The following is a 72,089-nucleotide window of genomic DNA, read 5'->3' as shown; positions in this document are numbered from 1 at the left end:
AAAAGAAGATGATAACGTTTTGAAGAAGGCAGCTCGGTAAGGGGTGGTCTGATGAATTTTTGTATACTAAAGGCTTTTTTTTTCAAAGGTTTGGTGGAGGTGGGGGGGATGGCCCCTTCAACCCCAAGGTAGTTATGTCTCTGCATAAGCATATAGGTTAGCAACTTAGCATTCACATCAATTTGTGCAAAAATTTCTGTTTATTTTAGTATATAAACCTACTTTTTATATTTTACATATTCACATTACAAAACACCTCATATTATATTATCTATTTTACACTACATTTCATTAAAATATCAATTTTCTTGATTTTTTTTTTTTAATTGTTTCTCTTTCTTTACACATAATAACTATCATCTCCTATCTTTCTTCATTCTTGGAATACGTAAAGAAAGAATAAAAAATTAAATTTAAAATGAATAGTGATAGTGTAAATTTACACTATTATTGTAGCAATTTTGTAAATTTACACATTTTTAGCTTGACTGATATAAGTGATTTTGGGCTTAAATATGTAATATTGATATATTTTTCTATTTTGCATTGTTTAATGCAAATGCTCAAGTCAAACAAAATAAGCATAAATGTTTGTTTTGTATGAATATATATCTTCTGGATCTACACAAACATTATATCTCTTACAACACATAGACCTTATAATAACATTAATATATTATGAGAAAATTAATGCCATATTAGATATATGAGAAAATTATTAATTTTTTAGAGTATTGTCTTCTTTGATTTGAAAAATTATATCTTATTTCAGGTGTATATATAATCCCTCTCACACCAGGTAGGATAGCAAGTTGGTCCCACTTGCTATGAGAGAGATGGTGTATACACTTGAAATAGGGAATGCCATCTCCTTTGATTCACCTTATCCACTAAAAATGATTAATTAAAATATTAAAAAAAAAAATCAACTTGAGGTAGCTAGGTTTCATGGAGAAAATGGGCTTTTACTCTTTTTTTAAAAAAAAAAATCCAGCATTTTGCCCCCTTTCCCAAACTAATTAGGAAAATGCCCCCGTTTTGAAACTCAATTTTCTAAAAATCAAGTTTCAATTTAAAAATCAATTTTTGGAGAATCAAGTTATAACAAGCTGAAAATTAAAAAAAAAAAAAAAAAATCTAAAACCCTATAGTGCTGTTTTAAAGACCCTATAGTGGTGTTTGGGAACTGGAGCTCCATGCAAGTTTTTTTTTTTTTTTTTTTTTTTTTTTTTTTTTTTTTTTTTTTTTTTTTTTTTTAAGTTTGATCGCCCTATACCTATAGTGGCATTTTAAGGAGCCCTATAGTGATATTGAAACTCGATTTTGATTAAGGAGCCCTATTGTTACGTTGAAACTTGATTTACTCGATTTTGAGAAAATCAAGTTTCAAAACAGCGACATTTCCTTAATTAATTTGGAAAATTGGACAAAATGCTAGATTTTTTGTACGAAAGGAGCAAAGGCCAATTTTCTCATAGGTTTCATCATATACCCAAATCTTTAGGCCTAGTATAAATGGCGCAATTTGACGAGACACCATTGGTGCTAATGGCCTCAAACTATCATTGTCATGAATCCGGGGATCTATTAGCCCATTGTAACAATCATATTAGCCGGAAAATACAATATTCTTACACTATATATAATTGAAAATTATATTTTATTGATAATTATTTCAAATCAATGTGACTCCCATGTTTAAATTCTAAATTAATATATCATTATGATTGATGTAATACATGACAGCCACTCGTGACATTGTTGAAGTCAAAATTTTAAACATAATTATTGAGTGATAAATGGGGCTTATAAGCTTAATAAAATGGAATTTAGTCCTGAGCATATGTCACATATATACTCAAAGTCAAGTTTTATATAATTTTAGGAAGATATATTTCTTTGACTTTATTTCAATTATTTGTGAAAGCCACGGAGGGGACAAAATGCTGTTGATATTATTAATTTAGTCAATCGATTAATCTCATGTCGAAAAATAATGACATATATATATTTGCCTTGATGAAAATAATTAATTTATAAAGCATATAAATTGAGGTGAAGAAATACAAAAGGCTATTGTTACTTGTTAGGAAGTCCAAAAAATATATTTGTGACGTTAAATGAATATATTTACCATTGTCCAAGTAATTACTCAAAGTCTCATAGGATATCTAAGAAATTTTTTTGGGATATATAAAAGTACGAGTCCATTCACTAAACGGTAGTAAAAGATGGGGACAAAGGTTAGCTTGTCACTACAACAAAAGTGGACTATGGTAACGAAACCTTTCGTCACAATATGTTCACGCTGAAACAACTCTAAAAAGGTGTGAAATTTTTTAAAGAATTTCACTAGGGAGGCGACAATAAACAAATTTTATTCTATGAAAGAATGTCATCGAGCATAATTTTGATGTGAAATGTTCATTTTCAGATAAGTATAATGAATAAGACAGTTTTTATATGTTCATTAAAGTTTAAAAATATGATGACATATCAAAATCGGTAATTTTATATTCAATATTTTTATTAATTATGATTATTATATCAATACTATAATCTGCCCCTCCCCTTCCAAATACACATTTTTGGTTTCGTCCCTAAATGCTTCCATTATTGGGTGGAAGCTCCTCGTCCTTGGTCGGTCTCGCCCCGAGAGCAATGTGTATTGTGTACTTTGCCTAAGCTTCATGTGCAGATTCGTCAGTCGTCACTTTGTTCAATGAACCTCAAAATTGTTGGGTCATGATCCTTCAAGGCTGTCCAGACCTTGAGTGATCATCTCTGACCTGAATTGGTTAGAGAGGATCTTCTCCCCCATCAAAATATAGCCGAAATTAGTAGTCATTTTGGCTTTGTTATTTCATGCAAAACGCAAAGGATTTTCATTTTTATAATTTAGGAATGAATTTTAATGGATTTGGTAAATAAATGATCATTCTACTAAATATATAAAATAGATTATACCCTATCACTTGTAATGAGATTAAATCATATTATTAGTGAGATATATATTGCTTAGACAGAGGGCATAGCAAAGGTCCATTAACAATCATTCCATTTCCACATAATCATAGAGTTGTCCCCCTATGGCCAAAAGGCCCATAACAAATTAAACACCTTACATTAATTCACAATAATTATTCTCTTGGCCTCAAGTTGAAGAAACGAATCCATTTGAATTTGCAGACTAAAATAGAGCAAAAGCTAATGCAGTAATTAAATGATTATTGTAGGGGTAAAATTCCCAAAGTCAACAATGAGCCTTGGGCCCCGCACGGAGCCCAACCATGACCAGAAGGGAAAAGGGGGACCAAAAGACTTCCAGCCCAATCCTGTTGAGCCCAGCTTATTTAAAAAGACGTCCGAGGAGGAATGTCTCCTCGGACACACAAATACGGGCCCAATGTGCGCCCCATCCACAGTGAAGAACCACCCCAAACAAACGTGGGTAGTAGGATGAGCCTCACACAACAGGAAGAAAGAGGAAAATGTAAGACGTCCAGGGAGAAACCGCAACTGCTGCATTAAATGCCAGGAAACTACTTTTCCAGCCGCATTAATGTGAAGAAGACAGGCGAACAGTGTTACATTGGCCAATGCAACTCACAGAAAGATAAGGTGGATATCCGATGGGACAGGCACTCAAGTGAAGGTCCAGATGGTTAACAAGTGTAAGGCTCTTATCAATTTAAGGAGGCTATATAAGAGAAGGAAATCCCCATGAAAAAGGGATCAAAAAAGTTTATGAGAGAAAAGAAGAGGGAGGAAGGAGAAGAGAAAGCACTATAGCAATCTCAACAACTCCTGTAACCATTATCATCCAATATATACTAGAATAAAGCTCCTCGAATTATGCCGAGGACAAGCTCTCTTGTACAAACTTGGTTCGTTTCTGTTTGATTGTCTTGGAAACTCATTATAACTGTTATCCCATTCACTAAAACCTAGTTCTTCTACCCACTCTCTACAAATTTATTGTATTGGGTTCACTGGGCCAGTATCCCATACATTTTGGGCTTGGGCTGAAAATCGTGTCCCTACAATTATGTTTCCATTATGAGATAGTCTGGTGGCTTTAAATCACCTGATTATTGTTGTAAGACAAAGTCCGGCTCCCGTGCTTCATTGCATAAGAGTCATATTGTGTTGGCTTCAATGTGCTGAAGCTAAGTTTTTCCCATCGTTGTAAGACAAAAATTTAATTTCATAAAATCGAGATTATTTTAATGATGATCAGTATATATATGACGGGACATGAATTTCAGTTGTCACATTAGAATTTTTAATACTAATATTAAATTAAAACCATGATATGAAGATGATTTTGAAACATATGTTGAAAGATTGGTGACACTAAATATACAATTTAACCTAGAATCGAATAGTCATGGTCTTTTTTTCCTTAAAAAAAATAATAAAATAAAATAAAAAGTCATGGTCTTCAATTTTCATTTTTTTATTTCACAATCAGTTGTTTCAGCCTCTGTCTAGGAACAGTGTGTTCCCTGTTTTAAATTAGTTGAACTACGGCTAGGTACCAGTTGAATTCTTCCATTTATTGCCAAAATGGAAAATGGTAGTTGTACGTATTTTTTTTATTTGCTAGCTAGTCCAGATTGTACCAAATTAAAATTTTGACGTTGATTGAAAAAATTAGGCCTCTAGAGTTGTTCAGATGTGCACTAAATGTTCCAAGTTTCAACATTGCAGTTTGAAACTTTATTGAATTAACTAAATAACCTGTCCCTTTATACTTATAATTGTTTAGTTTTGTGATATTCAGCTCCTCCTTTATGGTCAAGAAAAAGTAATATAAATATATGACTGAAGGAATATTGCAAGAATAGATGAGTAATATTTTATTATCCTACGCATATAAATATTGATAGCCTCTTAATAAAAATAACCCTATATATCCTCCTTGTATATGACAATGCCACCACACTAATTTAAGTATTTAACATGTTTGTTTCTGCTAGGATTAATGTTTTTAGTGCGTTCTAGTTAGCTCTCTTTGATAATTGAATACAAGATTTGTGGTTTAATTTTCAGATCTCGTCTATATTGTTAGAGATATATATATTAGACATATATTAACCCAATGTAATAGGCCCAAATCCAGTCCTACTTGTACAAGTAGGACTAGGTTTGGGCCTATTACATTGGGCTAATATATGTCTAGTATATATATCTCTAACACTCTCCTGTACAAGTAGGACTAGGTTTGGACCTATTACATTGGGCTAATATATGTCTAATATATATATATCTCTAACACCCTTCGTCAAACTCAAGGCGGAAGCTCGATGAAGGCTTGAGGTTGGATAAGCATGAGAAGATCACTTGGAGATGCCGTGAAAAATGCCTTTGAAGAAACCACAATGAAGAATGTGCCAATTGACCAATTTTGGAGCTTCAAATGAAGAAACGGAGTTCAAAATTGGAATCTACGTGAAAAACTGAGCAAGATAGGCCCTTTCGGAAATTTTAACTTCTGGTCAAAGGTCAACGCAAAAAGTCAAAATCAACTAGTCCAGGTCTCCAGGTCAAAGTCAGCTGTCACTGCTCACGGGTCAGATCCAGGTAGTCCGGGTCGGGCCGGTCTGGGTCAACGGTCAGCTAGGTGGCGTGGTGCTGACGAGGTGACACTACTGACGTGGCTGATGATGAGCTAGGGCTGACGTGGCATTTGATGACGTCATGGATGACAGCATCAAAGTTTTCGACTCGTGGCTGTTCCATCGGCGCGTGGAGGAGAAGCCAGAAACTAGGGAGGCACGTGGTGGCGCGTGTAAGGTCAGTTGAGGCCCGTAATCTCAGGTTCTGTAGATCGGTGGACGAGGAGGCCATCATGGCGGCGCATGTACCAAGAAGACGATCTGAAAGTCATGAATCTGAGGCGGCGCGTGGGAATTTTCCAGAGCTCGTTTCGGCGCGTAGGGGCGCGTGACAATTCCAACGGACACCAGCTTCCTAGGTTTGGATCACGAGAGGCCTTGGATCACGTATCTGTGGTTGGTTTCATTAGGTGAAGCATCGATTTGCACAGATCTGAAAAGTTAAGTCACTGCTTTGCTTGAGTTTGTGGATCTTGGACACAGCACTGCGCCATGGTGGCTGCGAGATGCCGTGGAGTCTAAATCCAGCAAAGAAGCATGTGTGACTTCCAATGGTGGTGTGCATGTGATATTCTTCTTTGCTTGCTAGAGATGTTTTGTTTGATACCAAGAACGAAGTTTGGCTCTGATACCATGTTAAATAATATTATTAGCAACGCAATGTGTTATACCATATTGTGTATGCTAGAGTGGATGCGGAAGAGAAAGCATAAAATAGAAACATTAAGAACACGAGGGTTACGTGGTTCAGCCTTGATGGCCTATATCCACAAAGGAATCCCTTAAGGGCTATATCTTTATTGTGTAAGAGTGTAGTACAATAACCTTCTGTGTTACAATAAACCCTAACATGAGTATATATAGGCAACTAAACCCTAGACTACTAGTACAAGTAGGACTGGGTTTGGGCCTCTTACATTGGGCTAATATATGTCTAATATATATATATATATATATATATATCTCTAACATATATAAAAAACCGATTGGTATCTTGGTTTGATAATAAAAAGTACCATCATCAAAATAGTGCGTTGTATATTGAAACTCTATAATAATAATAAATGCTTTTGAAAACAATCCAGATTGAGGTTGATAACTTCATGTGCATGTACACTTATTTGTCTTTATGTTTTCTTGTGTCTTTAGTTTTGCTTTTGTTAGGTTAATTCTGCGTTCAGACATAGGTAGCTATACTTCTATAAATTTGAGGAAGAAAAAAATTTTAAAAAAAAAAAATGGCAAAACTTATATAGCTCCTTAGCTTTATTTTAAATTCCTCCATTAAAAATTTGATAATGCGACTATATTGACCAACAAATTAACTACTAAATTAAATTTACTTATTATTAGAAAAAAATAATACTATTTGCACTACATTAACCAATACAATAACTGAATTTAATTATTGTATTGTATGGTATATAAGTTTTTGAAAAAAAAAAAACAATTGGTTTACCTTGATTATTTTAAGTAAGTTGTTTACTTAAAAAAAAAAAAAATTAAAGCCACTTTTTATCTCACAATTTATATGAATAAACTAACAATAAAGAAGTTTAATCAAACATGCACACACTCAGTGTGTGGTGCTGTGATTAACATATATAATTTTTATCTTATGTTACCAACAGTAAAAAAGTTTAATCATACGCGCCAACACTTGGCGTGTGGTGTTGTGGTCAAGGCCGGTCCAACAAAATTTGAGGCCTAAGGCAAAAAATTTATATGGGGCATTTTTATATGTAGACATTAATTAAATAAAATTATATAATACTAATTAAATTAAGACTAATTTGATGTAAATACAAAAATTGATGAATAATACTAGCTAAACTAAGGTTAATTTCAAATAGAAGATTGAATATTATAGTTGAATCAAAAGGAACTTACTTTAATTTGGATATATGACTATGCATAGTTAAGTACAGTTGTAATCTAAATTTTAATTTTATATATTCGTTTTAAGAGAAAGAGATAGATATATATTATTTGCTGTGTGGCTTAGTAGGAGATTAGTCATCATTGGTGATTTATCACATTTACAGCATTTTATTTGAAACATCTTAGGGTTTCAATTGGGTTAAATTTTTATTGGTCTCCTATTTTAAAAGCCTTGTTAGAAATGAAAAAGAAAAATACTAAAAATATTACAAAATCTTCACAATAAATGTAATTATGATTGTAATTGATGAATTTCATCAACTTAATTTATTTGTGTTTGAATTACTTTTTTATGTGATTGGTGATATATCAGTTAAATCTATAATAAAATTTGTGGTATTTTTAGCATCACTCTTAAAAAAAGTACCAATTATTTAAAAAATATTATATTTTTATAAAATATTGGACATTTTACTAAGGGAGATGGGGCCTTTTTTTAGTAGGGAAATTTTTTATTTGTTGTGGGGCCTTAGGCCTAGGCCTTGAGCCGGCACTGGTTGTGGTTAACATAGTTTGTTTTATCATATGTTATATGTATCAGGCCTCACATAGATCTCAATTGTATACTTGTTCATATATGTGTGCGTAGCTGAGAGTTCTGATCTAGGACTTGGTCAGAGAACTTAAATAACAAGGTACCCTAAATCCAGGTTTTGGTCAACTATATGATAACCAAGTTGCAAGACTGTATAACCAAGTCTGAAACCATATCTATTGCTAAGAGAAATCAGAATTGAAAGCTTGTTGCAGCCCAAACATGCAGGACTATTAAAAATAACAGAATGAAAATTGCCAGTAATTAAATTAATCCCATGCTGCAGATACAACAGAGTGAAAGACTTTTGAATTTAACGTTCAAGTATGTCGAATTTAAGCCATCATAAAAATTTTCCAAAACTTAAAAGCAGGGACAGAGTCAGAATTTTGAGTTAAGGGGGGCGACTTTACTGTTCGTTGTGTGCAGCGATTTCAACATTTGACTCTACTACTACTTAGCTACTAAGTTTTTTTTTTTTTTTTTGGTAAGAACAAAATTATTTTTGTTTAGAATTTTTTAAAGGGCAGGGTTGTTTATTTTAAATAAAATTGGTTAATTGAGTTTAATTTTTTATATTTCTAGTTTTACTATTTGTAATTTTTGTTGTTGAACTATTTTTTTTGGGCTTGTATATTTTGTTTTAGATTTTAGATCTATAAATTTTTTAATAGTCACTAAAATGAGGAAAATACTAGAGCTACAAATTTTTTTTATAAATTATTAATATGATAAGTGGTTACTAGTAAGTAAAAAAAAAAAAATGACGTGAGTGGTGGGCTCATATGTGAACCAATAAGAATTTATTACCAAAATAATTTGTAAAAATGTTGTAAAAAGGTTTGTGAGTATAGCATTATTCTTTAAAAAATCAATGATATTGTTTTAGAGAAACAAATGTAATTTTATAAAACAAAATCACTAAATTAGTACACATATATATAATAATATATTAAAAAAAATGGGGGGGGGGGCGGGGGGGGGGGGGGGCATTGCCCCCCAGTCCAAAGGTAGCTACATCCCTACTTAAAAGCCATTTGTTAGCAGATTTTTAGTATTATTGTTCAAAATGATATAAAAACTAGAGAAATGATGTCCACAACATTTTTAAAACAAATCCTAAGTGGTAGGTTGTTACTGGTTGTTATTGTTGGGGCAAAAAAGTAATCTTAGTGTTAGGTTCATATTTCAACCAATAACAACTAACTACTTATGATTTGTTGTGAAAATGTTGTAAAAATGTTGTGGAAATAGCACCTCTCTAAAAACTATGGTTTAAAAAGCGTTGTGAAAACACGTGTTTAAAATACTTGTAATGCAAAAAATGTGTTTAGTACCATATTTCTAATAACATTTTTTTTTTAAATAAAAATATATAATTGTGTGTTTGGTATATATAGATTTTTTTTTTTGAGAAAAAATGTAAATTTTCTTACATAAATAGTAAAATGTAATTATTTATTTATTCTATTTCTCGTCTTCATTCCATCTCTCTCCCTTGCAAATCCAAGCTAGCTTGAACAATTCACTGACCAATGCAAACCCAACTAAATCAAAGCCAAATTGCTATTTTTTTAGTTGAGACGAGAATAGAAAAAGCCAAAAAAAGAAAAACCCAGAAGAAAAAAAAAACCCCAAAAAATGAATCTAGAAAAACCAGACAAAAAAAAAAAAAGACTTTATTTATTCCAACTGAATCACTGGTCATCCAACCCAGAAAAAAGAAAAACAAGAGAAACCCATCAACTAGGATATTTACCCAAAAAAAAAAAAAAAAAAAAAGAAGAAGACAGCGTGCAAGAGAGAAAGTGAAAAAAATAAATAAAGAGAAGAAGAAGAAGAAGAAAGAGTAGCAGCGTGCAGGAGAAAGAGCAAATGAAAAAGAAAAAAGAAAGAAAGAAGAAAGATATGTGCAAGAGATTAAAAAAAAAAAAAAAAAAAAGAAGTCTGGAGAGAGAAAGAAAAGTATTTGGATAATGGGTGTTGTCTAATCAAAGTGGGCCCCACATTTTTAAAAATATTTACGATTGTGCCGTTGTTTGCTATGTTTTAAAAACCAGACCTTAATCCGGTCCAGTTATTAGTTAAAACCGAAAATGAAATAAAAACACAATAAACAGTACAAATCGCCGGTTCAACCGGCATAATCGGAAACCGGTGCGGTTAAACCGGTTTTAGCACTTCTTCTTAAATACTTCAATTTTTTTTCCAAATGACATTAAATATCAAAAAAATTAGTTAGTTGTCACGTTTCAAAACAATGTTGTGAACTAGCATCTCGAGTGTCTAAAACTCAAGTTCCAAGATAAAACTCAAGTTTTTAAGTCTCGATTTGTAAGTGGTGGGGGTTGATGTAGAAGAAAATCCACGTGGAACTTGAGTTTTAAAGACTAGAGTTTCACTTCTTCTTCCTCCCGTTCATACCCAGCATTCATCTTCTTCCTCGCGTTCATACCCAGCGTTCTTCTTCGCGTCCAATCGTGCAAATCTGACCCAGCGTTCTTGTTCTTCCTAGCATCCAATTAGAGCTCCAACGTTCTTCCTCTTTAAGACTCTTCGTCAGATCATTCCTCTGTTCGTCAGTGTTCTTCATCTCTTCCTTGCATCTGTTCGTTCTTCCTCGTTGCTAAAGACCAAATTCTCCACCCAATCGCTGAAGATCTGATTGTCCACCAGTGTTCTTCTCCAACCAAAGCGCCCACCCAGCACCAGATTGTCTTCTTTGGCACTACGTTCTTCTTCAAGTCCGACAAAAATCAAGTTTTGAAGAGTCGGTTTTGCTTTTTAGAACTCGAGTTTGAAAGTCTTGATTTTCGTCATCGATCTTGAGTTTTAAAAACTCGAGATGCTAGTTTCTAGAATCCTTTCCAACATATGTTAACTTATCATATATTTTCCCCTCACTGTGCTAATCTGCAAAATCCCTCTAAATACTTCAGCTGTTGTGTTTTTTAACCCAAAAATAAAAAGAGAGATCTTGTTTCAGATTTAAGAAGAGAGGCTTTGATTTTGAAAATGCTCTCTCAAGTATGAAGTGGTGAAGCCTAAGACACCCACAATGACCCAAAAACATCAGATTTACTTTACTTACTTTTTGCTCAAAAGAAAAAAAAAATCAAATTTATTATATTTGTGTTGAGGAAGAACCAAAGAAGCCCAAAGATAAGCAAATTTGTAATGATCTGCTGCTTCAGTTAAGGCTTTTTTTTTTTTTTTTTTTACTGATCTTGCCTCTTGCACATGCACATATTCACTTCAAGGGAGTTTTATGATGAGTCATTGGAGGATGGGCATCCTATGACAATGCTGAAGACACAGTACCGAATGCACATATTCACGAGAGAGAGGGAGAGTATTGAAGATAGAGATATGAAAAGCAAAAAGTGAGATGAGAAAATGTAAAGAAGTAATGCTGAACGTGTGACAGTGGTTGAGTTGTACAGATTTCAAGATTTCAAAATGTGTGGTAGTTGGGATATTAATGTGTAGAATGTGTAGAGGGAAAAAAATATCAAGTGGGTAATGATATTGCTATCCATTGGAGCACTTACTCTTTTTTTTATTGGAAAGGTTAAAAAATAACAAAAATATTTTATAATGGGCTTGTGGCTTGTGGGTGCTTGTATATACTTTTTTTGTTTTTGTTTTGGTTGAATTGTGTTGAGTAGTGTCTAAAAGTTGGTAAACTAAAGTTTAACGTTTTACTATTATTTAATATTTTAGTTAAAATGACCAAGTATAAAATTATTTATTTATTTATTTATTTTTATAATTATTAATTAAATTATTTATGACGTCACCGGTTCGACCAGAAAATCAATAACCAGTTCCTTTTTTGGTTCTTTCACCGTACTGGTTTTTAAAACCATGGTTGTTTGTAACTTGAAAACTGGTACGAAAAAATTTTTAAATTCGGTGTTTAAATACTCTAAAATAAACTAGGGTTGTCCAAGGACCCGTCGGAACCGACCCACCCGCTGCCGCCGACCGAACCCGACTCGCCGCCGACCAAATCGACTGCTCCGGCAGTCAGCGACGGATTTCATTCTCCAAAACCCGAGATCAACGGGTCGAAGATCGGATCTCCTCCTCTCAAATCCGAGAAACCCGATCCGACCGACCCATCATTTTTCCGGCGAGTTTTGAGATTTTTTTGGGTAGATCCGGCGAGTTTTGAGTTTTCTTTGGGAAGATTTGAGCTAGATCCGGCGAGATTTCACTAGATCTAGCCAAGATCTTGCCGAAAATGGCCAAGATCTCGCTGGATTTGGCGAGATCTGGTCAGATTTCTACCGTTTTTCAAAATTTCCTCGCCGGATACTGCCGTTTTTCATATTTTCTTGGCCGGATTCTCGCCGTTTTCCAAATAATCAACCCCGATCGAGACCCGACCACTTTCCGGGAAGAACCGTCTGATCCAATCTGATTTTCTGACTGGTCAATGGCGGGTCTGAAAATTTGGAACCCAACTTGGTCAGGTCGGTCGCGTGTTGGGCACAAACCCAACCCGGACCGACCCGTGGTCACCCCTAAAATAAACAACATAATTCAAACACTCCTAAAAAAACATTTGTCTACTGTAAGGACTCAATTTGTAACGACCCCAAAATGGTATTGGGTTCTCACGTTAAGGGCCCAAACAATATAATTTGTAGAGTGTGGGCTTGGAAAGCTAGGCCTTGGTCACCAGACGGTGGTTAGTCATGGTACTCATGGTGGACGCGTAGAGACGAGCTAAGGTTGTCCGTGGATCTTGTCCATGAAGCTTAATGTTCTTATTCTTCCTCTCCCTTTTTTGGGTACCCTGATTTCAGAGCCTCTTTTGGCGCATAAGCCTTTACATTATATAGCCCTTCTCGGTTGATCCTGACCCTCCATCTGTTGATCAGGCAGGTACCTATTCGAGTACCTGTCCCATCAGCCGCTTCCCCCTACTTTCTGTTAGTTGCAATAACCGAAGCCACACTGTTCAGGAGTCTTTTCCCATCAATATGGCTAGGACGTTTGTGGGCGCATTTAATGCGGAGGTGATGTCTTTTCCTTGAACCACTCCCACTCCGTACCCCCATGTAAGTCCCATTCTACTCGCCTTTTCTTCTGGGGGCACTTTGGAGACTGCCTTTGATAACATGTCGCTTTTCCCTTTGAAGTCTTGGGATGCCGAGAACAGGGTCATCCTCGGTTGCATCTCTAGGCTATTTGGTCTTTCACTACTTGTCCTCAGCAACTACTCTCCTTGGCACGGGCCTTGGGTCCTAATGGAAAGTGGGCCAAGTCATAAGTTCTCTGGCCCCACATCTACCAAACATGTTTTTTTTTTTAACAGAGGCTGTGAAGCTCTTTCAGTTATAGCCTAGGACTAGATGGTATAAGCGTTTTTTTTTTTTTTTTTTTTTTTTTGGATAAAGGCATAACTTATTATATATCCTTTACTTTTACTCAAGTTTACCAATAATTGACTCTAAAAAAAAATGTTGGGTTTTTTTAGACAAACTAAGTAGAAGTTGCAATTGAAAAAAAGAGTAGAAGTAAATAATAATAATATCAAATTAATTAGAAGTACAATTATATCTATAAAAAACATAAAGTAGGAGAGCTAGGGATATTCAATTTTTTCATATATAATTTTAAATTATATTTTTTAAAATATATAAATAAATCCTTTTAGTATAAACTTTTTCTCAATAAATAATTAACATACAGGAAGCATTGTTTGTTAAAAACCAATGTGTAATATCGATTGTGATATGGAAGAAAGGAGTGGGCTTCTATTTTAAGGGTTGTGTTGGACGTTAAGAGTTTATTTTTAAGTTTTTTGTGTGTATAGAAATTAACATAAATACTAACAAATAAAGTAATTGAGAGAATCTATGGACATGTGGTTTTAGAACACACAACATGCGTGCAGTAAGTGGCACACTTGGCACATAGCTAGACATGTTGCATATGACGTGTGTAGATTGGATGATAATTTTTTTTATTAAAATAGGATGAAATGCACTGGAACAAAACTTGTAGACCATAAAAAGCTATTTTTTATTTTGGGTAAAATGTACAACTAACCCTCTAAGTTTCTTCAAATTTCATTTCAGTCTTCTAACTTTACTTTTGCTCATTTTAGTTCTCTAACTTTCAAGTTTATTCAGTTAAGGTTTTTTCATTAACTTTTGTTATATGTTGTGATTAATTTTTCAATTTTATAAATTTTTCTTCAAAATTTTTAAATTAAAAAAATTCAATTAATGATTGAAAAATATTTTCCAGATTTTTTTTTTCAAAAAATTTTAACAAAAGTTAACGGAAATGTCTTAATTAAATAAATCTGAAACTTAGAGGACTAAAATAAACGAAAGCAAAGTTAGAGGACTAAAATGAAATCTGAAAAAAGTTAAATGGTTAATTTTACATTTTAGCCTTTTATTTTCTAAAAGGTTAAGAATTATTCTAAAAGGTCATAATATGCAAAGAATGTGTCAATTCAAATAAAAATTCATAACTCTTCCTTGCCTATAAATTAAGGGTGTTAATTATAATTATAAAAAAATTCATTTTCTTAATAAATTATCTTTAATAGATATTGGAATTATTCTTTGCAGTTTGGCGAATGTGTTGTATCTTGACGATGAATGGCTTTGAACTCAGCATAAACTTTTCTTTGGATACATCAATAGTTGGGGGTGAGGAGATTTGAATTCTAGATGTCTCTATTGAAAATTATGTGCTGTTTCGGTGATAAATTATGTTATAGTTGTAGATGGTTGATTCAAGAAAAAGAGAATCATATAGTAAGGATGTCGTGTCCCAATAATGTGCTAAGAAAGAAAACTTTTAGCACTACAAGTGTTAATCCTCGGAGGTCAAATCCATTGTGCACACAATGGATTTGAGTGGGTAACATGGTAAGGTAATAGTAGATAAAAGATTGCAAATTAACCTAGACTTAAAACCAGTTATCTTAGATGGGTGTTGGAGTATTATAGGACAAGTAAGACATGGATTTGGCGGGAACTACTCCCTAAAACCAGGCCTTTGTCCTATCAAGTAAATGTTACCTTTGTTTGGTTGAAGGGATGGATGCCAAAATGCCTTCTAGAATTGCAAGCAAGGGATTTACTGATTAGTTAAAGCAACATAGTTAAATGTGATAAAGTGTTTGTAGCTTCCTGCTAGTGTCAAGTGTTGGAACTTCTTCCTTTATCTGTTTGTCTTGCTTTGTGTTTGAACTATTGTCTTGGTGATAAAATTAAAATAAAAGAGAAAGTGAGGGGCAGAATTATATTATGGCTTAGAGGGTTGATGGGAATGACGAGATTACATCCCACAGGCGAAGATAACATTAATGACGAAGAAAGCATCCCTGACGAAGTCATCCTAAACAACGAGGAAAGCAGTCATCACTGACAAAGGCAGGGGAGTCATTCAATGCAGTCAATCAATGACCTGGACAGTTTCCAAATCAACCAGGCAGACCGTTGGGAACCTCTTAAAAGTCCCATTATTGGACCAGAGGCGTTACTTGAGAAAGCATTAACAACCACAACGGCTAGCCCCTAAGGCCGCAGGTATAAAGCCCTCACATAGTCAACAGAAGGTACACAAATACACTGACACTCTGAGAGCACATTCTAATTCTTTATCTTGTTTAGTCATTATTCTAACTTTGGCATCGGAGACGTTGTGGCAGGCACCACACCAGTGACCCTCATCGAGCATACCCTCACACACCACAAGGGATTCCATCTGCCCACTCTTACTGACGAGCTTGTGCTTCATCAGTTTAGCGCCGTCTGTGGGGACGAAATTTTCAGATTCATATTTGAAAACGTGGTTTCCATTAACTCTCTACATCCAGATGGAATCCAACCCAGATTCAGCAGCCTTGGCCCAACAAGTTCAAGCCCTTGCAGCTACCATTGAAGAACTCACCAAACAAAACCAGGAAATGAAGCTACGACTCTAGCAGGTTCAACAGGCTCAACAGGACGAAAGCCGGTCCAAGGGTAACCTGGAGGGAGAAGGGGATAGCCACAGGAGGGGTACTCCTCAAAGGCCAGCTACTCCGGACGAACAAAACTCAGATCTTCTTCGAGAAATGAGGAAAGAGATGAACGAACTAAGGAGCACCATCAAAGAGAAGACAGACCGGAGCGTAGACAAAATGGTAAGGGCTACGAATTCACCTTTCATCGCAGCGGTACTTAAATGCCCTGTACCATCAAAGTTTCGCTTACCTCAACTAGAGCCATTCGATGGACTCAAGGACCCTCAGGATCATCTTAATACCTTTAAGACGACTCTGGGTCTTCAACAACCACCTGACGAGATACTGTGTCGTTCCTTCCCAACCACTCTCAAAGGAGCTGCAAGAGAATGGTTCACGAAGTTGCAAACCTCGTCCATAGACAACTTCGATCAATTAAGTAGTGCTTTCTTGTGCCATTTCATAGGGGGGCAACATCCAAAAAGGCCGGTAGACTACTTACTCACCGTAAGGCAAAGAGAGAAAGAAACTCTAAGGTCATATGTCAAACGATTCACCCGGGAGACTCTGGAGGTGGACGAAGCCGATGACAAGGTGCAGCTGACGACCTTCAAAGCGGGGCTGAGGTCCAGAGATCTTGTGGCCTCCCTCGCAAAGAATCCACCAAAGACGATGGCGGAAATGCTCCTGAAGGCACAGAAGTACATGAATGCTGAAGATGCTTTAGCTGCCATAAAGGATGCCGAGAAGCCAAGCGACAAGGCCAAGAGGGAAGACGATCGTAGGGGGCAGAAGAGAGATCGACCAGATCGTCGGAACAACGACGGGAACAAGAGGAAAGATGATAAAAGTCCTCGGATGGTAAGATTTACTCCTTTGGTCATGCCTGTTGACAAAATTTTCACGCAGATCAAGGACGAGCATTATCTCAAATGGCCCAGACCATTGCACTCATCCCCTAATGTCCGCGACAAGAACAAGTACTGCTGGTTCCACAAAGATCACGGCCACAACACGGAAGATTGTAGGGACCTAAAGGAGTAAATAGAGGAGTTAATACGGAAAGGGAAGTTACAGAAATATGTGAAGAAAGGAGAATATAGCAAGTTCAGAGACGACAATAAAGCCCAGCATGAATCCTTCTCCCGGGATGACGACCGTCCGTCCCAGCCTCCACACAAGGTGATCAGGGAGATCAACACGATTACAGGAGGGCCGTTTTCAGGAGGGTCGCTTAAATCACTCAAAAAGGCATACCAGAGACAGGTTAACAGCGTCCACACCGTACCCTCGTCCAAGCACCGACAAACATACCAAGACATGTCCTTCAGTGAAGGAGACGCCATGGGAGTGAAGCAGGCCCACAACGATCCCTTGGTCATAATGCTAAATATAGAAGGGTTCAATACCAAGAGGATCCTCGTCGATAATGGCAGCTCCGCGGACATCAACTACCTTCCAGCCTTCCAACAGCTGAGACTAGATCCAAAAAGACTGCGCCCTTTTGACTCTCCACTCGTCAGTTTCAGCGAAGGCAGGGTCTACCCCAGGGGTATAGTGACATTGACGGTGACGGCGGGGACCTACCCAGTGCAGTTGACCCGGCAAGTAGACTTCCTAGTGGTGGATTGTCCCTCATCCTACAATGTCATCGTTGGAAGACCCACGCTCAACAAGTGGAAGGCGGTAACATCAACTTACTGTTTGAAGGTAAAATTCCCAACAGATAATGGTGTCGGTGAAGTGAAAGGAGATCAAGTCCTGGCAAGAGAATGCTACCAAGCCGTCCTAGCTGGGAAGGAGAACCACACGTGGATGATTGAGGAAAAGGAAGAAGACAGGATAGCGGCCCTGGAGACGGTGGAGTTGGTAGAAGGAGAGGCGAACAAGACGACCAAGATAGGAACGACGTTGAGCCCCGAGATGAGAACAAAACTCATAAGGTTCCTCAAAGAGAATCTAGACGTCTACACATGGAGTCACGAGGACATACCGGGCATATCTCCAGAAGTCATCCAGCATAAGTTGAATGTGGATCCAGAACGGAAACCCGTCTAGCAACGACGAAGAACCTTCGCTCCAGAACGAGACCAGGCAGTTGCAGAGGAAGTTACCAAACTCCTGACGATAGGGTTCATCCAGGAGGTGTATTATCATGAATGGCTAGCAAATGTAGTCCTGGTGAAGAAAGCAAACGGGAAATGGAGGATGTGCGTAGACTTCACCGACCTGAACAAGGCATGCCCAAAGGGCAGCTTCCCCCTACCAAGAATAGACCAGCTCGTGGACTCCACAGCCGGACACAAGTTACTGACATTCATGGACACCTTCTCAGGGTACAACCAGATAAGGATGGCTGAGGAAGACCAGGAGAAGACCGCCTTCATCACAAGTCAAGGACTCTACTGTTACAAGGTAATGCCTTTTGGGTTGAAGAATGCCGGGGCTACGTACCAGAGGTTGGTGAACAAAATGTTCAGCCAACAAATTGGCAGGAACATGGAAGTGTACATGGACGATATGCTCGTCAAGAGCAAAGAAGAGCTCGCACACCTGGACGACCTGAATGAGACATTTACAACCCTCAAAGCACACCAGATGAGATTGAATCCAAGTAAGTGTGTCTTTGGGGTTGCTTCAGGAAAATTCCTGGGATTCATGGTGTCCCAAAGAGGAATAGAAGCAAACCCAAAAAAAGTGCGAGCCATCATCGACATGACGTCCCCTAGGACCATCAAGGAAGTTCAAAAACTCACAGGAAGAATTGCAGCTCTGAACAAGTTTGTTTCCAGGGCTACAAACAAATGCCTACCCTTTTTCAAGACTTTGAAGCAGGCCTTTGCCTGGACCGACGAATGCGAAGCTGCGTTCCAGGAACTAAAGCGTTATCTGAGCAGCCCACCCCTTCTAAGCCCGCCCAAGGAAGGGGAAAACCTATACTTATACCTGGCAGTGTCAGCCTCGGCAGTAAGTACAGCCCTGATCAGAGAAGAGAGCAAGAAGCAGCTACCGGTTTACTCCGTCAGCCAAGCCTTCCAAGGAGCTGAGTCCAGGTACCCAAAGATCGAGAAGATCGCGTTTGCGCTGATAGTGGCTTCGCGCAAACTAAGGCAATACTTCCAGGCAAATCCCATTCTCGTAATAACGGACCAACCAATCAAGAAATCAATGAACAAGCCCGAAGCAGCAGGAAGAATGGTCCAGTGGGCGATTGAACTTAGTCAGTTTGACATTGAGTACCATCCCAGAACAGCGATCAAGGCGCAAGCACTGGCAGACTTCATCGTAGAGTTCACTCTTCCAGACGAAGACAGGATTACCGATGAGGTAGATAGATGGACAATGCAGACTGATGGTTCGTCAGCTCAGAGGAAGGGGGGAGTAGGGGTCGTCATAACCACCCCCGACGGAGAAGTGCTGAAATATGGGGTCCAACTAAGATTCCCGGCCACCAACAACGAAGCTGAATACGAGGGGATACTGACGGGACTAAGGCTTAGAAGGGCACTTGGTGCTAAAAACTTGTTGATTCAAAGTGACTCAAAGCTAGTGGTCGGACAGATTAGGGGAGAATACGAAGCAAAGGAAGAAAGGATGCAGAAATACCTCAAGCTGACGAAACATCTGACTCAGGAGTTCGATGTAGTGGAGTTCGTGCAGATCCCAAGGAGTCAGAACATAGGGGCTGATGAAGTCTCAAAGCTAGCTTCATCAGAAGAAGGGAAAATTGGCACAGATCTGGCAATGGAGGTCCAAAAACACCCCAGCATTGAAGAAATTGCAACATTCACCATCCAGGGCACAGACAGCTGGATGACGCCCATAATATCCTACCTCCAGGACGGGCACCTCCCTCTGAGCACGGAGGAAGCTAAAAAGATCAAGAAGAGGGCAGCCAGGTTCACGATCCTTAATGACGCCTTATACAAGAGAGGCTTCTCTATGCCTTACTTGAAGTGTGTCGACGAAGAAGAAGCCAGATACATCCTAGAAGAAGTCCATGGAGGAATTTGCGGCAACCATGCTGGCCCCAGATCCCTGGTAAACAAGGTAATACGAACAGGATACTTTTGGCCAACCATGCAGGTAGACGCAGCTGAGATCGTCAAGAGGTGCGACAAGTGCCAGCGATATGGGAATGTGCAACGGCTTCCAGCAGAGAGACTGACGACTATAGCTTCCCCATGGCCATTCGCACAATGGGGAATGGACATCGTCGGCCCGTTACCCCAAGGTAAAGGTCAGGTAAAGTTCCTGCTTGTTGCTATTAATTATTTCACTAAGTGGGTTGAAGTAGAGGCTCTTGCAACGATTACTGAGGCTCGAATTCGGAGCTTTGTGTGGAAGAACATAATCTGCAGGTTCGGGATTCCCTTGACGATCATATCTGATAATGGGAGGCAGTTTGACAGCCAAGACTTCAGAGAATTCTGTTCAAACCTTGGAATCAAGAATCAGTTCTCATCCCCGGGGCACCCCCAGGCAAATGGACAGACGGAAGTGACAAACAGGACGCTGCTCAAGATTATCAAAACCAGGCTGGACGAGGTGAAAGGTGCTTGGCCAGAAGAACTACCTAGTGTCCTGTGGGCTTACAGAACCACAGCCAGAACCCCGACAGGAGAGACACCCTTCAGGCTTACCTATGGCACAGAAGCAGTAATCCTAGTAGAAGTTGGGGCAACAAGCATCAGACGAGGAACTTTCAGCGAAGGGCTCAATGACGATGAATTGCGACTCAACCTGGACTGTCTGGACGAAGTAAGAGATAACGCATCCAGCAAGATGACAAAGTATCAGAAAAAGATGGCCGAGTACTACAATAAGAGGGTTAAACTCAGGCAACTGGACATAGGAGACCTCGTCCTGCGCAAGACCACTACAGCAACTAAAGACCCTACTTAAGGAAAATTGGGTCCTACATGGGAAGGGCCTTACTACGTCATTCACTACTCAAGACAAGGAAGTTACCACCTGGAAACCATGGACGGATAAAGGCTCCCTCGACCATGGAACATTGAGCATTTAAAGAAGTACCACGAGTAAATGTAATAGACGAATGCATTCGTTCCTGAAATTAATGAAAGAATTATTCCTCTGATGTCTTTGTGCAGGCAGTTCTAGTCAATCATAAGGCCCATGAATTACTAAGTAACAAGATTCCGCTTTGACGGATGTAAGTTATTGACGACCACCCTAAAGGGTATGAATCACTAAGTAACAAGATTCCGTCTTGACGGATGTAAGTTACTGACGACCACCGTAACGGGTGTAAATCACTAAGTAACAAGATTCCGCCTTGACGGATGTAAGTTACTGACAATAACCCCACGGGTATAAAAAAAAACTAAAGTAACAAGATTCCGCTTTGACGGATGTAAGTTACTGACGACCATTGTAGTGGATACAAAAGCTAGAAAAGCGATAAAACGACTAAGTGACAAGATTTCGCTTTGACGGACATAAGTCACCACAGGTACAACCCCCTAGCAAGTGCAAGTGACAAGAGCCCGTTTGACGGGTTCACGCAAAAAGAAAGGGGAAAAGGGAAGAACCATACATCCAATCAAAACAACACTCAGAATGCATTCAAGATCGTCAAAACAACCAATTAACAGATTGTTGACGAATAAACAAATCGCAAGGTGCAAAAATATGGACGAGTATAAATCAACCAAAACATCTGCTGAAAAAGTAAGTATGCTTCATTTAAACCCATAATCACTGGGCAACTAACATTGTTTTCAAAATAAAATTGATTGTTCTGGAATTAGATTTACAAAAAAGAAAAAGGCCCAAAACAGGACGAGCATCCACCGAAAATAAAACAAAAGAAAAAATTTTCTAAGTGTTGAAGTCAGGCATCAGCAGCAGCATCTTCACCGGTAGGTGCGTCAGTAGCAGGCTCAGGAGCATCACCATCCGGGGCAGAAGACTGAGCAGCTTCGTCCAGAGCCATCTCCTTATCCACCTCCTCCAGATCCAGGCTCTCCATGTTGACCCCAGAAGGATGCTTGACCAGATACCTCCTGAGAAGCTTGAAACCTTTAAAATACCAACTGAATAGTACAGTATTGTACTCGTCAGTGGTCTGGAAAGCCTCCACGGACCTGGCAGCGATGGTTACGAGTTTCTCTTTGGCTGAAAGAAGCTGCTCATCCTTCTCTTGAGTCAACTTGCGCTCAACCCTGAGGTCGTCATCCAACACCTTGACCTTCTCCTTCAATGAAGTTGTCTCGTCCATAGAGGCAATCAAGTTCTTCTTCAGGTCAGAGTTCTCTTTCTCCAAAGCCTCCATCCGGGATGTTAGAGATGCCACCTTGGCCTCTTGAGTGAGGTATTCGGTGGTAATATGGAGGCTCTCTCCCAACACCTGGGGGAAATTGTAGAGTCATCAGTAAAAAAAAAAAAAAAAAAAAAGGTGTGGAAGGAGAACACCGTACCTGGACGAGCTTGTGAACATGATAAGAGGCGACCTCGTTCAAAGACATATCGGAAAGAGCCCTCAAATCCGCTAGAGTTACAACCTCGTAAGCCCTATCCACGGCCAACCTTTCGTCATCCCATATTGTGGACGAACGAGTATCAGCCTTCTCCTTCTCCTTCTCCTTCTCTTTGCTAGTCACGCGCGGCCTTTTGGAGCCAGGAGTAGGGATCTCCTCTATTGACGTGGTTGGAGAGGCCGTCCTCGTCGTCTCAGAAGCTATGGGATGGACGATACCAAGGGGAGTGGGAGCAGGGCCCTTCCCGGTCACACGCACAGTTTTCTTCCCCAGGTTGGACAACGGTTCGTCCTTTTTGGATCTCATTTTCACGTACATGTCTTTGTTAAATTTGGTCGTCATCTCTGCAAGAAGAAAACATTTGTCAGGAATTCCTAAGTGTACATAAGAAGAATCAGCACTGACAAGGATAATACTTACTTTTTTTGTCCTCAATACCGACTTGACGAAGAACGTAAGGAGACAGGTCAGGACCGAGGTTGTAGAAAGCGAGGGTCCAGGGGTCAACCAGGTTGTCCCAGTTCTCAATCGTCTCAGCGTACCCGATCGTAGTTTCGATGCATTCCTTGTGCCGGCTCTTAAGCTTAGGCTGTCTCTTAACTGTACCAAACAAGAAACAAAGGAGTTAGCAATACTAAAGCCTCAAAGGTGGTAAAATTAAAACGACGGAGAGAAATACTGACGCACCTAAGGTCGGGGTTCCCCACCGACGGAGCAACCTCGGGAAATCACCCCAATCACTGCTGGATTGAGTCTCTAAGTCGTCCCCAGACACAAAGAAAAAGCGCGACTTCCAATACCTAAAGGACGAGGGTAAGCCCTTGACAATCCTTGTCTTTCTCTCCCAAGGGACTAACTCATAATACCCCCACTCCTTGGACTCTTTCAAACGGTATAGATAGGTGAGCTCACCCATCCTAATCATATCCCTATTAGAGGCCAACCATATTTGCATACAGTTGATCACAATCCTCCACGAGTTAGGCATAAGCTGCCCGGGAGCAATACCAAAGTGAGCCAAAAGTTCCATCAGGAACGGGTGGACAGGGAGTCTAAGCCCGCAGGAGAAGGTTGACTCGTAAAAACATACTTCACCTAGAAAAAAGTGGCAGGCCCTATCTTCGTCCTTAGGTAGATGGACACGAACCCTTGCCGGAAACTGGAACCTATCCTTAAACTTACTTACAGTTTCGGCGTCCAAACCACACACCTCCCTGAGGGCATAAAAAGCCCTAACCTCCCGAGGACCAGAGACGGCTGTATCCCCTTCCGCTAGGTCGCCATTAGACGACAACCCAATCTCGAGATCACTAGACCTAACCTTAGACATCAACTCTCTCCTTGCTAAACCCTCGAACCAATTAAGCGATTGACGGAGCAAAGGCAACAAGTCACCCAAAACCACGCTCAGACAATTGCCCTCAAACACAAAATTTTCTAAAAACGGGTAAGTACCCAAAGACCCTCCTAGACGCGCAAAAAGAAATGAGATCGATGGGCAAGCTATCCTAACCTCCAAACTATCAACCATGGAAATATAGAAATCAGAGGGCAGAGAAAAACGATACAAGCTAAATCCCCAGAAAATCAAAGACCAACAAAAGAAGAGAAAGAAAAGGAAACAGAGAATCAGAAACTACACTGCAGTAAAGAAAAAAGGAAAAATAAAGGAAAGACCAATAAGGAGAAACGTACCTCCAATGGCGGAACACCAAAAGCACAGCACAGATGATTTGAAGAAGAAGGAAGTCTCAAGAAAAAACGCTCAGAGTATCACTGGGGTATTTTTTCTGTTTTGCTCTCTGAAAAGTAAAAGAAAATTAAAAGAGGAGAAGTTTTAAACTTAGGCCAAAAAACGATTGAAAAACCAACGGGAAACCCAAGGGTCATACCAATAATTCCACGGATCAGCACGCGCCACGTGGCCACGTTGCGTGTAGCGCCGCCACTAAGCATTAAATGCGGAACAGAACCCCAAGAGTCACAAGAAAACTTTTCATCTTCCGTGATCGTCATGACACGTCACAGATGACCCCAAAACCTGGGGGGCATGATGGGAATGATGAGATTACATCCCACAAACGAAGATAACATTAATGACGAAGAAAGCATCCCTGATGAAGTCATCCTGAACAACGAGGAAAGCAGTCATCACTGACGAAGGCAAGGGAGTCATTCAATGCAGTCAATCAATGACCTGGACAGTTACCAAATCAACCAGCCAGACCGTTGGGAACCTCTTAAAAGTCCCATTATTGGACCAGAGGCGTTACTTGAGAAAGCATTAACAACCACAACGGCTAGCCCCTAAGGCCGCAGGTATAAAGCCCTCACACAGTCAACAGAAGGTACACACATACACTGACACTCTGAGAGCACATTCTGATTCTTTATCTTGTTTGGTCATTATTCTATCTTTGGCATCGGAGACGTTGTGGTAGGCACCACACCGATGACCCTCATCGAGCATACCCTCACACACCACAAGGGATTCCATCTGCCCACTCTTACTGACGAGCCTGTGCTTCATCAAGGGTCATTGAAAAAAAAGTACAAATTGGTTTTGGCCTTTAAAAAGGAGGATACTGTTTTAAAATTTTAATGGTAATTAACCTCCAAAATTAAAGTGCATATGATCAATCATAGCCCCAGCAACTATAAATTTAAAATTCATTTATTTTTGTCATTACTTGAAACTTCTTTTCCCTACTATTATTAGTAAAAATGAAAGTGTTTTTATGTCTAATCGATTGAAACCTTGCATCATATCAGTCAGAAGAAAAGTGGGGAGATTAGAGAGATAGACTTGAAGCTAGACATGAGTAAAACTTATAACTGGATAGCATAGGGTTGTCTAAAAAAATTATTCATATACAAGTATAGCTCACGCGAGTCAGTCAATAGACTCACTTTCTCTAAAACTATTCATATTATTATAGCTCACGTGTGTTGAGACCAATACTAAAATTAGAATTTTCAAAAGACACACAATAGTTTATTACTCCCTCCGTTCCAGTTTGTTTGTCATGTTTGAAAAGTCAAACTTTAAAAAAATATATCATTTATTGTCTTGTCTACCTTATAAAAATGTATAAGTTTACAAAACTACCCTTAAATAAATTTATCAATTTTTTTTAAAAAGAGTTATTCTTAATGAGACAACTAAAAATGTGCCCCCATTAAATTGATTTTTTAAAATATTAGTTAGTTTTCTTTTTAAATAGTTTTGAAAATAAAGTAGGGGTATAATAGGAATATTAGTAAATTAATAATTTTTATTTTTAAAAACAAGACAATATTTTAGACATCCTAAAATGGAATAGAAGACAAACAAACTAGGATAGAAGTAGTATCATTTTGCTCTGTAGTTTCACAGAGGTGAAGCTATGTCATAATGATTAGTTTCTAAACTCCTATCTCACACAGTGAGAAATTTTAAAGAGATATGAAAGTGTTGTTTTGCTCTAAATTTACATGCTTAACAATGGTGAAGCTATATATATATATATATATGTGTGTGTGCGTGCGTGCGCGCGCGTTGTTAGTAAATTTCGAATGGATGATGCTATTTTAACACCAAAGAGAGTTGCTTTAATTCTACACCTCTTTTAAAGAGAAGTCGAAAGCAACATTTGTGATGTGGAATTTCGATAATGTGAAAGAGGAAGAGAGGATGTAGAAATAACACTTTTTTAGTGTTTTTTTTTTTTTTTTTTTTTTGATGGAATGATCTAGAAGAAGTCAACACCTTTCAAGTTTCAACCTTAAATTATTAAGCAAAAAAATTGAGTTTCAACCTTATATTGCCATTTTTCTTTGGCAATACCTTTAGTAGATAGATGACAGAAGATTGTGGAAAAACAAAAACAACACGAAAAAAAAATGATATACGTATCTAGTTATATAGTGATAGCTTATAATATATATCATTCTTTAAAGTTCATATTCCTCACTTGTTCTTCTCATTAATATATTTTATGTTACTTGTTCCAATTCTATTCTATAATAAATAATATATATTGCATCACTTTAGCATTTGTTCAAATCTACATACGTTAGTTTACAAAATATGTCAACAAAAATAAATGTTTTAGTTAAACCCCTTCTCTTTTTCTCTTATTATGAAACCAAACTTGATTTTATTTATTTATTTATAAATAGTATATATTTTGATAGCCATTTTTAATAGCCACATAAATATATTTTTTGTGACCATTTGTAATTATTTTTGGGGAAAATTACACTCCCCTCCCTTAAGATTTGGAGAAATAACACTCCACTTCAAACTTGAAGGGGAAAAAACACTTTCCCTCCTTGACATCCAATTGACTAAACTTTATTAAATTAATATTAAAAATATTATCCTATAAAAAAAAAAATATATATATATATATATTAAAAATATTATGTACTAACTTGCCCTTTGCTTAAAGGAAGGTTTCCAAATTTATCTTATTTCATAATTAAAATTCATTGTTTTAAATTTTTAATCAAAGTGTATTTTAAAATATTAAGTGTGAATTTTTCTTATTATTTTCTTTTTCTTTTTTCAACGGGTTATGTAGATATTTGTTGTTACAAGTGTTTTGGTGCTTAATAAATTTTGCATTTTCATTGTAAATTTATAAGTTTTTTTTACTAACAATGATTAAATTTTGGTAAAGAGATTCTTATAAAAATTTAGAATATTTCAATATTAATTTAAATAAAAGGAGGTGAGTGTTAATTTATAAGTTTTTTTTACTAACCATGATTAAATTTTGGTAAAGAGATTCTTATAAAAATTTAGAATATTTCATTATTAATTTAAATAAAAGAGAGTGAGTGTTAATTTCTTTAAATCTCAAGGGAGAGGAATGTTTTTTTCCTTCAAATTTGGGGTGGAGTGTACATTTCCCCAAACCTCAAGGGAGTGGAATGTAATTATCCCATTATCTTTTAAGGTAGTATAAATTTATGTAACATGGGATCATTTTAACGTGTCATGCTATATATATATATATATATATATATATATGGTGACCTAAATATGAGAAAGTCTTTGATTTAAGGAGGCTGAAGAGAAAAGGTGAGACCTGGAGTAGGTAATATATATGTTAGATGGTCGTAATTAGCGGCCCAACAATAACATTTGTATTATTATTTTATAATATATGATCATAATTTACAACACACTTTTGAGTATATTGAGTATCACTCCGACGTCTGCATCCTAATTTCTTCAAGGCCGATTGGTCTCAACACACGTGAGTTATAATAATATATGAATAATTTTAGTGTCAGCATACTACATACTTTTACACAAACTTTGCCACAAATTTTTGTTTTATGTGATAAACTATGATTAACTGTTAGTGGCAATTATATAAACTGAATTTTTTTTTCCACTATTCACATGTAGCCGGTCAATAAAGACACAATAAAATATGTGTAAAAATGTATGATACTAGAACTATTCTTTTTATACCAATCATACAAGTTGTGGAGCTTTCATTCTTACCAAATTTATCCCATTTTTTGGGCTTTTCTGAGTGACCCAAATTGACGTAGATCGATGCACCATCATACATTCATATACATATAATTCAGTTCAGCCAACAAGGGCTTGGCTCAGTTGGTAAGATTCGTTCGCTCTGCCTAACCAGCCCAGATTCGATTCCTGCTGCCAGCGGGCTCTTGTTGGTGGGCTGCTGTGTGAGGGATTTAAGGGGAACACAGGTTCGAGCCTTGGCGGGTACCTCAGTGGTCCTTGTGGGTCCTGTCCCTCATATGGTCTATACTAACCCGAGTGGCATAATACAACCATAAAGGCCCCCATTTTTGTTTAGCAAAAAAAATAATAATAATTCAGTTCAGCTTACATTGAGCTTTTTCTTTGACCTTAAAAATTGACCGGGTTTTTCTTAGCCCAATTTGTGATGTCCATAGAAAAATATACACGTCTTGTTCATACTTGTACCTGCAATTAGGGGTGGTAAAGTAAGTCCAAACTCATTTGCCCGCCCAAATCCACCCACTCTAATTAAATTTAAACCCACCCAATTATTAATTGGATTAAATGGGCATCAACCCAATTAGACCTAGTGATTATTGAGTTTTAATTAAAAACCCATTTAACCCAAAAATAATATACCCAAATTCAATCCAGCCCTTCCCAAAAAAAAAAAAAAAAAAACCAGCCCTCAAACGTTTCAATGTTTCAGGAGGGTTTTCATTTTCTCCACCTCCAATCACATTTTAATCGAAAACCCAACAATTTCAGTAGCTTCAAAGTTTCGAAGATTCCTCAGATTTTCGACATTTCTCTCAGATCTTCATCATAAACTGAAAATTTTCAAACCTAGCCATCATCTTCTTCTCTATACTCAAACCCTAGCCTCTCTCTTTCCCTCACTCTATGTGCTTCTCTTTGAGCACAAAGCTCTTCAATAGAGGTGGAGGCAGAGGCTCTGCGTCAGCGCCGTCACAGTCGAAGGAGAAGCAGAAGGAGAATGAGAAAGCAAGAGTGAGCCAAACCTCTTCGATTCTCTAGCACGCGCACCAAAACGACATCGGAGCCATCCGAAAGCTTCTAGAGGAAGATCCGACGCTGGTGCACGCTAGGGACTATGACAACCGCACACCGCTCCACGTGGTGTTGCTCCATGGCTGGATCGAAGTCGTGAAGTGCTTGATCGGCTATGGTGCCGATGTCAACGCTCAGGTTCAATGGAAGAACACCGTAAAAAAATAAAAATAAAAATAAAAACACTCTCTCTTTTACTGTTTCTTCATCAATTTTTGCTTCTTCTTTTTTTCAGTGTTAATTTCTAATTTTTCCACTTTATTTGTTTAATTTGAATATAATTGTGAAATTCAACAGTAATAATAATTAAAAAAAAATGGTGCAAATTGTTTTGTTTTTTGTGAAATTTAGTATGGCTTCTATTGGCGTTAGATTTGTTAGGCTTTTTTGTATTTCTTTAATTTGGGGTAAGATTTTTTAGGACTTTTCTGTATTTTTCTTATTTTTTGTAGATTTCAACTATTTGGTAGGTGAGAAAGTGTGGGAAAGTACAAGAAATTTTTTTAATATTTTTAGAGTACTTTGGTCATTTTCACTTTAGTGGCATTTTGGTAATTGGATAATTGGGTGGGTTGGGATTTACCCATAATAATTGGGTTGTGTTAGATTTGAGTTAGAAGCAATTAGTTAAATGGGTTTTAATGGGTAAATGGGTTTTATATATCCAACCCAATTATGTCCACCCAAACCTATCCATTTGACACTCCTACCTGCAATGCATGAAGGCAAAGCGAGGAGGAGCAGGGTAGCCATAATGGGCCCATATATGTTCCCTTGGACTTTGAAAATCGCCTACCACTTTTTTTTTTTAGAATCCCTTCATATGTTTTTTTATTAGAAATAAAAAAATTTATGTTAAATATCATTAATGGTTCTCCTAAATTTTAACAAAATGCTACACTTAATGCTTATTGTATAGGAAGTAAAAAAAAAAAATGCTTATTGTATAGGGAAATGTTATTTAGAATAGTTTTTGTAGGGGGGACAATTTTTGGAGCCCAAACCCCAATCGTGTGAAGTTTTGATCCAAAAAGCCCAACACAATCAATATAGTAGAGTATGGGTTTAAGAACTAAGGTTAAATAAGTTAGACAAAAACTTGCATGGGACCTAGGTACACATGAGCAAGAACATAAACCATTACGTTGAAAAATCTTCTAGTCCGAGGAGATTCAAAGTTATATTTATGTATATAGACCAGTACATTAGAATTTCTTTTCATGCCCCAGTCTTCTTGCCCCTTTTTTTTTTCCTTTTGGGGGTTTCTATACATTATATAGACCCCTCTTTGCCATCTAGGCTTTACACTTGTTGATCATCCAAGCCTCCACTTGAGCACCCATCCCATCAGACACCTCTTTCAGTCCTTTGTGAGTTGCGATGGCCAAGGCAACACTGTTCAGTGGTCTTCTCCACATTAATGCGGCCAGGAAGGTGGTTGTAGTGCATTCAATGTGGTGGTGACAGCTTTTGCTGAGATATTTTGTATTTCCACCCATTTCACGTATTTAGGGGATGGGCTTCAGTGGTTTGGATGTACCTTTGCTCCAGGTTTTTAGTGTCCGAGGAGGAATTCCTCCTCAAACCTTTTTTCTTTGTCTCCCGTGATAAGGCTTAAAATGTGGCTCGCTAAGCCACGTTGCCTCCTCGGACGGACCCAAGGCCCAACTCGTTATTTTGGGCCGTAGCCCCCACAGTTTTTATGGGAAAAAAGAAAAAACTATTAATGATTTAATAAGTTTTTCAATTTTCTATAAAAATAATATAAAAACTTTCTTAAAATAGTTTATTAACAATTTTCTTAAGAGCATCCGTTCACATGACCCTTATTTTAATTCTTATTATTCATATGTCATACACAACTCTCTTTTTTAGAAGAATGTTGTATGTAACTCATTAAATTTATATATATTCGAGGTTTATAATCTTAAAAAAATAAAGAAATAAAGAAGTAAATCTCATTAATATAAGCCTTCTTTCAAGGATTGAACTATGTGTATAGCCCTAAAAATTTTGAAATAGAGTAGTTCTAAGATCACATACTATTTTACAATTTTTTACCACAATTCTGATGCGGTTGCCTATCATTTACATATGGATCAACTATTTTTTCTCTATCTATCATATTCTACCACATCACAGTTGTGGCAAAGAAGTTGTAACATAAGTTGTGGTACTAGATTTTTTCTTTGAAATATAAATCTATTTAGAAAATATATTTTTTATTTTTATTCTACCCCTACCTTCTTTCTTTTCCATTTTTATTTTTATTTTTTGCATTTGGAGAATTAGCAATAGGGAGAATATATTTTTATTTTTATAAGAAATGACAATTGCAATTTTGTGTTTAAGAGTTAAAGATTTTTATTCCATTTATTATTTATGAAAATAATATTTTCCTTTTTTATTATTATATTTTTATATTGACTTGTATATGTTTAAGTATATAAAATGATGTTTATTATGATATTACTTAAAATAAATTAAATTTTTATATGTATCAGAAGTTTTAAAACTATACGATCTATAACTGTGTAATCTCTAATTTATTTAATGAAAAATCTTAATTTAAAACTATTAGAGGAATATCAATTGTGATCAATTTGGTATAAAAGATAGTTTACGGTTTGTAATTGACTTGATGAAGAAAGAAATTGTTTTGAGTTATGTAAAGAATAACTTAATTAAAATATTTTTTTTTTGTTATATATGAGAAGATAACATATATAAATTATATTATAGACATACTTTTATGTTTAGGAAATATATATTTGTGTGTTACTAATAGATTTTTTTATAAAAAAATTGGTAAATTTAACTTGGCTCTACTTAAAGCTCTGTCAGTACTTATGCATCTCATTTTAATGAAATCTTGAAAAAAAAAAAAAATTAAGAGAGTTTCAACCTATGACGTCCGCTCCTGATGATGCTCTTTATCATCAGACTAAGACACTAATTGGTTTTTGGTGTAGGCGGGGATTGAACCTCAGATCTTTTATTCTACCATCAGAGACTTTACCAATTGAGCTAACTGAAACCCACGAAATCATTGAAATTGATAATTATAGAAAACGAGCAAATAAATTACAAAAGAATTTAGAATAACATATACCTCATACACCGATACATCTTGATACATCCGTTAATAATAAAAATAAAATATTATTAGAAGGGTCTAAATACAAAATAAAAGATGACCTATATTGTGAATTTCAATTAACTCAATTAGTAAAGTCTCTTACCATCGAATAAGAGATTTGAGATTTAAACTCTATCTATACAAAAAATCGATTGTTGTTTTAGTCTGATGATAATGAGTAATTAGAGCATTCTTATCAAGCCTCCTAAATGCTATAAATCTTATTTTTTAGCAGCTGAACCCCAAAAAACACTCTCCATCCAAACTGGTAAATGCTATAAAATTTACAATCATTCTACAGTGCACTCTCATTTTTTGAGAGCACACTGTAGCTGTATTGTAAAATAAAAAATGGTTTTTTATTCACCAAAGGCTTCCTCATTTCTCACTCTTTCCTCTCTCACTTCTTTCATCTCTGTTCTCTGTTCTCTCTTCTCTCTCCGTGGTTCATGGTCTGTTGTACTCGTCGCCGGTCTCTACACGTCACCGATCTCTGCTTGTCGCCGGTCTCTGCTCTCAGTCACTCGATCTCTCTACTCTTCGTCTGCTTCGTCGCTAGCACGTTGCCGATCTCTCTACTCTTTGGCCGCAACGTCGCCAGGTCGCCGATGGTGGCTGAGATTTGGTCCGATTTTGGGTTTTGTGGTGTTGTCTTCGAATCTCTGGTGGTGGATGATGTTGTTTTTCTGGGTTTTGTGGTGAATCTGGGGGTCTCCGTTGGTCACCGATTTTGGGTTTTGTGGATGCTGTTGTTTTCTGGGTTTGTGAATCTCTGTGGGTCTCCATTGGTTTTTCTGCTTCTGCTAGTGTTTTTTTTTTTTTTTTCAGTGGTGGTGGCTGGGATGGATATGGGTTTGCTGGGTTGAGATGGAAGAGTGTGAGATTGTTGGATAGATAGGTGGGTATGGGTGGTTGGTGTTTTTTTTCCGGTGGTGGTAGATGGGGTGGGTATGGGTTTGCTGCATTGAGATATGGTCAAGTTTGCCGGGTTGAGAGTGACAGAAGAAGAGAGTGAAAGAAATATAATTGAAGAATAAAGAAATAATAAAAAAATATATTTAAATAAAATGGTAAAAAATATAAAATGTTTGTTGTTGGATGTATTGTAAAATAAGTTGTTAAAAGCTAAAATTTTGAGTTTTGAAGTGGTATATACTAAAAATTTTACTCACCTTGATGGGAATGCTCTTATAATGGAACAAATGTCATAGTTTGAAATTTTATCATATGGAAATGTATCATACAGATGAGAATGAGCATAAAAGTTCATACATGTGTTACCCGCGTTACTCTTTCCTTTTCTTTTAGCTACAATTAATTTTATTCCCTTAATTTTTATTTTTATTTTCAAATTAGTCTTTAAATTTAATTTTCCAATTTAATCATTTATTTTGTAAAAATGATTTAATCTGATTATTCTATCCAAATCTTTTAGCAAATGAAACTGTTCAAACAATTATTTTTAGTAGTAATACTCATCAAACATCAATATTTATTAAATGATGCATCTCATGAATGCTTTTAGTTAAACTTTTTCAAATTTTTTTTAAAAAAGAATGTTTAAACTGCATCGTTGCCCACAGATTTGAACGGAATGACTTGGTTGTTTCGTTTTTACAAAATGTTAATCTAAATTAAGAAAAAAAAAACATAAAGTTTAAGGACTAAATTGATAATTGGCGTAAAGGTTAAGGAATAAAATTGTAGAAGGTGTCTGTACCCCTAGATTAACAACTCAAATCCAAGCATCATTTCATTTTTCAATTGCTTAAAATATCAGTTGCAATTAATTGAGTCATATCTTATGAAAAAAAAAAAAGAACAATGCACTAGATTTCTTCATCTCTCTTTTTTCCCCGTTGATTTACATTTTTTTTATTAAAAAAAATGTATTTATTTAACCCACCAAAAGAAAAAGGAACCGTGTGTGCCATGCATTTAACGTTTTTGAACACACAATTAAATAGTAAACAACTAAACAAGACAAATACCTTGATTGATCATGAACAACTGAAAGGCTAGTAGTAGGATTTGAATTTAGATTGCTTATTATGGGGTGCTTACTTTCCATGTTGAAAATATAACACAATTAGTATCAAATTGTAGGAAGAATTAAACAAGACAAATCCCTTGTTTTATGAAAAAAGGCTAGTAGTAAGATTTGAATTTAGTTTGCTTACTTTGGGATGCTTACTTCATATTGGTATATAACATAATTTTTGTCAAATTGTAACTTTGACAAAATAGATCCTCGGCAAATGACACTTTAGAAAATAATCAAAATATGCATGTAGTCTATGTTTTTTTTTTTTTTGGGTAGGAAAAAAATGCTTAGGGAGATAAGGCGACCTTTACGCATCCAAGATAACCGAGAAAGAGATGGGCACCAAGACTGGAGTCTTGTTGACTCAAATCCCTTACCATTACGCGCGCAACTTGCCGCGTTGGCGTATTTCTTAAATTTTGATACCACCAAAACTCTCGTTTCATCTCTCTTGCGTCTTAGGTAGATAGAAATTGTACCAAACAAATGAGGCAAACCCTCTATAGTCAGCTATAGCCAATATATTCCTAAGACAAATGTGTACTGGTTATCAATCAATCTATCTCATGCTATGCAAATCAGGCCACCTATCCCTACTGATCACGTAATTACCAAGAAAGTCACATTGGGCATCATCATCATCATGCGATGAGACAGATCGACTTTTAACTCTTTAGGCTAATGGAATCTTAAGAGTCTTTGTGCACAATGAAATCATAAAGTATTGTGTTATGTATTCAAGAGTTAGACCCTTTTAGATATATACCATTGTAAGTTTTTTTTAAAAACCTTCTTCCCTCTCCCCGTATATATGTTAAAAATACTTAGTATTCTTAAAGAAAAAAAATCATAAGAGCCATTACAAATGAATCTCGAACTATATATGTTATATATTAGTTCATTGTTACGAAAAATTGACTTTTATATATACTAGCTACGAAAATATTATTTAACGTCATTGTTTAGTTTAATTTCTTGAGGCAAGTACTCAATTAAACTACCACAACTTTTTTTTTTCTTTTGCTGGTTTAGAAATATTAATTGCTAAATATATATGCTCCCATCGAGCTAGAACCTGAGACCCCCCTTAAGTAACCCCAAGTTCTATGGCTTGGGGAGGTACCATCCCACCAAATTTGAAGGTCATGATATCCATCTTAATTGGTCCATTCAAGTTTTTTTTTTCCCCCTTCCAAGTTTCATGTGACACATTTAGAGATCCACAATTGAAAACAAAGGAAAATAGTGATCTACAGGAGTATTAAAAATGTAGGTGACTTGTCAAAATTTTAAGTTGTAACTTAATTTTTTTGTCCATTTTAGTATTCAATTATATATACACACACTCAACTTTACATCGTGACAAGGTCATGATTTTCTTACTCTATCCACATTACATATAAGATCATATATATTAAATATTAATCATCATAACGAGATATCATTCTTGTATTCTTTTTTTTTTTTATTTAATAATTCAATATTTGAGAAAAGCGAGATCTGAACTATAGTGTCTTCATTGGATAAAAAACATGCTTTTTTGGAGAGAGATACTATTTCACCAATTGTGTTACAGGTATCTAACATATTCATACCTAATGATTTTTCACAAAAAGTGGTGATGAAAGAAGGTATAACTTGTACAAATCTTTCCATTTTCCAATTCGATCCAATCCATTCGTTCGTAGAGCTATTTACTCAATCGCAGACATTTTTGGAACACTTCTAACAGAGGGACAAATAGTCAATTTTGAAAGAACTTATTGTAAACCTCCTTCAAATATGAATTTATCTAATTTAGAGGGGAAAGTTGAACTACAAAATCTTGTATTCTAATGTGTGTAAGGTTATATTTGAATTTTTGTTGTAATGGAAAATAAATGCTTATAAATACAATAATAATATATAATATATTAATTGTGGGAGCATTTTTTGCTTCAAGGAAACTCATGTACTCCTAGGCAATTTTTGCTTGTCCCACATTGGAAAAATCTCATTCCTCTTTCTAACCAAACTAGTGGTACTCTTTCTAATTGGCTCATCCCTTATAAACCAAACTAATGGTACTCTTTCTCATTGGTTCATCCCTTATAAGGTAGAAAGAGGAAGGTCATCTTTCCAATGTGGGACAAGCAAAAATTGCCTAGGATAAACATGAGTTTCCTTGAAGCAAAAAATGCTCCCACATTAATTAATCAACATATATATATATATATATATATAATGAATTAAATACAAAAGATATGAGTTTAAATAAAAAGATAATAATAAATTAAAAATTAAAAAAATGGTAAACTCATCATATTTCAAACATTAATATTTACAAATTACAACTATTTGAATGCACCTTTTGTATTTTTGCTACAAAGAATATAAATGTTAGCTAAATTATTTGAAAGTTAAAAATTCAACGAATATAAAATGTCTCATTCTAGCTTCACATAGTTACCCATCCCCAGCCAGATAAACATTTAATAGTGGCACGTGTGAAATGCTATTTTTAAGCATGTAGCCCACAAAGTAGACCATAAGAAAAGGTGGTTCAATTCATATCTAGGAGTTATATATTCAAAAGCAAGTTGTAGATGCTAGAAAGTGCACAGTAGTCCAGAATAAATAAACTACATTGATTATTAGTTGGACTATGGTTCACAAATCAGATACATATCCAAGGGAGCTTGAACTATATATATTAGTAAAGAATTTCATCATGACCAGTTAGGAAGTTGGAAATCTAAAACTCTTAATTTTGGTGCATAAAGTTGACTTTACTAATCATTAACAAGCATATTGATTGAATTGAATAATAACCCTCAATTCAGCCCCTTATCCCAACTTAACCTAGCAAAAAAATATATATACATATTGAATAACACAAATACATAATGAAGAAGACCCTAAAATGTAAAATCCCATAGCCTCCTAGCCCCCTAGGGAAGCTCAACAAGTAGCGGCACACAATTACAACCTAACTAGTTGCAACTTTAATTACAAGCATGAAGCATGACAAGTTGACAGTCTTTGCAAAAAAAATCAACTATCATATAAACAAAAAGTCCTCCTTTATCAATATCATCAATCAAACTCAAACCAAATTCAACTTGAGAAAACTATAGCTGTCATATATGTCAATTTCCTTTTATTTATGCTTGTAGCAGTAAGTCGCTAAGAGACACATCTGACAATCAAAACTACCTTCTTGGCTCAAGGCCTGCTTATTTCTTTCATTACCTACCTTGTCTCTTGCACTCTGATCAGCCTCAGTTTCTAAACCAGCTTGCAATTCAACTTTCTCAGTATCTTTATCAACGTACACGATCATTTTTGCTTAAGTCTCCATCAACCATTTCTTCATGCTTCATAATAACATCCTCCTCCATATACTTAATTTGAGAGCCAATTTTGCTTCATTTTTCGTTTTTGGACAATAATATGCAAATATGTCCTAGTTACTCAAAGCCCCAGTAATTTAAAGCTTTCAAGAAGACCTTATGAGGCAAAAATTAATTATATTAATCAATTAATTAATGAGAAATTTCATGGGTTAATTTAATTTAACCTTATTCATAATCAATACTTGTCTTTTTGAAGGAGAAAAAGCCAAAAAAGGTGATGGTGCATGCACGCCATACACGCATGATTAATATTGTCATTATTCCAAGAGTTGTGGTGGGAGACAGCATGACAGTTTATCATTTTGCTCTACTTTTTCTTACAAAGTTTGTATGGTGTAGCTATTTTTTGGCAATTTATATAGTTCGATTGGGGACTCTAGTAGTGTGGTATAAAATCATTATTATTATTTTTTTTTTTGAGAAAGAAGACTTCAATTTTAATTAAACAAGACTGTTCAAATCAGCCTGAACAACATGATAGATGTCTGGTGGTACATCTTCCATCCAGAGTATTAAATTGAGCGTGGTAGCAGCCCGCCTAGCCAAAACATGGGCTACAGCGTTCCTTTGGCGGAGAACATGTGCAAAACTAGCAAATGACAAACCAGTAGCTAAAAACTTAACATCCTGAATTAAATGCCCGTGCAAATGTATAAAAAAAGAGGTCAAATGGCATAATAGCCCCAACTGAATGTTGGGGCGTAAATAAAAATAACTAGTGCAGGGTGACATATTCTAATTAAATGATCATCAATGACTAATTTATTGTACAAAACTGATTTTGAGGAAATTTAGTGCCATAATAACATGATCGAGTAATATGTCTCTTTTAGAACGTTGACTCTCACACATTCTTTATTATATATATATCGTTCATATACATCAGCTATATATTTTACATTTTAAATATGAAAATCATGCGTAAACTTACATTGTTGTATGTATGGAGCGCATATTAACAAGCGTGAGAGAATACTGACCATTAAATAAATAAACTATCAAATTAGGTTAATCAAAATACTCATTATAATAGAGTATTATTGGTGGTAGCTATTAAAAAAATAAAAACTAGGAAAGTTCCTATTTGAGAGAATTGCTTGGTGAAATTCTTAAAGATTAAAAAGTGTAGTGGGTACTTTGAAATAACTAGTAAGTTTCACGTGCGATGTACAGATAATTTTGTAAATATTTTATGTAAGACGGTTTTGGTGAATGTTATACATATATTATAATGAAAAAATAATTTAAATTTGAGTAAAGAAACATATACATTTTGAGATATTAAAAATTAATTTAATAGCTTCACTGCACATTTGTAGCCTTCTTAAGATAAGTTTAAATTTTTTTTTTTTTTTTAAATTGTGAAACCAAAAATAAATGCAAAAGAGTAATAGGACCTTGAAAATCAACTAATTTGTGTTGTGTTCACAAATTGCATACCATAAAATGAAAGTATGCCCAATTCTCTCATTGCCTTCTACTCATCGAAAATGCGACATTAAGATATGATGTGAGCAAGTGCATATGCATGTTTCATATAAATGATTTAAAACCATGGTTAAAAAAAAAAAAAAAAAATCCTCGTAGAGATTTCGGCGGCTTGATGGTGGTGGGAGGCCAATATGAAAAAGAAGTGGCCTCTCAAATTCTTCTTTCTCTCTCTTACAAATACTTTGTCAAACTCAAGTCTTTCATTTTGGTAATAGTGAAACAGTTCGTTTTGTAAAAGTTCACAACATTTTTGTGTTTCTCTATCTCTCCCTAATGCCTTATCTAGTTAGTTATTACTATTAGTTCTTAATTATTATTATTATTTTTCTTTTGTTTTTAATACTAAAATAGTGTGTATGTTAAAAGACATGAAGAAGAGAGAAATGTATGTTATAACCTCAAATAATCAATGGGAGATTAATGAGATAACAGTAAAATATAAGTCAACGTAAACTTTTTGGGTAATAGTAAAAAATACTTGATGAAAATAGGTAAAAAAAAATGTTAAATTGCAAAATTAGAACACCACATGACAGAACCTTATACACTCTCACATGATGTCTCTACTTTTATATATATATATATATATATATATCGATGATTGATTATAATCCATGACCATAGGATTCATGAAGAACTTAGTTTTAGTTCGAAAAAGGGGTTAAATGACATGAAACCCACGCGTGTGACCCGTTCAATACTCAACTACCAAAAAGGCAAAACACTAAGTTTAAAAATAGACCTCTTAAAATGCCCATTTGCAAAATGCCTAATCCCTAATGGTACCCAAGATTATGAAAACATCATGTACATTTTGTCTTTTTGTGCAACATATAGGTTTAAATTAACACAATCATAGAGTCTATACGACCAAGTGCATGGAATGTCGTCCGCAATAAGAGCCTTGTGGTGGGCACAATATTATTCTTCCATATATATATATATATATATATATATTTAATTGAGAGGTGTGGGACTAGGAGTCTAGTGAGTTTTAGTTGCTTTATAGAATTTATATAGATGAAAGAAGATTGAACAAGAAAGAATCCAAGAAAAGAAAGAATTAGAAGCAATGTTACAAGGAACAACTTTTTTCACAATTTTTTTTTCACAGTCTCTCCTAGCTTGAGAATTAAAATAAATGAAGCTGGAAGAAAATGAGGAAGAAATAAAAGATAACATTTTTCACAACTTATTTCATAATTTGTTAAGCTGTTAAGTGTTAAGTTGTTCGTTGTACACTATATCAATCACCATTGATATCAATTTTATTACGCACAATTATAACTTGCAATCATAACATTTGTGAAAACAATTAAAAGCAATGTTAGGAATAACATTTTTCACAACTTACTTCACAATCTACAAATTGAGAAGTAAAATAGATGAAAGTAGAAGAGGTAAAGGAAGTAATATTGAGACAAAAATTTTCACAATTTATTTCATAATTTGTTGAGACGTTAAGTTGTTCGTGTTGCAACGTTACTCACTATTGATATCAATTTTATTATGTATGATTATAACTTGTTATCATAACATTTCGAAAAAAATTTATAAAAATCTTTGTGTCTCATCACCTACTCCCACTTGCACCATTTGGTGTCCAAGCTAATACCATGGAGAGGTTCATCTATAGCTTCCTACAACTTTGTCATTTATACCCTTTTTCTTTTCTCCACATTACTACTCATCTAGTTATGTTGTCAAGTTAGCTGTCTTTCTTTTTAATTAATTTACACTAAACCATATCAGATATGTTAATATCAATTATTTGTTAATATATAAATGTCTTATCTTTTTGTGCACATAGGCGTTGAAGACACAAAGAAGTGGCCCTCTATATATTGTCACTATATGACTAATTTGTTTGGACAAAATAAATATTCGAACTGTAACAGCGTTAGTGCGTTGACAAAATCACAAAATGCCATATTATTAGGGCTGAGGTGTTTGTATATGGCTATAGGTTTTTTTGTATATATATTATATATATGGCAGTGCCTGCCTTTCCTAAGCCGAGTTTGCCCAGTTATAAACGCATCTCTCTTCTTAGATATACCTTGTGTGGTTCTCTTCTGCATTGCTTTCTACACTTCCCATAGTAGGACTATTTTAGTATTTTCTAGGAACAAGACAAAATCATATATACCTTTGTGTTTGTGAGGTTGTTTTTGATTTCTTTCTTAAACTATATCTTCCTATTTTGGATTCTTAAGCTACATTTCTCTCCATGGAACCACTTTTTTAAGGCACAAAAACTATCTCCTTCGTTTTTGTCTATCTATCTATCTGTCTGTCTATCTTTATCTTCGTTCTTTTTCAGGGTTTCAGTTACGAAAAGAGGCCAAGAAATGAGAAACATGTGGAATTTGGCATAAACCCTTTTTGTATTATTAATAGCTCTTTCTCACATAGAAGTACTACTACTTCTTGTAAAGCTTTTTTTTTTTTTTTTTTTTTTGCTTTTGAATTAGTAGGGAATGGATGTTATGAAGGAAAAGTGGAGGAAAAATCTGATTGTGAAGACATGGGAGCGGTGCAAATCGTTTGGTGGAGGCAACAAGAAGAAGCAATATTACTATGATGATAATATTAACTCATTGACAAAGAGCAGATCGTGGAGCTATGATCACACCAAGCCATCTGATAAGGAAGAAAGGCAACAAAAAAAGAAGTGCAAGGTGGCTCCTGATGGCTGTTTCTCAGTGTATGTTGGACCCCAAAAGCAAAGGTTTGTGGTCAAGACTGAGTTTGCTAACCATCCATTGTTCAAGATGCTGCTAGAAGATGCTGAATTGGAATATGGGTACAATAGTCAAGGCCCTATTTTGCTTCCTTGTGAAGTGGATCTGTTCTATAAAGTGTTGGCAGAGATGGACTGTGGAGAGGAGGTTAGGCTTGGTTGTAACTTTGCTAAAGGTTATAGTCCATTAATACTTCGAAGTCCAGCTCGGCGTTCGATTTCTGGTGATTTCAACGGCTGTGGTGGGGGATATAGGCTTCTAAGCCCTTCGAGAATGCTTAAGATGAATCAATTGTAACTATGTACAGGTATGGTTGTGCACACATATAGTCTGTATTTAATTACTATTTTGGTTAAGGTGTGCAAATCATAAGGTTATATGGAGCATATATAAGTTTCTAAGTCCTACACAATTGCTTAAGATGAAGCAATTTTAGCCTAGTATAGAAGTATCTTTCTGCATATGCAGTTCTTTGATGTGCAAAAGGTTGTGGTACATATAGGCTTATAAGTCCTTGGTGAATGCCAAAGTGAAACAATTTTAAGGTATGGCTTTGTGCACATACAGTCTCTAAAAATCTCTCTCTCTTTCCCTCTCTCTGCACGCACACACACTCAATGCACAAAATTTACACAAATTAACGTGACTAAATAACCAATAAGGATATGTTTGGAATTGAGGGAACAAAAATGAGAGATACTAAATTTTAGCATATTCCGGGCACTTTCCATTCTCCTCTCATTTTCTTTATATCATCTTCCTCTGTCAAACATAGAGGAACCATGAATGTGTGCCAAGTATTGTGATGTCCATGTAATTTTTTTTTTGGGTAAATACTGGATTGCCCTAACAAAAACCCATGTAAAACTAATTGTACACTTGTCATGCTTTTTCTAAATGAAACGTACTTCTGTCACTAAATGAAACAAAAGTGGCTGATGTGAGTGAAACAAGATAAACGAAAAGAAAGTGCAGCTCAACAAGGCGTTACGGAACATGATTGCCATTTCTATCAGATAAGCATGAAATTGCTACAGCTCTTTGAACTATTTTTACCAAAACAATTAAGTTAATTAAAGAGTACAGTGCCACATGCATTCTCCTAAAGGTTTATTCAGATCATATTTATCCGATTGAATGAAAGATATGAATGGTTGATTTACATAATAGAAGAAACATTTATATATGTAATATTAGATATGAATTAGTCATATTTGAACTAATTAATATCTACTCCGCTCTGTTACTTTGAATTTAGATAAGGATTCAAATCTAGAAGCTTGTAGTTGTGAATTATATAAATAAACTATTTAAAATTTAAGAAGAATTCATGTTTGTAAATTTTGTGGACGAAAAAATTCTTAAGCCCACGTTGCTCTAAAACAAATGGGCAGTATAGGAGGATTGTAACGTTAACGCAGCCTGCACATGCATTGGTTTGACCATATACCGTGAAGTGATTCCGTTAACGTGACACCTTCCTTCAAAATGTTCATACATACTCCATAGTCTTTTTTTACTTTAGTGTTATTGTTAAGATAAAGGCAAACAAAGAGAGGAAACAAGAAAACAAGTATAATTTGTATTCTTTTATTAAGGAGAGATAATAAAGATTGAGTCATGTACATAAAAGGTAAGAAGAGTAGATGCATTTGAACATATGTGGTAGCAGTTATTATCACTAGTACATAACTCGGGCTTATGCACAGGAATGATGAATTGTAATTGTGTTATTGATATTAGCTTGGGTTATAAAATATATAAAATATTATTTCGACCAGGACATTTGGAAGTACTAAATTAGTTTTTTCTTGCAATTTTCATGATATTGGCTACGCAAAGTTTCTCATTACACTGCTATAATGTATATAATTTTGAAAATTACTATTGGATACTACATATATAATATCTCCTAAATTGAATAGAAGTAGGTGCATGAAATTATTCAGCTCAATTACAATTTATTATGTTAAAGATCTTGGCATACAAAATATCTAAATAGAAACAGAATAAAAAATATGCTCATTAGTTTAAAGAAAAAATAACAGTAAAAATTTAAATAATTTAATTTATATGGAAAGCTATCAAATGCAAAATTCAATTTTAAATCTAATTAAATTTTCTCTAAGTATTGGTTATGTATAGTCATGGTATACACACACACACACACACACACACATATATATATATATATACATATATTATTAGGTTTTTATGGTTTATTTATATTAAACTTCTTGTTTTCTACATTAAATTACTTCGCTTGATACAAAAATTAAAAAACTTACATTTGATAAGACACGTGGTGCAAAATTTAACTCTAATTGAATTCTAATTTTTAGACTTAATTAATTAACTTGGCACAAAAATTTATAAATTTAAATTAGATGGAACACATGACATAAAATTAAACTCTAATTGAATTTTCTCTCAACTTTACCTATTAATATTTGTATGTGTGTGTATATATAGCTTACTGATTTCTTCTTTTGCTTAAATTTTTATCCATTATTTACTTTGGTCAATGCTTCCCATGATTTAGAGCAAGTACTAAGTCATTTGTGCAATACAAAAACACAAAATGAATAGTGTCTATTGTATCCCCATGAGTAGTACTTATAGCCAGCCCACAAGGTCCATTAGTTCAAGTAACCTTTCAATGGTGAAAAAAAAAAAAAAAAAACTCAAGAATTTTTCTTCTGAGTTCTTTTCATTGCAGTTCAAGCCACTAGAACAAAATACTATAAAGATTGTAAATTTATAAAAAAAAAAAAAATAAAAAAAAAAAAAAAAATACACTACGTTAGATATACTCTATGGCCAAGGAAACATCAGTTTGTGAAATAAATTCCAATTTTCTAAAATTTGCAGTTTAAGTAGGATTGATATGTTGGAGTTATCTTAAACCGCTTCATGTAAACAAAACAAATTACTGTAGAATTTTATGATCACGTGAGGGAGTAAAGTGGCAAAGTGAGAGTTTCATATATATAGTTCAACCACAAAGCCAACATATATCCACGGAAGAAGAGCTCAAAGAGTCTTTTATTCATTAAGGGTGTGTTTAGATACCCCATATTTGTTAAAAACTGAAAATTTATTGCTAAAAACACTATAGTAAAATAATTTTTAAATGTATAAATAGTACTGTGAGACCCAAATTTACCTAGAAATCTGCGTTTTACTAAATTTGGTAGTCCGTGAACGGTACCCATTGAACCCACTAAAACAATGTAAGATACACGAATTGAGCAAAACGCCAAATCCAAACGCACGCTTAGATGGCGATACATTACAATGAGGCTCGTTTTTATAATGGAATTACATGCAAAAACTACTCACAATTTTGAATTATTAATTGATTCAATCCCACTTATTACTTTTTCCTTTCAAAAAAAATTCTTGCAAATTTTTAATTCATTCCGATCCAATCCCATAATTTCCTCCATAAACAATATCTTAATTTGGTCTTCAATAATATGGAAAAAAATATATATACTTTTCTTAAAGTGTAAGACTTGCAGAGAAACTCTGGCTAGGCTGCTTTATACTTTTATTTCAGAAATTTTCAAGAACCTAACCAACACGCAGAATTAATTAAATTATAGTGGGAAAAAAAGAGAGTAAGTTATTTAGCAAAATAAAAATATATAGAGTGAGTCCTCTTCTCAATTGCCACAAGGCAGAAAGGTCAAAGGAACGCACCAAAAAGTTTCAAATTCCAAATACTATTATACACAGACTTGGTTGTCTAGCGGCACTGCCTCAGCAGCACCCACCATAATAGGGGATTTAATGCTTTGATGTGCGCTGAATTTTTCCAATTTCCACAAGATAAGATGTTAGCATGTTACTTTGAGTCTTTGACTAAGCAGTCGTATTCATATTTTTCAGCTAGGACTGAAATGGTGCAATTTTTTTTTTTTAAAATATCTGAGTAACAAAAAAATAGATTTTTCGGTGTGGATCCATCAATGATCAACCCCATACCACATGTACTAACGGAGCCTTGATGAAGTTATCATTGTAGGCACAACACATTCATTAAAGCATTATTGTTCAAACCACTCATCTCTTACCAAGTATCATGTGAAGCAATACAAGAACTGTTATCATCAAATTAAACCACACTTGATAGTGCTAATTAATGTGTTGGCAGCTTATGCCCACTTATGGAAAATTGTTACTTCATGACCTAAGTTGCACGGACACGAACACGATACGGACACGGACACAGGGATACGGCAACTTTTGAAAAATAAGGATACGACACGGCGGTTAAATAATTAATTATATTTTATATTTTGGCATATTGTAGCATACTGTTTCAGGCTTAACACTATTTTATATACATATATATATATATATATATATATTATGGATAAAAAAAATCCATATAATAAATGTTGAAGGTTTTAAAGTTATAAGTATATAATTTTTTTCACCAATCACAATCTATCACATCACAATTGTAACAAAAAGTTATAAAAAATTTTATAGTCCTATACTTTTTTTAATTTTACAGACTATGGAATCAAAAGGTTGAAAGTTTCTTTTTTATTACGAGTCACGTGAGGTTCACAAAAACAAAACAAAGCAAAAAAAAATGTTAATTAAATTCAAACGGACAAAACAAAAGTGCCTGGAAGGAATGAGTATCACGTGGGGCTCACAAACACCACAAAACAAAGAAAATATCTAAAGCCTAAAGACTCTAAAGTCTGAACTCTAAACACAAGTGGATGACAGCCAAGACACACAAATAAAGAAGAAGAGGTCGTCAGGTAGACCGAAACCAAAAGAAGAAGAAGAAGAAGAAGATGAGGAAGAAGAAGAGACCGAAATTAAGAAGAAGAAGAGGAGGAAGAAAAGCACGAAACCCAGAAGGAGGTAGGATTTTGATTTTTTTTTTTTTTTTTTTTTTCCAGTCAAAATCTTGTATCGGACGAAATTTTTATTTCGGCCGAAATAGCCGGAATGACCCGAAATATGCCGAAATTTTCTTTTTTTCTTCACTGCTGGCGTGTCAGACGCGTCAGAGCCGAGTTGGCGCCGCGTCGGAGCCGCGTCGGCGCGTGTCGGAGAAACGAAAAAAAAAAAAAAAGAGGACACTCGCCGGACACTGGAATCCGGCGAGTCGTCCCCGTTCCGGTGTCCGACACGTGTCCGACACCGACACGACGCCAAAAATGGCGTGTCCGTGCAACCTAGTTCATGACTTGAAAGTGTAACATAACGTAAGGGACGAGAGAACTTGACAGGAAATGAGGAAATAGCCAGTTGGAGAAATTTCTTAGTAAAAAGAGTACTGCAATCATTGATTCTGCAATGTGCAATGTAGGCTCACTCAAATATGACCATTGTTTTGTTTGAATTTTCATTTCTGTCATGTGATAAGATAAGATTATAAGATGCGTAAACTTTCCGTGTTCTAAGTTTGCAAAATTCAAGAACATGTTGATTCAATAATGGGGTTATGGGATTCAAAAAGATGGTTCAAATTAAAACCCAGTTGAGAGTTCAAAGCCGTGCCATTTGGATCTTGGAATCATTCCAGACTACAGTTAATAACAAGTCGTAGTGTAGTGATGGAATTAGTACGTTTGATAGTAATGAAAGAAGAAACGCTTGCATTATTGAGAGTACTTTTGATAGTTTGGTGCTTTCTTGTTGCAGCTGGCACTCAAATCATACATGATTGATAAGGGCGTTTTCACATTAGAAATAAAGTCAAATTGTCCACAATTAAGGTCACCAAAACTGGTCGGCAAATTAACGAGCCTAACACACACACACACACACACACATATATATATATATATATATATATGAAAATTTCAGAGAGGAATCGATGAGATGATGAGGTTGGACCAGTTACTCTTCCAGTTGCTAGCTTTATATTACACTTGAATTTCGATCATATGGAGGTGATCCACTCCTTATCCACTACTAGATTCTTCTTTCTTTGATGAAATATTTTCTTTTTCATTTTCTTCCTCATCCTCTAGCTTTTAAATGAACTTATTAGTTGAGTTTTTTTATTGATCATAATGGGGCCGGTATCATTGAGCAACAAGTAGTTTTCAATCATGGGCACCACCAATTGACTTCAAAGAGAACACAGATGGGATTAGCAGAACACTAGGAGTTTCATGTTGAGTGGATTATATCATATAGAAATGCACACATATAACATATTGTATGAACACAAAAGCAATTTCATGTTTAACTTCAAACAAATTAGGTTCCAAATAACTAACTCGGTAAAGTGAAATCATATCGCAGTCATCATAAAATAGACAAGGTAGATTCAAATCCTCTCATATTTATTAGAAAGCTTATGAGAGAGAATTTTACATTATAAGAAGTCAAGCCAAAAAGAAAAAAGAAAGAGAAAGTTGCATTCATAAGAAAACTGCTACTAGCACCAGTCATGCATCCGTTAAAGTTAAGCAAATCCACAAGAAGCCAACATGCAAGTAAATGACAGGCACAACAAACGATGTACTATTTCTCAAAGGTCAGCGTGAGTGGTTGAGATGGGTGGAACTGGTGTGTCCAATCTCTCATGGAAAACTCAGGCGCATGATTCAAGCAAATTGAAAATGTATTTTCTAGCTACAAGCATAATATAAAACCACCAAGTTTTGCGCGAGGATGACACGTAACTAAAACTAAACATATGGCACCATCTCAAGTCGAGTGCATTAAAGTACTAAACCAAGCCAAGTCATTTTTTATTACTATTTTCTTTCTCGTGCAACTTCAATGTTGGTTTATATATATATATATATATATATATATATGAGCAAGACTTAGGTATAATACTTAGTTGTTATTCCTTAGATTCTCCTTTTAAAATTTGGTTATATACATTTTTTCTTATAGAAATAAAGTATATTTTTTAGTTAAATAGTCATACGGTTAAATTTTAAGAGGAAAATCTAAAAAATACCACCTAATATATTGTACCTAAGTTTTGTTCAATATATATTATATGCTCATGACTAAGATGTTAAAAAAAAAATGTTCAAAATCTTTAATTAGAACGTCAACCAACTCAAAATGTCTGCCTCCAATGGTTTTGAAGTATTATGACTATTTTAAAGGAGTTTTTTTGTGGCAAATTTTTCACATTCTATACGTGCATTTTCCTGACCAGAAAGATGGTTTTGGTGACAAATTTTGGGTGTATTTGTTATGTCGACCTATATAGTTTTAAAGACAACATTGTCGCCATAATCAATTTGGAATAATTCATTTCGTGATTCTTTTTTATTCCTAGTCCACTAATTCTTTTTTTTCCCACCTTTAATAATAGGCTTTGACTTCTACTTCAAAATGATTGTCACTGGCCACCAAACCGACAACCTTGGATCAACTAAACTCGATGGGAACAATTTAGCATAGTTCTTTATTCTTATCCTGTAATGGATTCATTCATCATGACTATGGATATGGTGAGCAATTTTCATGAGCTCCAATTGACTACAACCAGAATAAGGAGGGAATATGCCAAAAAGAAGTTTCATGTGTGAACTATGAGTGGAATAACACGCCGAAAATTGTCAAAGGCATGTAGCTTAATTAGTCCTTCTTAGTGTTTTCAATGAAAACGTCTAATGTTCAAATCTCTTCTCCTATTATAACTATCGAATTATCAAAAATAAAAGTCTGCTGAAAACTGTTTGTATGGGCAAATATTCTTTAAAAAGGAAAAGTCTAGCAGTAATCCAGGTTTAAGTTCAAATTTTTGACCAATATTTAAGGAGGGAGGGGACAATTACATCACAATTAGAAAACTTTTTGACCAATATTTAAGGAGGGAGGGGACAATTACATCACAATTAGAAAACTGTTACTAGCATAATCATCCAAACTAAAGATTAAAATGTAAATTACTTGTTATGAAGTTTAATGTTTGAATGATTCTTGATGCAACTAGTCTTTAAATTGCTTGAATGGTAGCACAAATCTTATTGACATTTTAGTTGGAAGAAAGTCTTTCGAATTCCATTTCAAGAACAATTTATTTAGAACTATGGAAAGAAATTGGAAATATCATTATTTGACACTGGCTTGTATTATCAATTGTAGGACTTTGGGATGATTTTAAGTGTTTTCCATTTAGATATTAGAAATTTTTGCTATTCTTGATAGAACAACATTTTTTTATTTTTAAGTTATTGGACAAACTTTTTACTCAACGATATAAGTATATATTAACTGCAAAACTGTTAGGGACATATTTTTATGTAATTGGCATATCCTTTGACAAAACTCACTTTACTTGTATTTGGATAAATCTAAGTAGGTTCAAGATGATCATTACAAATGGTTAAATTGAAGACATGAAAATTACTCAAGAACTGCTCAAAAAAAGTGCAATCTGCAAATCTCAATACTTCCTCGACAGAAGCTCGATCTGTCGAGATTCATTAAATCTCGACACATGTCTCGATCTATCGAGTTTACGGGATTTTGGTTATAGCCAGCAATGTTTTTACTCTAAAAGGCTATTTGTTTATGGGTTTTGTATAATCCTTATAGGACTAGGAAAACCAAAGGTTTGTGAGTTTGTATAATCCTTATTGGACTAGGAAAGCCCAAGATTTGTATAAACCTATTTGGAATAGGAGATGCCATTGAGCTCCTATTTAAAGGAGGTGGAAAAAGAAAAACCTAACCCTAGAGAGCTTCATAAGATTTTCTTTTTGAAACTCTAGTCTCCTTCTATAAAAGAAAGAGTTCTTACTACGATTCTTGTGCACCTTTGGGTTCTGTAACCAAACAAAGTCTCTTGCACCAACATTGAAGATCTTATTGGTGTTTCTTTGTAAAGCTGCTGCAAATCAACTACAACAATCAAAGGGTTGCTGTGGAGTTAGTCACGTGCTTGGATTCGTGCAAAGGAGTAAACCGCGTACTGGGATCCGCGCATCAAATTGGTTAGTCACATACTTGGGAGCAGTGCATCGAAAAGGGAAATTGTCACTACAAAACAAGTCCAATTGGGTATTGGGGTAAGGGTTCAACTATAGATTGGTATAAGATACTGGAATTCCTTTACTTGTAACCGCTTGTTGTGACAATAGTGGAATTTCGGGAGTGGTGACCTGAAAATCACCTAGTGGGGTTTTTGCCGTTAGGTTTTCCTCATTCGTAAACAAATCACCGTGTCATTTATTTTCCGCTGTATATTTAGTTATTTGGTGATTTGTTTGTGCTACCACGCGTTTGCATGTTAATTAACTTAATTAATTCACTTGACTAAATTAATTGGTTAATATATCACAAAGGGTCAATTCGTTTTTGGCCTATCAAAAACAAACCATGATTCAGAAGTTTACTGATCTCTTTGCTTATGAATTATTGAATTTGAACTTAAAAGACTCCATAAGAACTTAATAGTTCATACAATTACAAATGAAATAAATAGTAATTAACAAATAGGGAACATAAATTTTCACTTCTTCATGCCTTTCTGTTCCAAACATGGTAATCCAGTGTCAGTGTTTAAATTAAACTGGACTACATGTTGTTCTCCTTGATCATTGGAATTCCTTTGGCATGAAGTGCACTTACGCCAATATAACTTAACCCGGTACTTGCAACGAATGACACAAGCTATAACAAATGCTTAGATAAAGAAAATCCAGGAAGATACCTTCAAATCTGCATCAGTTCTGCAAAGATTTTCATTGCAGAAGCCGGCAAACCTAAAAGAACATTTATGCTTTTCCTCTCTTTCCCATGAGATAGGAACAGAATTACTTCCTTCTCAGGCAAAGCCACAGGGCCAGAAAAAAGAGCTTCTCCCCATCCAAAATCTACTGTGTGAAAAGATAGCCTAGACCAAGTTGTAACCAATAGGGTTGCTGCAAGTGAAGGCCTAGCTCTTGTTGCTTCAAAATAGTCTATAGCCGATCTCATATAACTGTCTGTAATCATGTTAATTGCCTTTTGAACTAGTCCAACTGTAAATGACAGTGGGTTCTCTAGTTGCTCACTTGCATTACATATTGAATTTGTTAAGACAATTGCATTGCCAGAGTACCCCTTTGGAATTGGTGGCTCAAATCTAGACCTTCCATCAACAGCAAAGAGAAGCTTTGTTTGCTGATCAGGCTGCATCCTTAGTGCCTGAGTTCTAGATTTCCAGACAAAAGCTGTGAGGGCTTCAAATGTTGTGCACTTCTCCAAAACCCCATCTTCCATTGCCTTTTTCTTGAGCTGTTCAAGCTTCTCAGGGTCAAAACAGAAGGAACTATAATGCATTTCTTCTTTGTAAAGTTCGCTGGTCTCTGATATATCTTCAATCTGAGCAAATTCTTTGTGCTCAAACTCTATCTTAGGTGGGTTCCGGGCTTTGAGTAAGCTTCTATCTAGAACTGGTGGGACTTTTAGGGGCAAGCCTCTTGCAGTTTCACTCCATGAGTTTACAAATTCCATGGCAGCAATTCCATCATGCATACAATGGTTCATGCATAGTCCAAGAACAAAACCTCCACATTTGAATTTAGTCACCTGGAAGATTAAATTAGAAATGCAACTTTTAAAAAATGCTGTTTGTTTCAACTTAACAAAGGGGAAAAGAGAAAGAAAGAAAGAAAAAAGCAAAGCCTAGAGTTCTGTCAGGTTTCCATTTTTTTTTTTCATTGAAAAATCTTCATTATTACATAAAAGAATATGTTCTGCAATTAAAGTAGATGATATAAATGTTTGATAAAGAAGGAAGAGGCTATTCTGATTTGATTGTCAAGTATTGACAAATCAAGAGAAGTAGGTGACTCTTATGGGGAGCCTAATTAAATGTACAGGTTTGATATTAATAACTCTAGATTGATGCAGGAACTTACTAGAATTGATCATTATGATCAATCTTTCGTTTAAATAGCCAAATAGAGGTATGGAAAATCGAACTCCATTCTATATAATTCAACCCATTTTTCCTCCAACTAGCCTAAATTTCTAAGATTTTAATATGGATATCGGCATGTTCCTTCTAGTTCTGTTAGAACAGATAAATAATTAGAAAATTTATACAAGGGAAATGCAAGAGATATCACTTATGTTACTTTCATCTTGAACTTTACATACAGGATGTTAGCATATAGAATATTTTGCACATGTTTCATGTTTTTAGTATTGCCCTTGATTAGCTTGAATTAAGGCTTGAATCAAGGCATATCAGTTATCCTTGATTCAAGGCTAAGCAAGGTCCTCATAGGCCGACTATTCTGTGTGTGTGAATATATACACACACACACACTGTATAGACATTTTAATGCTAGAAATACAAAGATTTCATTCAGAACATTGTTCTGTCTATGTTCCTTTCGTTATTTCTACACAGGAGTACCTCCTTCTATCAGAAATACACTAAACTTATAAACAATGAGACATGAAAATAACTGAAGATCCTCAAACCTGAGCCACTAGAAGAGGCATTTCAAGTATGTTCCTTGCGCCTGGAATGTCATAAACTAGCTTTCCAAGAGTGACTGGGTCAGGCTTTGTTGTGTAGCCTATTTCCTCTATTGTACAGTCTGCTTCAGCCTCAACAAAAACAGCACCCTCCCCTGTGCAATCCACTATCAGCTTTCCTTCTGTACTGATTGTTAACCGGCCCGCAACTGGGTAGTAGGGAACAAGAACCTTAGACAAGGCATCCTTAATGATTTTCACAGCATCCTCATTGCCTTTAGACTCTGACTTAAAACAGTAAATAGTGCGAACTATAACTGCAATGTTCTGATCAAGGTTTGTGAGGAAGTAAAGACCCTTCTCTGTTTCCTCTGCTGGAGCAACCAGAGTTGGTTCATATTGCTTTACATTAAGCTGAGAGGAACTGTTACTAACACTCTCCATCAAAAAACACCCTTCTTGATCCAAAACCTGACCAACACAATTGCCATAAAGCAATATTGAATTTCATTACATAAGCAAATTACTAGTTAAGGAACTTGTGTGTGATACCCCATATGTGGATTGGATTGGAAAAGTGTGTTGTGCGAGTGTATGCAGACTAGACCATATAATTGATTACCGGGAACTCCAAAAGAACTAGTAAATTTAGAACTAGAGCTCCTCGTAAGAATCATATATTAATTAGCCCATTTCGACTAGTAAGCACCCAATGTGAGACTTAGCACACAACAGCACTTATACAACCCAATCAAATCCACATAATCCAAGGTACGACACTGTGTATCATGCATGTAAATGCAATGTTTCATGATGATATAACATGAAAAACAATGAGTTATTTGCTAGCACAGAAATACAAAGTTGTTGGAAAAACAGAAATGGAACCGCAAAAATGTACTTGAAATGTACCTCAAAAGCAGGTATATTTGATGAGAAGAAAATGCGTTTGGAATGAAAATGAGACTTTGTGTAATTTGTGTTCCTTTTTGGTAGAGTTATATAGAAAGTGGTGGGCCAAAATCTTGAAAATTAATGGTTTTGGTTTAACAAAAAAAATGTTATAACATGGAAAAGACAGGTAGAGTTGGATAATTGGATAAAGTTTTATACGCAAACAAGTTTTAATGGAGAAGCCTTATAATACGAAAGAAAAAAAGTCTTATAACAAGTTTTTTGACATTGTTGTTTCTATGGGGATTGCACTAAGGTCATATGGGTTGTGGTAGGCTACTTGCCAATGAACCAAAACATTACCAGCCAAGGAGTGTGGCGTGAGAGATAGACTGTGGGGTTGGTTGGTGGAGTTGGCGTCCAAATCTTTGGTTACTTGGCTGACTATATATTTTTGCTGTTGGTTTAGCATGAGCCCAAAGTAGCAGGAAATGCATAATGATGAAAATTAATGGAATCTCACTTCTATTATGGGTCCATGAAATCGACAAAAAGTTTATTAAACAAGATGACATTTTTATTGGATTAGAGCTTGTTAACGGATTAGGTGAAATACTCAACCAAATATTAATCAAACATTTATGTTTAACAAGTATTACTGTATTAGCAAGGTATTTGTTTATCAAGAAATAATATACGGTAGGTAGCACTGGGTTTTGCATGACAGCAACTACATTTCCTCGCTATTAATAAAATTTCGTAAGTACAATTACATAAGACATCAATTTTCCACACTATTAAAGTCAATCGTGTGATTGCATTAACCAATACATTACAAAGATGATTAAACTGAACCATGTGATTCATTAATCAATTTTCCAATTTTCCACACCATTAAATTTGATCATGTGATTGCATCAACCAATACAGTGCAAAGATGATTAAACTTAACCAAGCGATTCATTAATCAATTTTCCATACTATTAAATTCAATCATGTAATTGCATTAACCAATACAGTACAAAGATGATTAAAATGAACTAAGTAATTAATTAATCAACAGTACTGTTACGTGGTTAAAATTTAAAAATTTTAATTGTAGAACTTAGGGATAACATCAAACAAACTTTACCCAAGTTTTATCCTGAAAGGAAAGCTTATCTGTACTTTTGTTTTCTTTCTATTGGTCTGAAAGGCCTTTTTGTTTTAGTCAATAAGAAACAAACATCTACAGTCAGTCCTCACAGGTTTGATCATAATAGATCATCTAGAATCACGTAATGCAACAAGTAACCGAGTTTTAAATACGAAGCTAATACAAAGTTTGCTGAAACATTTCAATCAACTATTAGGAGAAGAAGTCAAAAGGAATTTTTTTTTTTTTAATCCGTTTACCATATTTAACCCAAAGTAGACGACAACGTAAGTGTTCTACCAACAAAAGCAAGTAAAAACAACCTTACTGAAGGGGTTATCAATAATTATTAGTCCAATCGGGTTAAGCAACATTTTGGGGTTTGAATAATTTGCAAGAATGAGTGTGAGATGAATAATGACGAGAGAGACATCCCACTAGAAAAGATTGAAAAATTATTAATTGAGTGATAAGATATACATAAGCCTCGTGAAAATCAAGTACCTCATTGGCACCAATGAAATCTGCAAATTGGACAATACCTTTCGATTTGGATTACAGCAACAGCTACTATTCTATTGTCCAAACCCAAAATCAAGAACGATCAGGAAACTTTATAATGCTGATAATTTGGGATTTGCTTAGAGAAAATGGGCAATTATTGGACAGTTTATTATAAAATATAGAACTCTACTACTGACACAGAACAAATCACTGAAAATAAGCACATACTCACAAATTTTCACTCAGGTCGCACCAGAGACTCCAAAAGATAACCATGAAACCCGAAGAACTCTTCAAAGGAATATAAACTCAGCCATTCAAAGTCCAAATCAGGACAAGGTGTTATGAATTTCAAATCTTAGCAACATTTACTGAAAAATAAAGAGAAAAAATCAACACAAAATTTAACTATGATTTGACAGTATGCTTATATCCACGTGAGAGAGCAACGAAAATCTTTGCTGTTTTTTTTTCCCAATGAAGTGAAACAAACAAGACCTTTTATACGCACTCCTAAGTAAACCCCGAATACATAACCCCACCTGACAAAATTGTGTATCAAGTAATCAATAAACATATAGCGACTCCATCCCACTACCTCCACCCATGAGACCCTAAAAACAAAATATGCGCCCCTATCTCTAACAAAGAATGTATCACTTCACAAGATGAAAATGAAAGCCCAGATCTCAAAATTAAGGGGAGGAAGATAACTTCAAACCCTTTGATATGTCCTCAACTTCACACAAGCTTGAGCCCATCCATCGACCTACATATGCTTGGGACATTCCCAACTAACATGTTTTCTAAAAATAATAATAATCATAATAATATCTGACCTTTTAAGTTCTGAAATATAATAGAGTACTGCAGAAAATACAAGTTCTTTGATTTCATCAACTTTAAATAATTCATCTTCAGTCAATAACTGCATTAATAAAACCACCATAAGATTTCAAACCTGATAAGAATCACCTTTGATAAGGTGCTAGAAATAATTTCAAGCATGCATACATGCAGTTTCCGGAAGCAGCCCTTCTTGCTAAACAACTAATACAATTTAGGAAAAAATCTTGAGATAAAGCCATTCACTAAACATTTAAAGAGGATAAATATCAAAAGTCTGAACATAATTTTCTGAAAGGAAAGAGAAACTATCAAAAAAATAAAACTAACTAATAAAACTACGGAGATTATAAGTACAACAAAAGAGGTTAATTCATATGGTACAAACAAACCCGGTTGGGTACATGTGTCTAAAATCAGTCATGATATCTAGACATCCACTGTAGTTTGTCAATTATAGAAGCTGAAGGATCCCCAGTAGAAAGATCATCTACCTGAAGAATGCACTACAAGCTTCAAATGTTCTGCAAAGGTCATAGAAAGTTCTTTGTCTCAGTCCAATGCACTAAGCATCATCGTCGTCGTCATCGTCTTCATCTTTGTCTGCATCATCACCAGCATCAGCATTCTCCTCAGCATCCTCTCCCTCATCTTCCTCATCACTCATGTTATTTATCACATCTGTAATTATATCCTTCACCTCTGCTTTTCTATGCATTAAGTCAACACCAAAGTGGGTACCTAATAAAATTACATTTGCTAAGTCAACCAGGTTAAACTGAAAATCTAATATCATTATTGTTGTTATTTAGGTTGGGGTGGAGTAAATATAAATAAAAGTGAACCATACCAAGTTGCCTGAGAATATCAGATAAAGTTGCCTGCATCATGAGAAACAGAGTACATTTAAAATGACATACACAACCTTAACAAACCAATCTATGTGATGCTGTAGGAAAGTGTACTTACAGTATTGAAGTCCACCTCCTTCAGGATATTAACAACCACAGCATGCATCTCCTCTCTGCTGGGTTCTGCCTTTGCCTTCTTACCAGCTTTGCCTTTTCCTGGTTCCAGGATATATTTGATAAAAAGGTGAGATATTCGTCCAGCCATAGAAACTATTTTAACATGAAGCCATGATATTATTCCTAGAATACCATGCATTAACTTCACAACAATTTCAGGAAAATTTGCAATAAAACCATATGCTAATGGACCTTCAACCTTTATTTTATTTTTATATTAGTAAATAAAATCAATTGAAAAAAAAAAGCACAAGGTGTGCAACCCTAATATTAGACCTTCAATCATTTAAAGCATGTTAGTTTACTAAGTTAAAAATAAACTCAGAAGAACAACTTTTTGTCTAAGAAAGTAAATTGGCTATAAGATGCAAAAACAAACTCATAGTAATATATGTAACCCAAAAAAGAAAAACCCCAACCTCAAAAGTAGTTCCATGAAGGGGGAAAAAACATTTGAACAAAAACTGAATATCCAATGTGCCAAAATCATCTATAGCAGTCATAAAATTAAACATTTATGTTTGGGGAAAAAATGCAGGGCAATGCGCAATGCACCTTGATCCTTTGCCGAGACCTTTCCTGGGGACCTGCTTGACTGTTTCTTGCTTGCATCTTTCTCTTTGATGTTCTTCTGGCTTTCCTTTTCAACCTTCTGTTTTTTAGATGTTGATTCCTTTGACTTGGAACGTGAGCTAGAAGTTCCACCAGTATCACTGGCACCTCTTTTCAAAGTTGAACTAGATGATTTTTTTGGAGATTTTGCAGGAGCCTTCACAGATTTTGCGGGGGTAGCCTTTTTGACAGGCTTGGGTTTTTCAACTGTTTTTGTCACTGAACCATCCTTCCGACCTTTTTTTGATGAGCTTTTTGACATCTGCTCCTTTGGTTTCTCTTCCTCTTCCTCCTCCTCTTCCTCTTCCTCTTCCTCAAATTTATGTTCTTCATGATCACTTTCTTCATTTGGTACTGTTTCATTGTCATCATCATTATGAGATTCATCTTTTGCACCAGGAGATTCAACTTTATCCTCAACTTCATCTTCTTCCTCAACTTCCGATGACTGCTTTTGCTTTTTTGCAACTTGGGGTGTTTGTTTTTGTTTCTAGAGACAAAAATGGGAAAAAAATCAAAGTCACCAAAACTTTGAATGAGGTGGAGAGCCATGGACAGCACAAAAGATACATTGATAAACAAAGGCCGACAAGAAGAGAGAGAACTACAACCATCAATCACACTTAGTGCCTCAGAATACTTAGAAGTCCAAGACCCTTATCATGAAAATCAGGGAAAATTTTATAACTGAAATAAATCATCAAGCAAAGTGCAGGAAGCAAAAGTCAAAACTCCTTATTGGTTCCTTATTCGTTTAGACTCTTTCTAAGGAGAGTTAGTCATGCATATATACATGTTACAGAGGTCATGAACATCAAACATATCACAATCAGGGTAATAGAAGGTATGAGAAAGCATATACGTGTATGATAGAGAGGGACAGAAATAAATCAAAGGCACAGCACACATCCAATCACTTGCCTAGAATTTTTAGCATGTTATGTTATGTACCTTCACAGCCACAATCCCATTACTTATGATAAAGCTGGCTACCGCTTTGTATATTTCAATCACAGCAATATACAACACCATCTAAAAATTACACTACCCCTTTAACTGTGTACTACATTCATATACTGCAAAAGCAGGCATGACTAAGACAACAACAGAGCAGCAGATATGTCATTAGAGGATCTGATTTAAGCATGGTTCAGAGACCACCCTAATCTAGTTAGTGTGTAAAAGACCTCCTGTCCAAATTATGTTATGATTATTAAGTTTCTCCTGACCAGCATATGTATGCCATTGACAATTCCAACTCCTAAAAGTAAATGTATCAGCAAATGGAAAGATGGGGGCACATAAACAACATAATGAACTTTTCCATTTTGAAAACTTAATTGCTAACTAATACTTCAGACAAGTATAACCCCTTAGCCAAATGTTCATGATTACCAACTAAAGATGGCAATTCAAAATAACAGATCATAAAATGAGCAGCAACATTCTCATCAGGATCAGATAAAATCCTCTGAGTTAGAATAAAATTTAGTATGAAAATTTGATCTTGCCTAAGGTCATATCAATTAAGCATAGGTGTTACTAAATAAGATATCTCCACTAAAAGGCCCAGCATCATGAGCAAGAGGTGGGGGGGGGGGGGGGGGGGGGGGGGAAACAAACCTTGCGTTGTGTTTCTGCAGATGCTTCTCCAGAGCTTGCAGTTTTGCTTGGTGTGGACTTCCTCCTACGCTTTTGACCTTTCTGAAATTCAAATACAGAATAAGCTTCAGCAACTCACACCCTGAGAACTTATCATCAAATGCTTGATCTATGGACTAATGATGTAATGTAAAACCTGATCTTTATCAGCAAGCAAAACATCAGTTGTAGGATGTGGAGATTCCAAAAACTCTAACAACTTTGCAGAGAGTTCTTCCTGAAATTAAAGACAAGCTAGGAAGATTATGGGAAATTGATACAATGTAGATACAATAACAAGTATCATTCTATCAGAACTTACCTTCTTTGTCATTGATCTATTTATTGGAATATTAAGCACATCACAGAAATCCATCAATTTTTCCTTAACACACTTGTCAATCCTCTCCTTTACCTTTGCCCGCTGCTTTTCCTACGGTAAAAAAATTTATTGAAAAAAAAGAAGTTATAATCAGATTAACAGGATACTAAAGACATGGATAGACAAGAAGATTATATTACGTTGATATAATCAAGAAAATTATAACCATAAATCAACAAGAAAGACAAAATGAGTATAATTTCAGCAAACAAGAAAAAACACCTCATTCCCGGTCCATACATAGCCTGAAAACTGGCCTATATTTTTCTTACAAATATGCACCTACACAAGAATGCCAACAATTAACATCTCAATCATCTGATGAATGTCAATCCAAAACAGATACCAAGAAACTGAGTTGGTTGGTCACCTTAGCTTTCTTTCCGTAAAGTATTGAATGAAGCATTTGCAGATTGTCATCAGTTTTTCTCTTGGACAACTTGAAAGCCACTGAAACAGTTTAGATAATCAGACAAAAAATAGGCCAGGCTGCAGTAACAAGAAAGTTGAATTGAAGTGAATAACATGCCTCAAAACAAAGTATCTGTGGACAATAAGAGCTGAAAAATGTTTCCCTCTTGACATGCAGATGATTCTCAGATGTGTCAAAATCTTCTTTTAAAAAAAGAAAACCCTTTCCATCATTATCCTGATGGAAGTAAACAACAATGAAGACAACACCTGACTTGAATTAATCATTCTTCTTCATTTTCTAACTTTCAATCCCCCAACCCCAAGAACATGGTATATAAACTCCAAAAAAGAAATCCCTCACATATTTAGATTGCTAAATTTCCCTCATCCATTTGACATTCTTCAAGCTACTATGCCTCAATAAGTTTTGATTGTTGAAGAGAAAGAACCAGTACTATTCTTAGTCTTTCTTAAAAAAAAATCTAGAAATGGAATAGAATATCAACATAAAAAAAAATTTAATACCCTTTATTTTTCATCTTTTATATTCAATTGTGCAGTCACCCTAAAAGGGGAAAAACAAAACTTCCATTGTCTGGCTTCACCTAAATTCTTTGCTGTTAGATTTATATTGACAAATACTATCTCAATATTTCTAGAATAAGTTCAGCACAGCAATTTGGTTGCTGCACCTAAGCCACTTAAGGGTTAACTATTCACTGGTAATGAAAGTCCTAACCTAGCAACAGAGAGTAATATTCCACAACATGACCCCACTTCAAACAGATTGGTTATATATTTATGATTTTAAGCATGGCATAGATTAAATATGAAATATATTACTTGATGTGAAGAAGGAAAGAATATACAAAGTTAATTGTCTTCCTATGCTCCGTAGCCCTTGTTGGAATATAATAACATAGATTTTCATAACCACTAAGACAACTTGACATTTCCACTGCTTGCAACAAGTCCATTAGTCCATATTACCGACAAGGTGTGATATTTTATGACCCAATAATCAAAAACTGTCCCTGATAGATCTACCAAGAAACAAACTACTATAATAGAATTTATAAAAAAATTAACACCCCCAAGTAATCTTTTTTATGTATATATCAAGTTTCTTTAGTTAACAAGGTGTGTGAGGCTCTTTGGGCACCCCACTACCAATTCAATTTGAAGTTTGTTTTGCCATCATATTGTTATGAAGTTCTGCAATTATTTTTATTAGGATGAAAATCAAAAGAATTGTGCAATAGAAAGTGAATCAGGAAGAATAATAAGGCAAATTATTCATTTCTGCTTAGACTGTCTAACAACGAAAAATCAAAGTGCTGTAAGTTACCCAAGGAAACTAAGTAACCGTTTGGATACGGCTTTTCCCACGTCTGTGTTTTTTTTTTTTTTTTTTTGGAAGCGCATTTCTGACTTTATGTGGCTGTGGTGGTTTTCCAATGGGTCCTATGCACAGTTTACAGGACCCACAAACCTCTTTTTTAACACGACTTTTATTAAAAATTGGTCACATGGCACTATTAACACATTTAAAAATTATTTTGCTACAGTATTTTTAGTTTTTAGCTAAATAAGCAGTATAAAAACGGACCCTAAATCAATTTCCCACTTTTTGATACTGACACATGGCAGAACATGTCTTTTCATTGTTAAGTTACACACACACTCGATAGTCTTGAACTCACAACCTCACCCTCTAACTAATTATTATGGGAGAAGAAAGTGCCAATTGAGCTATAGCTCATAGCTCTGTTTGTTTATACATATTATACCCCCAAAAAAAAAAAAAAAAAAAAAACTTGGGGATTTTGACACAAACCATCCTAATTAATTAAGTGAAGAGTGATGCTAAAATTAAGCAAACAAAAGCAAGTTTGGAGCCTAATACAAACTAAAAATGTCTCAAACTTAAAACCCAAGTTCTTGTACTTTGCATATCAGATCAAAGGAAATACTGAAGCAGCCAATCAAAGTGAGCTCTACGACACATGTATTTGCAGTTAACTTCCTCATACGCACTTTACAATATAAATATGTTCCACCATATAAACATTCAAAACTCAATTGTAAATACACAATGACACTAGCAAAATATCTATTTCTTACACATTTTAAGCGGGGAACGGTGGGTTAGAACCATTTGATGTAAAGGTCATTGGTGACACTAGCAATATCTAATCAGTATACGAAGCAAATCGTGCAATTACCACTAAATGAGCTTGGTTCAATATGACAGATTCTTAGCTCAAAAGTCATTCACCTAACAACAATCTAAAAGCTTAAAACACACCAAGAAAAGAAACCGAAACATACCATTTGGAATATCCTTGAGCTGCGTACCAGAACCCTGCATTTCCACAATCCCAATTTAATCAAAAAAAACCAAAACTTTCACTCAAAATGTGACCCAAAACCCACAAAAATTTTCAAACTCCATTACCTTCTCAATGGACAAAGCTTTGTTCGCCGACGACTTCCCGGACCTCCCCGGCGACGGCACAGAGAACCTCTCCACCATCTTCCTCTCCCTCGTCGGCCTGTCACTCACCGGCGTAGCATGCTCTTTCTCCTTCTCTTTCTCTTTCTCCTTATCCTTCTCCTTCTCCTTCTCTTTCTTCTCCTCCGCCACCGACTCCAACTCCTCGCTCGCCTTCTTCTTCGCCGCCGCGGCGGCCGCAGCCACCTCGCTCTGGTCCTTCTTCGAGCTCCCTCTCCGGCCACTCCTCTTCCCTTTCTTGCTCGGCGTTTCAGCCACCTTCTCCTTCTTCTCTCCTTCAACTTCTTCCTCAACCTTCTCAGCCCCAACTCCTTTCTCCCCCGCCCCTTCTTCTTCAACTTTCTCCGACACCGCCACAAGATTTTCCCGCTCTTCCTCCTCTTTCTTACCTCCCTCCACTTCGAGCTTCGCCTCCTCTTTCTCTCCAGCCGGAGCTTCCTCCTCCGGCTTCTTCTCCTCTAGGGTTACGGTAGCCATGGGAAACAAACACCCGAACACAAACCACAAATTTCACACACACACGCACGCGCACACACACACAAAGAGAGCGCTAAAACCCTAGGGCTTGTTTGGGGGGTTTTGGGAGGGAAACCCTAGAAATCGAAACGCTCACACAGAGAAAGATAGAGACTTTTTTTGAGTTTTGACTTTTGACTTTGTTTAAGAGAGAGAAATTGAGAGGGATTTTGTGACAAAAAAAAATTGAGGGAAATGAGAAATGAAAAATGAATTTGGGAAATTTTGAGAGCGCGGTTGTGAAGTAAAAAGGAGCGCGGGGGTTCAAATTTTGATGCCAAATTTTGTGAGCGGGCTTGGGTTTGTGTTTTTTTTTTTTTTTTTTTTTTTTGGGAGTTAAATTTTTTAGTCTCGACAAACAGAGACAAAAAATAGTATAGGTTAATAGAGGAAGAAAAGGTTGCTATTACTAGTAGTAGTGAGTGAGTTGTCTCTGACTGACTGACTGACAGAGGGACAGTTTTTGTGAATAAATTGCGTGACTGTTGTGGGTCTGGTACCGGCAATCAGCATTGTGTACGTGACATATGTCTATATGCTCTATGGATTTTGAGTAATTTGAAGTCTTAACCTAGTATCATGTGACTCATAGGCTCATAGCTAATGTATTATGTAATGACCCACCACTAATTATCTACTTCTGCCTTGGAAACTGAGTAGGGTAGTAACGGTTGTTGATTTTTATTTTGAATATACTTGAGGTTCAAGTTTGAGACTTTGAATTTATCAATGAAAAAAAAAAACAAAAAATTATTTATATATATAAAATAAGTATGGGACTACACTTTTTTTTTCTTATGGGAAGATTGAAAACTTTATTAATAATGTGAGAAAGATATAGCTTATTTTAAGAAACAAAAATTCTCTTCAATCTAATTTTAGGTGATAAATGTGCTAGTCCCTGCAAAAAGCAAGCATGCTCGAGATAACCAAAGCCATAGAAGTGGGAGGGGGAGATGGTTCACTTAGAGCTCAGTACACAATGAGGGAGTCACCTTTAAGAATAAACTCTTAAATACCAACATCATTTGCAAACTTCAAATGCCTTTGAATCTGCTTCGATCACTCCCAAAAGGTGTTGTTTCCACCCTCTGCTTGTCATCTCGAATAATGACCCCTACACCCATTGAATTATGTGCTGAGAAGACCGCTCCATTGACCTTAATTTTGAACATCGATGTCGATGGTGGAGACCAAGAGACTAAGGGTGACACCGATGGGTTATGACTGGAAATTGCTGCTACGTCGTATTCATCCAAGAATTGTGGCGCCCACTACACCAAAACCATCCCACGCTTCTTTATTCCCCCGTGTTTAACTTCATTTTGATTGAACCATTTCATTAAATTTGTGTTAATAATTTAATAATAGTTGAAATTATATTATTAAACTTAATGATATATTATAATTTTTATTTGTGAACTTATCATTATATTAACTTTTATTAATGTGTGTTTGGGAATTTATTACAAGCTAGTTTTTTTTGCTTATTCTAAGTACTATTTGTGGATCTCAAACAAATTTTTTGTCTCAACTTTATTACAAATAATTTAACTTTAAGCAAAATAAGTTAACTTTTAACTTTCTATCTCACATTTTTAACTAGTCATATGACTTACTTAAATAATACATGTGGATAGTTTTTTTAGACATAATGATTTACATAAAAAATCCTACAACCTAAGTTGTATACCAAATCTCAATCTTATACAAATAATCTATAAGAAATAAACCATTTTCAAATAGTGGGATCAACTTCATGACCGCATGCATCCAGGGCTCATTTCGGCATTTCCAAGGCTCAGTCTTACACCAAAGAGGCCAATCAATAAACGAGTCTGTACTACATGACACATAATAAGGCCCAATCATATAGTGAATAAGGCTCGACAACAAAAAAGGTCATACTGTACACGACCCACATATATAGGCCCAATCATTCGCTGATTCACAACACCTAAATATTTATATCAAAGAAATTTCCATAAGATGGGTTCGTTCACATTGAAAAAAATGAGCCCATCACTTCCCTTCCTCTACACAAAAGGCATAAAAGGCTCACATATGGTTGTATAATTATTTGAATGTTACCCACACTGTCTACTTTTATCATTTACTTGTCAAGTTGTTGTGAACAATGCCCCTATTAGAAGAAGATAGTGAATATTCTAAGATAGTGAGTATGGATCGTTAATAGCACCTATAAACATTTGTCTTTCGAAATAAAAGTCTTGAAATATAACCCATGCTTTATGCCATAGGTTTAAAACATAAAGAAATAGAGAAAAGAGTGATATGGCTTGGAAGATTGGGGAGTACAACTATGAAGGGCTCATTGGCATCACCCATTGGAACTATGTGAGTTTGGACATGTATAGTTAGGCTGAAGTCTACAGTGAAGGTGTGTGTTCATTATTAACGCCTAATAACCATTTGCACACAACCTATAGTTGGATGAGGAAGTTAAGGCTCTAATCTCCATCACCTTTGATGGAGAAATTGAGAGATGTAGCTAGTTTAGCTAAAAAAAACCACTTAAACAAGCAAGTTTCAAAGAACTCGTTTGGTGTAAAAAAGCTTGGTTGGGAAAGAAAAACATAAGAAATTGAAATAAAGCATTCTTATTTCTTAAGGACAATCTGGGTGTTTCAAAGAAAAGCCTGAAACGCCATTGCATCCTGGGGATAATCAACTAATTCAAAACCTTACTACATCCCATTATAAAAGGGGAAGGTGTGGATGAGGGAAACAATAAGCAATAAAAGAATTAGAAACTGGTGAAAAAGAAAAAGGAAAAGAAAAAGAAGAATCAAAACAATTTAAAGCTTCCTAGCTATTTGACGTTATCTCTCATTCTCCACCAACATCTAAGAGCATTCACATTGGGAATGGTATATGCCATATGTTGGTTCAATTTAGCATAAAAGCCCAAAAACCCCCCACTGCATTCGAACTTGTAAATGTAGACTATTGCAAAAAAAATTGCAATTGTGCTACAGTGCGATTCTAAATGTAGAATCGCATTGTAGCTCAATTGTAAAACCAAAAATATTATTTTATTCTTTTTCTCTCTCAATTGTCTCCCCGACTCTCCCACTCTCTCAACTCTGTCTCCCATGTCTCTCTCTCTCATATGTCTCCCTCTTCCTTTGCTTTCTCTCAATGATTTCTCCCTCTCCCTTTGCTCTCCCTCAAGCCATCGTTGGCCACCATTGTCCAGCAATGCCAAGTCCAGGTCGCGTCTCACCCAACGACGCCCAACAGCATGGATCGGTGAAGATCGGCGATTGTGCTATGATGTGTGCTGTGTGTGTGGCTTCGATGTTTTGCTCCGATTGTGGCGGCGTGGGTTTTATTGATGGGTTTGCTCAGATGTTTTTTTTTTTTTTTTTTAATCTATTGTGGCCAGTGCTAGAGGTTGAGGGAGAAAGAGAGGTTGATGGTGGGGGCTTACCATGGTGGTGGTGGGTTTAATGAGTGTGGGTGTGGTTGGATTGGTTCATGAGTTGTGGCTCTCTCAGTGATGGGTTTTGGTTTGGCCGTCGGTATGGGTTTTGGTCGTGGGTATGGGTATGGCCGTGGCTTTTTTTTTTTTTTTTCCTGGTGGGGGTGGGTTTGTGACTGATGTGGTGGTGGTGGTGAGGGTTGCCTTGGTGGTGGTGATTTTTGCTGGCCATGGGTGATATTCATGGGTGTGGTTAAGTTGTGTTTTGGCTATTTTTTTCTTGGCAGTGGTGGGTTCGTGACTGATGCAGTGGTGGTGGTGGTGGTGGTGGTGATTTTTGGCGGTTGTGGGTGATATTCATGGGTGTGGTTCAATTGTGTTTTGGTCATGGGTGATGTTCATGGGTTTGGGTTGGTAGTGGGTGGATGAGAAAGAGAGAAAAACAGAGAGAAGGAGAATAGAGATAAAGAGAGAAGAGGAAAGAAAGAGATATTTTTTTATATTATTTTATTTTGTAATTTATATTATTTTAATATATAGTAGGTAAAAATAAAAGTTGAGAGGCTAGATGTATTGTAAAATAGTATTGTATAATTAATAAAGTAGTTTTTTGGGATAGTAAAATTTGATAGGATGACATTTCCGGATGGAAATGCTCTAAGCAGTTAACAAGCAACCATAACACGCACCACCTCTCTCCCCCCCCCCCCCCCCCACGCGTGCGTGTATGTAAGTACAAATGCTATAACTAATCCTTTCACATAGTGAGCAAGTTCATTATTGTTTGGTACTAATTTATTACACATGTCCATATGAGACTAGGCTTGCTACATTACCAACAAAAAAAAAATATATATATATATCAAAATTAGTTCGGTGTTATTAATAATATATTGAATTGCCCATTGAGGAGTGGACACTAAATAATGCAAGGGGAGAATTACATTCAAAGCATCTCCTTTCACAAATTACATGCTTACATCCCAACTCTGTTATTGTTGCTACTACCAACCTTTGTAGTTGCCCTTGGTGGTTAATAGCATTTGTATGTGTTGCAATCCCAAGCGCAATGGTTCAACAAAGAAGATGTAGTGGTTTATTTTGCTTTTGCTAACCAAGCTATCTAGGTTTTAAGCTTTTAGCGAGTCTCAATCTTGTGCCATTTCATTCCATACAAAGAGAATATATTTCTTGTAATTTCTCCCTACTGCTATTAAGCTTGCTCTCTTTTAATTTGTTGCTACATAAAAAAATACTTTCACAAAAAGTGCATAAGGATTTTATTAACTTTCTCTAAAAACTATAACAATTGCAAAATTTCATGACAAAAAGTAATCAAATATATGTTTAATAATAAGTACATTCCCATCTCTTTCTAATTCTTAACTTGGTGGACTTTGAAAATTTGGCCGCAACCCTTCCTTCCACCAACTCAGGCATGTCATCATTAAAGTCAGCATTTGCTTATAGGTTGACAGCAAAGTCAAAAACTTGAGCATATGCACTAGGTATGGACCCAGTGAGCTTGTCCTTATACGAGCTCTACCTACCCTTCTCTCCCACACTCCAGCCACTTAGGCTGGTCTCGCCTCTAGTTTGCTCTCTCGTGTTTACTCTCTTAGTGCTCTTCTCTAGCTTTATGTCTTCTTCACTCCATCTCTCGGAGTATTTGCACTCCATCTTTATCTCTACAAATCGGTCACTTCTCAGTCTATCTCAATCTCAATCTATCTCTGCAAATCGGTCTATCTCGGTCTCAATCTCTCTATCTCTACAAATCACCTTCATCTCGATCTCTTTCTCAACTCAGTCTCTCTCTCTCTCTCTCTCAAACTGACCCACTCCCTCTCTCTCAAACCGACCCATTATCCCCAAATTTACACGGTTAGGGATTTGGCTTATTGTGTTCTTCTGTTCTTTGTTTTGATTTCAGGGTTTTTTTTATAAAAAAAAAAAAAAAACTTTTTCTAATTTTATTTTAATTTCAAAAAAAAAAAAATTTAAGGAAAAACGGTGTCATTTCAGTAATGTTAACGGCAACTCCTAACTGAACACTAACGGAATCCTGCATTGACAAAAATTGAGAATTAGAGGACTGAAATGACAAAATTGAAAGTTAGAGAACTGAAATGAAAAAAACTGAAAGTTAAAGGGTCCGTTTTAGATTTTTGCCAATTTTATATTTCCAACCCGGTGATAAAAAAAAACATAAATAAAAAATTACAGAAAAGATATAAAAATAAAGTAAATTATAAAAATTACACTATGTTTGAGCCTCACGCATGCACACAAGGGCACTCCAACACTAAAGGAGGTGACAATTGGAATTATCACAATTTCCATATCTTTTGCGGACCCCACCAGCAATGGCATCAGGTTTGAAGTCCAACTCCTCTTTTCTTTGCACCCCAGAGGTAATAAATGCGCAATAAAGACCTTCTAGGCTTGGCACAACATTTCGGCCTGCCTCTTAGTCTGACATTTGCCATTTTTTCGCAAGCACTCTCCCTCTACTCGAAATCGTACCCGCTACCCAGAGTTACCTACCTGGGATTAGTACTGTACCTTATACAATAACAATAAACAGCTAAGATTAAAATTTTCTTTTTCTAACTTTAATCTCAATCATTTATTACTATCGCATGGACAATTGCATAGTACAAGCAATTTCGTCTACCTGTAAGGCCAAAAGAAATCAGAGAAATGTTTTGTAATAAAGACTAGGCATAATTTTTGTGTGTCCTGACACAAAATAGATCACAGCCAAATTCGCAGAGCTCTCAGAAACAAAAATTGCAATGGTTCCAACTTTCAAGACTTGGTAATTGAAAAGTAAACATAATAATCGGGAACCCAGAGGCCCAAAGTGACACTAACAACACTCAACAAGCCTTCTTAGCCTATGAAAAATTTCCATCACCCAAATTCCTCAACAAAACTGGTACTTTAGGTTCCCAATTATAAAAAGTTGGCCCTTAGCTTGATCTCTTCTGAGTATGAACCCAATGGAGAAGGAGAAGGCATGTGCCTCAAACCCATCAAGCCAACAAATGGGGATTACCCCCCTATGACAATATTGACCAAACCCATGATGCCTTCCTCTAATGATCGAGCTCACCTTAGCCAAGAAAGGTATCCACATCGGGAAAATATTATTCCGAGCACTTCCACCCTTAACCTAAATCGGATTGGCCCCAGTGGCAAAGAGAATCGAGACCGGGACCATTGGAGAGAGACTGGTGGAAAGAAGAGAGAATGGAAGTATCCAAATGAGGGAGCCAATTCAGCTATGGTCGCCGATGGAGAGCTCCAAAGTGATGTGAAGATTCTTCGTGAAAGGGATGAAAGTCTTAGAAGGCTAGAACCCATTGTAGCGCTAATGCATGGGGAAGCAGTACTCAGCCCAGTCTTGGAAAAGATAGGGCAGATAGTGGAAAAGCAGGGGGTTTGGACCTTAAGTTTTAAGTTTTTACCAACCTTTAGTCTTTATTGATGAAGATCATGGTCTGGAATTGCAGAGGGGCTCTTAGCCCAAACTTTTGCAAAATAATCATAGATATGATGAAGGATAGTAATTCGGATATCCTTGTTGTCACAAAGACGAGAGTTAGTGGAGATAGAGCAAAGGAAATAAAAAATAAGCTCCCTTTTGATGGAGCTGTGCATACGGATACCATAGGCTACGTAGGGGGTCTCTAGCTCTTATGGAACTCAGTAGTGGTGGAAGTGGAGTCCATTGCAACAACGGAACAAGAAATTCATGCCATTATCAAAGTCAGTAGCTCTAACCTTACCTGACTTCTTTCTGCTGTGTATGTGAGCCCTAGGTTCCATGAACGAACTGTCCTTTGGGGAAAACTTGAGACAGTAGCTTTAAACCATAATCTGCTTGGATCATGATAAGGGATTTTAATAAGGTCTTGTTAAGCAATGAAAAATTTGGGGGTTATCTTGTTAACACCAGAAGAGCCTTGAGATTCCAGGAATTCCTAGATGCTTGTGATATGATAGATATGGGGTTCAGTGGAGCCAAATACACCTGGTCCAACATGAGAGGAGTGGCTGAACTTATTCAAGAAATGTTAGATAGGAGCTTCTATAATCCCAGTTGGAGAGTCTTATACCCTGAAGCAAATGTCAGTTATCTTACGAGGCTAAACTTTGATCATTGCCCAATTCTGATAGAGTTGGATAAGAGCTCCCCAATCAAGCTCCTTATACCGTTTTGATTTCAACTGGGATGGCTCTCTCACCTTGATTTTCCCCGGCTAGTGAGAGAGAGCTGGGGAGATTTAGCTCCTCTTGACACAGCTGTGAATTCCTTTACCATTAAGGCCAAAACTTGGAACAAGGAAGTGTTTGGCAATATCTTTGTCAAAAAAAAAAAAAAAAAAAAATTGCAACCAAGCTAAGTGGCATCCAAGTAGCTATTAGTAATAGACCCTCCCAATCTCTAATTGACTTGGAGAAGGACCTGAGGAGAGAATATGTTGAAGTCCTTAGAATTGAAGAAGAGTTCTGGATTATGAAGTGCAGGGTTGAGGTGCTGGTTAATGGAGATCAAAATACCTCCTTTTATCATACATCCACAATTGCTTGAAGAAGAAGAAACAAGATTGTTAGCCTTCAAGATGGTAATGGGTATTGGACTAGCAATGAAACTGATGTAGCAGAGCACATAAGAGAAGGTTTTATTGCTCTTTACTCTACGGGTAAGGTGTCTAGCTCTAGAAGAACATGGCAGATCCCTAACTTGCCAGTTTGTCTCATT

At 35.7% G+C, this 72,089-nt stretch overlaps 3 protein-coding genes across 3 annotated transcripts; 1 reads left to right on the top strand and 2 right to left on the bottom strand.

The window, feature by feature from the left end:
• Positions 1–41,230: 41,230 nt before the first annotated feature.
• LOC126703297 (auxin-responsive protein SAUR32-like) lies at positions 41,231–42,519 on the top strand. The gene has a single exon (XM_050402258.1). The coding sequence runs from the start codon at positions 41,696–41,698 to the stop codon at positions 42,254–42,256; it is 561 nt and encodes a 186-aa protein (XP_050258215.1). The 5' UTR covers positions 41,231–41,695; the 3' UTR covers positions 42,257–42,519.
• Positions 42,520–51,293: 8,774 nt separating this feature from the next.
• On the bottom strand, positions 51,294–54,457 carry LOC126702731 (omega-hydroxypalmitate O-feruloyl transferase-like). Its single transcript, XM_050401550.1, has 3 exons — positions 54,299–54,457; positions 53,390–53,857; positions 51,294–52,486 (listed from the first exon to the last, which is right to left on the bottom strand). Exons 2-3 carry the CDS (start codon positions 53,828–53,830, stop codon positions 51,629–51,631), a joined length of 1,299 nt encoding a protein of 432 aa, XP_050257507.1. The 5' UTR covers positions 53,831–53,857; positions 54,299–54,457; the 3' UTR covers positions 51,294–51,628.
• A 2,535-nt stretch (positions 54,458–56,992) lies between these two features.
• On the bottom strand, positions 56,993–64,193 carry LOC126702730 (DEK domain-containing chromatin-associated protein 1-like). The gene is made up of 11 exons (XM_050401549.1): positions 63,301–64,193; positions 63,174–63,207; positions 60,799–60,878; positions 60,651–60,710; positions 60,369–60,479; positions 60,204–60,284; positions 60,029–60,109; positions 58,349–58,895; positions 57,735–57,832; positions 57,616–57,646; positions 56,993–57,506 (listed from the first exon to the last, which is right to left on the bottom strand). Exons 1-11 carry the CDS (start codon positions 63,832–63,834, stop codon positions 57,331–57,333), a joined length of 1,833 nt encoding a protein of 610 aa, XP_050257506.1. The 5' UTR covers positions 63,835–64,193; the 3' UTR covers positions 56,993–57,330.
• Positions 64,194–72,089: the final 7,896 nt, after the last annotated feature.

This window comes from Quercus robur, chromosome 10 (assembly GCF_932294415.1).
Source record: "Quercus robur chromosome 10, dhQueRobu3.1, whole genome shotgun sequence".
Lineage (NCBI taxonomy): Eukaryota > Viridiplantae > Streptophyta > Magnoliopsida > Fagales > Fagaceae > Quercus > Quercus robur.
Note: the sequence above shows the minus strand (reverse complement) of the source record. Positions and strands in the feature narration are given on the sequence as shown.

What these genes read in the sequence shown, in the direction of transcription:
- LOC126703297 (XM_050402258.1), top strand. Translation starts at nt 41,696, where the DNA reads ATGGATGTTATGAAGGAAAAGTGGAGGAAAAATCTGATTGTGAAGACA.
- LOC126702731 (XM_050401550.1), bottom strand. Translation starts at nt 53,830, where the DNA reads ATGGAGAGTGTTAGTAACAGTTCCTCTCAGCTTAATGTAAAGCAATAT. An exon ending in TGCCTCTTCTAGTGGCTCAG is followed by an intron (nt 52,487 to 53,389) that starts GTTTGAGGATCT and finishes TTAATCTTCCAG; the next exon opens with GTGACTAAATTCAAATGTGG.
- LOC126702730 (XM_050401549.1), bottom strand. Translation starts at nt 63,834, where the DNA reads ATGGCTACCGTAACCCTAGAGGAGAAGAAGCCGGAGGAGGAAGCTCCG. An exon ending in TGCTTGCTGATAAAGATCAG is followed by an intron (nt 60,110 to 60,203) that starts GTTTTACATTAC and finishes TTTGAATTTCAG; the next exon opens with AAAGGTCAAAAGCGTAGGAG. An exon ending in TGATATTCTCAGGCAACTTG is followed by an intron (nt 57,507 to 57,615) that starts GTATGGTTCACT and finishes TAATTTTATTAG; the next exon opens with GTACCCACTTTGGTGTTGAC.